Below are 58318 nucleotides of genomic sequence, written 5' to 3'. Positions count from 1 at the left end.
CATCCGAAGCGGGACCCGCTCCTGTCTTGCTTGCCAGCGGACCAAAGTTGAACGCCACATCCAGACGCCACTCAAAGCGTTCCCCACGCCCGAAGGCCGGTTCTGCCACGTTCATTTGGACCTGGTTGGTCCACTTCCCTCTTCACTCGGCTGCCAGTATCTCTTCACCTGCGTGGACCGCTTTACGCGCTGGGTAGAGGCTGTACCTATCCCAGACGCGACGGCGGATACCGTCGGCCGCGCGTTTCTACTCGGTTGGGTCGCCCGTTTCGGGTGCCCTGACATTGTGACCACCGACAGGGGACGCCAGTTCACATCCCGCTCCTTCACGTCTCTTCTGAAAGCTAGCGGAGCCAAGCATATGCTGACGACGGCCTACCACCCCGCGGCAAACGGGATGGTGGAGCGGCTGCACCGCCAGCTAAAAGCAGCCCTCTGTTCCCAGCCTGAGCCCACTAACTGGGTTGACCATTTGCTATGGGTGCTCCTCGGCCTACGCTCCTCGCTAAAGCAGGATCTCAAGTGTAGCTCGGCGGAGTTAGTTCGGCTCCCCTTTGCGCTTGCCTGGTGACTTCCTCGATTCCAGCCCGAAGCCTCCCCTCGCCGGTGACGACTTCGCAACGCGACTCCGTCAGCATTTCCAGGCCGCCAAACCCGCCCTACCTCGTCAGCCTTCCCATAGGAAGACTTTCGTGCACCCGGATTTGGCCAATGCCTCTCACGCCTTCGTCCGGGTGGATCATGCCAAGCCACCCTTGACCCCTGCATATGCTGGCCGTTACAAGATACTGGCCCGCAGCGACAAGACCGTAACAGTCCACCTTAATGGCCGCCGCGAAACCATCTCCCTCGACAGGGTCAAGCCCGCTCATCTTGAGACACTCGTCGCCCCTGTGCATCTCCCCGACCTTCCCTCCCACTGTGCAGGCCCTCAACGCCCACGCTCTGTCCCTCGGCGCAATGTTTCCTGGCATTCTCCCCTGGTTACCACCCGTGAGCGCGCAGAGCGCGATTAAAACCAGTTGTTCTCCACCACCCACTGGGTACGGTTGTCAGTCCTTCCCTGCGCCACAGTAGCTTTGGTGCGTACGGGTGTTTTACCGAATTTTATATGTCGGCTTTTGGGGCTTTGGCTTCATTAACCCGTGAGACTACTTGTGTGGAAGTGGTTTGTAGAAAGGGCATCTGCTCTGCAATACGAAACACGTAAAATGTATGCGAGGGGGAAGCTTTTCGCACGTGGAACATTATGTGTCTATGCACAATCTGTTACATAGTGTGTAGCACAGAGAAGCGTGTAGTATTTATGTGAAGTTAAGTGCATATTTAGAAGGGACTACCGATAGGAGATATGCGAAATGAAGCGCCCTCTCTTGCCCGTTAGCGGAAACGCGCTCGCGCCATTTTCGTCGAGGCGATGCTTGGAAAGCATGGCCCCGCTGTTGCGTGTACACGGTTTGCGTTGCCCCTGAGTAAGTTTGACTGAATAGTGGCAGCTAAAAAGGGCTTCTGTTGTCATCCTATGTGTAAGCGCCTCATGTACCACTGCGTTAGTAAACGTTTGTTGTGCAGCAAGGCAGCAGCATAGTGTAAACGACACTGCAAGCTTTTCGTTCTGCTTAGTAAAGAATCGTCTGATTACCACATCTTTTTGTCTTGAAAAGGACTGCGTACGTCGAAACTCTGAAGAACAAAACACAATGGTATTTAGTAATGATGAAGGTGTCACCGCACTGCTGCGCGAAGCTGTACTAGCAGAGAGGAATAAAACGACAAAAGGGTGCGTATTCATGAATCGCTGTAACTGAGCACTAGGAAGAAATTGACATGAAGAAAAAACTTGAAATAGTATCCTATAGTTGAGGCTACTATCGGACCAGACTAAAGCTTAACATTCTCGATCATTCAGAATTAATGCGAGTATGCAGCCACTTTAGAATCGGACATTTGCCGCTCGTTTATGCACCAATGATGCAGAACCTGAGAGGCAGACCCATAATGTGACATGAGTGACCCTGATTTGACTCTTTTTGTAAAATCACTGAACTTATGGTGAATTATATCATAACCCGCAGGTGAATTGTCAAATGTAATACATTGGAATATTGTTTTGCATATGTACCTAGTCCGCTCTCTTGACGTACATCCTAACTCCAAATAAACATGTGCACAATAATTTGCGGTCTCTACATGTGTTCCAGTTTCTCGTGCACAAGCGAAAGTAAGAAAAGAAATTAGTCAAGCCACTAAATAGGCCAGAACGCGAGAATAGGACATCATCTATGAATATTTGCTTTTAAATCTTATTTGTGTTTGTGTGTGTGTTAAGGAAGACCACTTCTTGTAGTTGAACTACGTAGGATAAAACCACTCTTATTACAGGTTGAGAATCATGGCATTTATGTTGATCAAATATTGATTTATTAAATAACAAATAAATGTTGGTCATGAAGTCACATGCTCGACAAACGGGTCAAGTCGTGGCTTGAGAGCAAGCAGCAATGATAGAACCAGATACCTTCCAGCATCTAAATCTGAAACTTAACTTAGTACTATATCGTCTAATTATATATCACAACTACCAAATGCAGCAGCACTACAACCGTGGCGTGGTTACCAGAATCTCAAAACATTAATAAGGAAATTGCCCGGCACGGTGCGGCAAATGGTATGAAAAACTCCTGCATCAAATTATTCCCTTTTATAAGACCAGTATCTCATTTAATCTTAGCATCACAATATCAGCTAAAACTAGAAAGTGAAGTATTGCAGAAAACAAAGTAAATGCAAATGCCGAAAGTCGATGATAAATGCCGTGTGAGATCTCGCTGAAAATGGAATCGATCGCAAAACTGTAGGACTATCTGCTGCTGAGACTAGAGTTCTGAACAGTTTGTCATTCGTACATTCCGCCGAAATGTTCTGTACTCCACCGAGAAGCCGTGCTTCAAAAATTGCTGCCGTGGATTCCTCTTTAGCGGAATCCCCTCAAGCCGCGCTGCAGCTCGTGAGAGATCTGCCTTAGCCATGGCGGTCGGGAGCGGCGCACTCGACAGATGGCGCTATTTCGCATATCTCCTATTATTGACTACAAATCGGAGGCCAGCTACGTGCAGTACCTGCGCTATGAGGATGGAAATTTCGCACTGAAGATTTCTCATGAATAATAGAGTCAACTACAAATTTGAATATATGAAGATAGCGGGAAAAAAATGCATAATCCGTTAACGTGATGATGCACTGTGGTGGTAAGTTTCTTAGTCAACTTATTCCCAATCTTGCATCATTCTACACATATCTCACACAGATGTTGCTCAAAGCAGAGGATGCCCTTTTAGGCACTTGTGCCTGCATTTGACACACGGTCATAATAATAAAACATCAATCAGTTAATCAAGATTGATTCAGGATATAAATAGAGCCTGTTTTGTTTGTGTGTTTAAAAACGGATATGTAGGGATAAAAACGTTTTATTAGTGCTAAAGAACGGCCACAGCGGCCTCTGTATAGGCGTACATAGCATCAGACACATTGTCGCAAACTGCAAGATAGAAGTAGCCAGCAATATCATGCAAAAGAAAAACACGACATAAACTATGCTAAAAAATAAAACAGAAATCGACAAGCGTTAAGAAGGAACAGAGATTTGGCTGTTCAACACACGCATTCTTACTTGTCTTTCTTCTTTTTTGACGAATAAGAAGGAGCAAAGAACCACTTATAAACCGAGATCGCAAGATTTGGCAACGATAATAACATCATAGGGATAGAATGAACTTACATAAAATGATGACGGGTTGCGAAACGCAGCTCGGGGAGGACAAATACTTCCCATAATATTATAATTCCCATAAATATTCCCCTGTATTCGCATGCACGCTGTATATTGAGGGAAGACCAGGCTTCCAGAAGGCAGTCTCTGCCGACACCCCACAAAATTAGGGTTCGAGTGAAAGGGATATATACTGTCTGACACATAGCAGACCTTATTTTAAGCCAAGCTCCACTATATTCATTGGTCATTGTATTTCGAAATTGTTTCACCCAAGCTGTGCTATAAGTCCGCATCGTGACGCTCAACTTGTCACTGGCAAATATACTAAATGCACGAAATGAGTTAGAAACAACTGATTTTTTTCGTTATAAACAAACATAAACAAACGGATTGAGCAGGAAGTTGGATGCATTGCCGTGAAAGCGCTCTCCCAAATACGTGGCCGGCGGGACGATACAGCGAGAAGGACGAAAACTTGACGACAAGTTGCCTCTCTTTCACACTAATTGGTCGTGGCAGATTACAACATAGAATTAGTTTCCATTTTATCTTCTCCTTTGACTCTCTATGCAGGCAGCTTCAAATTCATCGCTCTTTTGCACAGCACTGCTAGGCGCTGCGGTCTGGTACCAGGGCATAAAGCCGCGTTTCCCCTCGAGGGACCGCTGCCGTCGACAGAAAACTCTAGCGCACGGTGCCCATAGCTAACGATGCGGGTGACGTCTCGCGGAGGCGTCGGAAAACTTCGTGAAAACACCAAACAAACGGGAGTGGTGTGTGTTTGGAACAGTGCGGTGTTCGATGTGGTCTATTTTCGACAGATTTGTCGTTGGTTTGTTTCGCTGCTTAGTTTCTCCGACCTCCTCATGGATCGAGGGGAACGTCTACATTCGGAAGCTAATGTAGTCTGTCGCATCTGCACTCTATGGGTTTCGTTCTGTTGAGCCAGTATCGATTGTCTAATCAATTATCCCGTTACAAAACATGTCTTTGCGGTGTGTGGCTTGTTACGAAAATCATAAGCGACTGATAGAATTACCGTTCAACTGTACACTCGATGATGTGAAAGTAGCCATTTCTCTTACGTTCGAAGAAATCCTTGATGTGAGCTCGTCTCTGATTCAGGTAAAGGATCAATACTTTTCATTTCCTAATTTGTTTGGCGATTTCGTTTTTGATCTTCGGGTTCGTGTAGATTTTCTTTGGATGCGACTTGTGAGTCCTTTACACTTAAAAACCAAAAAGTGGCTCAAAAAGAACTTAAACAGTAAAAGCACGACTGGCCCATGCTTCACTTCGTTTGCATCATTGATTGGTAGGTTTTTTTACAATGAAGAATTTAGGTGCTATCTGGATTATGATGAAACTACAATGCTCAAAGACAAGGACTTGATCCTTGTCACCGACTCGAAGCGAGATCCACAGCAAGGACAATGCAGAAAATGTGGAGCGCCAGTAGGAATGTAAGTGCATTGCTCTTCAGGGCATATTCAGCTCGAGCGATTTTGAGTCGCGAAACCATGGAGATGTCAGTTCCCACTCCCACTATATACAGGTGCCTGCGCTACCGGGCACACATGCGACGCATGTACGGATATAAACACGCATACAGCATGTGCAGGGAGGAGTGCGGACGAAAGCCACCGGACAAAATCTCACCGGGGGCGGACAACAGCTCACCAGAGAAACCTACCAAGGTTAGGTCAGGAGAGCCTTTTACATATTTCACACATTGGTGCGGTGAGCTTATGTCTGGTGAGCTTTTGTCCGGGACCCGTGCCGTGAACCCTTGTTGGTATCACCCCGTTAATCTGACATGCTAGCTCTGTGACCGTTTTTCAGGCTACCACATACTTCAGGCTGAGGATGACGCATGTTAAATAGGCCGACAAGGATTGAAGTTGCTGACCTCGGGATTATGCGTAACATTTTTTTTTTCGAATTGCCAAAGCACAGCAGGGGCGACCACGGATTGCATCGATTACCAGCAAGCAAAACGCTAAAGGTTGCGCCGTTATTCTTTGAGCAATGCGGAGGCATTTTTGCTGCACTAACGAGAATCACGACGTGCCAGCGAGCTATCTGTGAAGCATCAGACAATACCGCGCACTTGCGCCGTCGACAACACGAAGATGGCCGCCCCAGTTGCAACCGCGTCCCAGAGATGGCGCTTCCCATTTTGCAGAAGGCCTATTAACGGCGCTATTGTCCATTTAGAAAACTTGACTACCGGGATTGCTCTAAGTAGACATACGTGACAGACTTCTTCAGAATCTTCGCAACTACGTAGACTTTTATTCTGCGTGGCGGTGTGTTTCTTGTGAGCATCAAAATTTGCTTTACGATCAAAATCCACGGGAATGGCGGTTGTCGTAATAAAGAGGGTTCTCTGTTACACAACACGTTCATACGGTTTAGAATATCAAGTAGCGCTCCTTTTTAGCCTTATTCACTTTTTTAACAGTTTGAATCTGTTCGGTTTGGAAGAAACATCAGTTCAAATAGATAATTCCATTGTCAGTTTGAATCAAATTGAGTTAAATGTAAAATTATTTGCCCTAGTATTAGAAAAAATTGAATATTTGCATGGTGCTAGTGCGCACCTACAGGAAGCTCTTGGGGAGAGAGGTGAAAAATTCCCGCAAATTTTAACCTTCTAGAAGTTTTTGGGAGAAATTGAAGAAGTAGTTTCGCTCCAGCATGAGCTCAGTTAGGAAGATAGAGAAGAAATCATGCTGGACTAGAGACAAGTTTAATTCACGATTAATTTATTTATTCGTACATACTCCAAGAAAGAAAGTAGAAACGCCACGCCTGCGCGGTGTGGTACGGACACGTGAATGGTACGACATGGCTCGTGGAAGATCAAACACTGCTGATCGACACTGATGCTCGGGGAACAGCGCTTCAAAATCTATCGAAGAAGCTGTAAGTGATAAAGACTGGACATCTGGTCGCCGCCTTTTAGAGCACTTCGGTGGTTTGAAAAGTGACATGAGTATAATTCAGCGATTTCAGGGGACATCCCAAACCTTGATGCCCTTCTTTAACACGTTTCACCCTTTGAGCGAGGTACGACATAGCCTCTCCCGGGGGGGCTACTCTGAGTGTCGTGTGACGCGGTTATAATAGCCGGAAGATAATGACTGTTTGACCGTACTTGTGACTGAAATCTTGCTCATTGTCCGATAAAGGGATTGCAGTATTAATGAGAGGGATTTACGTGCCAGCGGAACGGTTCCCGAGAAAAACGCTCATAAAGCGAGTATGTCAGATTAACGGGCCCCATGAAGCTGCTTTCATAACAGCTTTTAGCCTGGGCCTCCTGCCAAGTCGTTGGTAAAATAAACTATTGTTATTTATTTATTTGTACGTTTTCAGGGACGCTCCACAGCTCCCGCTGCAGGCGCACACGACTGCACCGCCCACACAACCCCATCATCATTACCAGGCCATATCATCAACTGCTCCTACCCTGCAGCGTGCAGTACAAGTGCAGCACGCCCCACCGACCGAGCGACAAGGTGAGCCGCAGTTGGTGGCACAGCCACGAGCGCTGCCGCCGTCGCAAAAGGGAGGGACGGTGCCGTTCGAGGACGTGGTACCGAGGTTCACCATTCTGAACTACACCTTACTCGATCTTCCTTACGACATAGCCGCGGCGCTGCACACCTTCAAGTCCGCGGCCGACGTTCCGAACACATTTAGGAACAGGACTGTGCTGTGGCTCAATCGTGACATAAGCCAGTATACCCTGTAAGTACCCTTATACACTGGAAGTACCTCGTAAGTACCTCATGTTACGTTTACTGTGGTCTCCTCTTAAATGTAACTCCAAGGGAATGGAAAAGTTGTTCCGTTTGTTGGAAGCTTTGTCGGAAGCTTTGCCGCAAAGTATGCAGATTTCATGAAATGCAACTTTATTGTTCGAGATAATCAGTTTCCACTACTGGTGGTGGCGAGGAAAAAAAAAGGTTAAAGGGGCACTAAAATGCAAAAACAAGTTCACTCCATATTGCGTTACACGCTATATCAATTTCGACGTTGTTATCATAATTTAAAGCGTTGATTCCATTACAGAAGTACAATCGAAATTATTCCTGACTTTTTCTTGCGTCGGTGCTAAGCAATGAACGTCGTTTCATCTTGTGCATCGACGTGTTTAGTCCATGCTGCGCGTGAAATGCCACGAAGAAGTCCCGGTTAAAAACATAGTGCGTGTTGAGGAGTGGGCTGGCGTCGCTGTCCGAAGGACGTGAAGAAAAATGCTGTCGGTGGAACATTTGGTAGAACTGTTCTGTGCTACAGTTCAGTAAATCTGTATTGGAAAATGCGCCAGCACGCATCATGCCGCTAATATACAGAACGCTACGATCGGACCTGCTCCAAATTCACGCGGCCACGATAGGCATGCGCATGCTTCTCCTGCTGTCTAATTGGATGCCACCAATCTTTGCCTCCTGGGGACCCCATTCGTTGCTGCCAAACACGGCTCTGTTTCCATCACAGTTCAATCACCGTTTGTACGAAACCAGTACAGTTCCAGGCAGTACAGGCAATCCAGAAGATTCCTACGTTCGAGTCCTACAGCTGACTAACCTTTTCAGTGACTTTCCTCAGTACAGTTAGCTTGAGTAACTGAGCCCGACTTCTTCCCGAATTTAGTGTACTGGAAGGTTTTTCACCCGAATTTGCATGAATTTAGTGCACATATTTATTTACCCGATTTTTGCACCCTGAATTCAGGAAAAAATATTTCCCGAAAACTTCAGGCTCTATTCATTGTGCTATCTTGCGTTATCTTTCATTGCTGTGAAGTGGGGGATGTAAAGAGCTTGCCCATTAATCTATATTACAGGTGCATAGAAGAAACTGAAATATGTTACTTCATATTCTGCAGTGTTTAAACCTTTGCATACATGTCATGAAATAGATATTCTGTCATGGACTCTGTGTCATTGATTCTGAGGAAGCAAACAGGTGCCATTGCCATTGGGACACATATTTCTGTTGCATGTACTTTTTCTGGCACTGAAGGTACCCTGGGAATCTGTATGGTGAAGCAGCTCGTCTACTGGTGCTGCGTTATGGCCAGCTCCGTGACGCTGTTGGATATGTAAGATATATCATTTGTATACTAATCATTAACCAGAATATTACTCCCTAACTTCAGCATGGGAAGCCTTCAGTTGCTCGTATTTTTTTAATAATTGTAGAAAAAGTTGGGCCATTAATGTTACATACTAAATTTGTTTTTGTGTATCTATGTAATTTTGTGGATGTAAGCATATTTATGTACATGCATTTGTTTGCCATGTAACAAGCATAGCCATGATAGCCATTTGTTTTTGATCCAGCACTCCAATATGCTGTCTGTCTGTCAATACGCTTCTTTAGGCTCGTTTGTACTGAGTCGAACACATCCTTTTAAAACCATTAAGACCACTTAAGGGCTTAAGGGCTGGAGATTTCCTGCTACACATATTTCTTAAGAATGTAAGAAGAAACAAAACACGTTGCTTGAAGATTGATGCGTAGGAAATGTACAGAACTTACCTGAGTAACTTGCAGCAACTTTCAGCAGAAGTGGCAACTTGTTACAAATACAAGTTACTTGTGGCTTAGTCTAGCCAAGACTGAATGTCTGATTCTTGAATAATAGTCTCCATAGTACATCTTGAGACAAAAGTTTACAGAACACCGGGGTGTCTCATTTCTCCGATTGGGGCAACACCCTAGCAGCAAGCAGGAGCAGACACACACACACTGAGAGCTGGACAGAATAGTCAGTCACCGTTTCTTATTCAAACTCTTCCTGATATCGAGCAGGAGGCCGATCCGATGAAAGAATACGCTAATACCATGTTCCGTAAACTTTTCTTCCAAGCTGTACTAATTCGCCATCCGACTCGCCACCGGTGCCTTCCGGACGTCCCCTGTGAAGAGTTTGTATGTTGAGGGCAATGAATGGTCGCTCGAGAGACGGAGACAATTTGAACATGTGAAGGCTGCGCTAAAGTACAGGTGCCAGGGCGATGACCCAGTTGTGAACCCCGCTCTGGAGCGACTCTTCCTTGCAAAGCCCTCTGTTGTACCCTCGTTTCCGCTTCGCGTGCAGGCGGCGAGTTCCCGTCTGGGATCCAGTCCATTTGGCGTTCCCCTGCAGCAGGCAGTCCTCGATGCTGCGCCTTGGCAGAGACATCTCATACAATCCAATTTAAAAATGACACAGTAGTAGTAGTGTATCAGCTCAAGTTTCCGGAAACTCACACAGTCGCCTGGACGCCATTAATTAGCAATTAGAGCAATTTGGGACCCCCCACAGTAATTAGGATCATTCAGGGAGTCATTACACTAATTGGGGATCATCTAAGACACGTGCAGACCACTGTGTGAGTTTCCGGCTACTTGAGCTGATAAAAATAAAAAAATAGATAGAGATAGAGTGGAGAGAAGGAGTATCGTTGAAGATCAACGACGCCATCTTGAAGAAAGCGGTCCAGAAAGGCCGCTGACTGTCGCTGGGCGACGGAGCAAGGAGGCAGGTTGCAAAGCATCGCAGCTATGTCCACCAGTTCCGGACATCCTGTGACGTCAGCTGTGACGTCATCATGGCATGTCTGGGCAAGTTAGGACAGCTCTGGACATGCAAGGAGAAAAACACTCGTAATACAGAGGCTGGGAAAGCAAGAGTATGCAAACCATCAATAGCTAACAACAAAAAGAATTAGTTACACAACAAATGAGCCCACCAGAACAGGAGCGCAGAACCATGTGACTGCTCCCTCCGAGAGGCAGGCAGAAACTGACTCGTAATGGTTTTTTTCTCCTGTATAAAGCCCCACAGCTGCACCCCCTAGCGGTTACTTTCTCAACTAATCTCACAACAAAATTATTAAGAATCACGCCAGCGCTACTCCCGGTCCCAAGGCAGAAGATGATAGAAAATGGCGGGAATGCCCGGACAACAGCAACCAGCGCCCAACGTGCACGGGCATGAAAATCGCAAACAAAGCGGGAACAAAGTTGGCGAAAGCATTAGTTACACAACAAATCACCTCACCACAGTAGGAGCGCAGACCGATGCAACTGCTCTCCGTGACAGCCAGCCAGAAACTGAGCGAGCGCAGGGAGCACACGTCTGCTTTCCGCGACAGCCGGAGAGAAACTGACTGGGGCGCCGCTCCGCGGCCGCTACGCATACGCGCTCCTAGCGCCCTCTGGGGCGACCACCTCCGAGAGGCTAAGAGTGAAGAGCATTCCTGCGCCCCCTGCTGGCCATTCTCATTGGTCGTGAGGCTAAGAGAGAAGAGCATTCCTGCGCCCCCTGCTGCCCGTTCTCATTGGTCGTGACGTCATCCTATTGCCTCAGGGCTACCCTGTTTTTTTTTTTCACTAATGCTTCTTTGGTCAATCTACAATGAAGCCACAGTATGACGTCATCATGCAGCTGCGTGGCTCAAGGGCGCGTACGCTCTAGACAGGGGACATATTATTTATTGAATCACTATCCCAAGATTATTTCCTGAACAACTAAATAGGAAACTCTTGCAGAAGAGCACCATGCATGAAAGCTGATCGTAGGAATTCCAAAGTCTTACTAAATGAGACTTGCAAAAGAACAAAATATCCTAACACGTAACTCCATCAACAGCAAATAAGAGGACTAGGTACTCAACAAATCAACACAGAGTACGGGTAAACAGGAGCACAGAACTCAGGGTAGCACTATCGTCAAGACAACAATGTTCCTTGTCAAAAGAGAAAAATTGCAAAACGTCAACACAGGAAAGCATGCATATCGGAGTATGTCAGAACACGTCAGCACAAATTGTACGACTGCTGGGCAACAGAGGAAAACAAACAAACACTTGAACAGAGTGAAAAAGACACTCACCATCATTTTTCCCGTTCACAGCATTCCCTCATTGTAAATCCGCTCGTCACAAAATCCACCTGCATCGTCGAGCACCATTCACCAGTGACGAACCACACATCCGCACCCCATCAGAGGCAGACAGAACCCCACCGAAGCTACGCTCTTCCACTGACGGTCAACGCCAGGAGCAGAATTTGCGTGTCGAGACCCGTCAGTGTCCAAGAGAGAAGTGAATCCTTGCGCCCCCTGCAGGCCGTTCTCATTGGTCATGACGTCATCCTATTGTCTCAGGGCTACACAGTTTTTTCCACTAATGCTCCTCTAGACAAGGTCAACCTGAAACAATAGTCTCTCGGTATGACGTCATCATGCAGGGGCGTGGCTCAAGGACGCGTACGCTCTAGACAGGGCACCTGTTATTTATTGAATCACTATCCCTAGATTATTTCCTTTATTCAACTATAATGATTGCATAGGGAACTATTGCAGAAAAACACCATAGACAAGAGGAGATTGTAGCATTTCATTCCCAAAGTCTTACTGTACAGGAAAAAAAATGGTTCAGCAAGACATAAAGTCACACACCTGTCCCCCTCGCGGTTACTCTCTGAACTAAATGAATCGCAAAATTATTAAGAATAGCTCTACTCCCATTCAAGACAGCACTATCGTCAAGAATATTCCTTGTACAAAAAGAAAAAAACTACATGTAGAAGGAAAGCATGTCAGAACAAGCCCAGGCATGTCAGCACATGTTTGTCAGACAAGGGGGGGAAAAGCGAAAAGAAACAAAGAAGGAAACCAGCATCGAACTATTTCTAAGCACACGCACTCCTCTTATTCAAAAACAGTGCTCATCATAAATCTGCCCAGGACAATACACACTATTTTTCTATTGCCACAGTTTTTTCCAGTAACGGTCAATGCATTGCTACAGACTGCGTGACGTCCTCACATCCTGTCTGAAGAAGAAGACACCGGCAAAGACTCCTATTATTTATTGAATCGCAAGATTATTTCCTTTGTCCTACTCTTAATGACATTGATTCTCTCATTAAAATTCAACAAAAAAGCACCCCGCATATTAACGATTTTCACCCCAAAGGCTCATCATGGTCATTAGAATTACAGTAAACTGCCACTGCTCTTTTAAAATAATAAGTGAGACCACTCAACATCACCTCCAGGCTTATGTAATACATGACCCTTTCTATGCTCATACATTCGTTGTCTGAGGCTACACCTGCGAGCAAAAAAGGCGCGAAAGCCGGGGGCAAAGTTCCATTCGCGCATTGCGAGCAAAAAGGCGCGAAAGCACAAGACAGAACGCCTTTACGGGAACACGATAGCATTCCTATACTATATTAATGATTATTGCATTGCAGTTTAGAAAAACTACTACTAAACTATAATTTTAGGAGCTCATTAAAATTCTACTTTCTATGGAAACTATAATTGCCCTATTACTTGGATCGCTATTAATGAAGCGCTCCAATTTTTCTCTCTTCCCATTTCAGTCTTGTCATGCAGGGAAGCAGACTCATATCCAAAATAATTAATTTACACTGAGGGTGCCGTGCTTCAGGAATTCCTATCCTGCGCTCAGATGCAAGCATTTCTTCACGGATACCTTTAACAGCTGACTTCCTCAACATATCGAACACCCAACAAAATCAAACAAACAATCAGAGAAACCCTCTTCTCAGCTGTACCATGCGACTGTCTTCTTCGTAAAATCGGTGATCTGAGGAAGAGAGCAGCGAAAAATTGCGCGCACTTGTGCTTGACTTAAAAAACCTGAAGCATATGCCAATAAACCAAGAAAAAGACACTCATGTCTGGTATCTGATAGTGCCACATACACAGACGCATTGTCGCAAAGAAAGCACAGGACAGGGATACACAAATATCCTTAGGTGAGCAGGGAAAAGGCTTAAGACCTCAGGTCACCACACATCGCCAACCGGCTAGCACAACATGACACCAACAACATACCAGCGGCGGGAAGAACTGCAACACTGCTAAACAAGTCCAGACATGCCACGATGACGTCACAAATCAGGGGAAAAAGCACACGCATGCACGCACAGAGGACAACGCATTAAACACACGGAGCGCTCTGGAATAATCGTAGCGTTACCGCACATCGCTACGAAGCTCAACGTCTAGCACAAGACGGCAGCAACAAGATATTAGCGAAGGGTAAAAATTGCAACACTACTGAACAAGTCTAGACATGCGACATCGAATGCGAAAACACTGGTGATCGAGGAAAAAGGCCTAAGCCTGCGGCGGATCATCATAGAGCATACACAACTTCATTTTTCTATTTTGCGTAAACTAAACGCGGTCTGCTTGGAAAACGACGTACAAATTTTCTTAGGGAGCAGAGAAATATATAAATTTGTACTCCGTGCTCAAATACCAGCATTTCTGCTCAAAAACCTGCAAAATTAAGCTCTGCTTACTTCGTCAAGATATCGAACACCCAACAAAATCAAACAAACAACTTCACTTCCACTGGTAGAACACTATTTAGCTTTTACGCAGGAGGCTTTCTTCTACATAAAAAGTAGAGAAAATAAGAAAAGAGCAGCGAAATATTACACGCACTTTTGCTCGCATAGCTATAAGAGAAAAAACAAATAAAAGAACGACGCACACGCTAATAAACTGTGACAAAGACACCCATTTCTGCTATCAGATAACTATTGCATAATGCTAAATACTCATTTGCATTGGCCCGGCGTGAAGAAAGCACAGGACAGGGATACACAATCTATCTTAAGCGAGCACGGAAAGTCACTTCTACTCGAACAGCTTAATACCATAAAGTATGAATTTTTGCAAAGAAAATAAAGCCTGAACAGCGCTACGAAGGTGACAGACACATACTAACAAACAAACAAACACTTCTTCGAGTCTGTATTATCTTTTAAAAAATAACGAAAGCGCACATAAAAAAAATCAAATCGGCTAGGTAGCCTACCAGACGTTGTGCCTTAAAGTTGGCTGCACGCAATGCGCGAAAGCATGCTGTGAAGCCAACTTGCGGTTTTGCTGGATGCACATGAAGTCCGATTCCAATTGGAAATCGCGCTAAGGTCGTGCCAAACGTGGAATTTTCGCAAGATTAATCCCAATACCTGGAATTCTGTTCATTTTAGCGGGAATGCTGGCGCTTGTGCTCCATTTATTCGAAATTTTCGAATATTCGAATTTCTCGATTATCAAATTTTCGAATACGAATAGGGTTCGAATATCAACAATATTCGAACAATATTCGAAATTTCGAATATTCGCACACCTCTAGTGAATACTGACACTCAACGATATATAACAAAAAACAAACAAATTCCATTCTCATGAACTCTCCTCTGCCGAGCAGCTTTCTCCTGCTCTACCTGGATGCTGACTTTTCCCCCCTCACCTACATTCTGAGTAAAAGCAGTGACAGAAGAAAAGAACCGCGAAAAATTACACGCATTTGTGTCACAGGACAGGGATACACAAATTTCCTTAAGTGAGTAGGGAAAAGGCTTAAGTCGTACTGCTCAGGAATAATCGAAGAATCACCGCTTATCGCTACGCGGCTAGCGCTTGAACAGCGCTACGAACGTGACAGATACATACTCACAAACAAACAAACATACAAACAAACAAACACTTCTATTCATTTCTATTGATAAAGGCGTAAACCACACTACAAGAACAAAGCACGCTGCTTCAGGAAAGCGTATCAAATGCATCGCAACAGGACGGTCTCTCATAAAATAGCCTGCCCAAAACGAAGACTTCACGAGGTTCGCGAGGTAATTCCATTAAAAACGCTCTCGGTCTATCCTACAGATAGCAATGCAAGCGCTGCTACCCTTATTGTTTAAGCCACTATTCCACGCAATAGTACATAAATGTATCACTCGTGTCACATGAAAAGGCACACACAAAGAACTTACTTGTCAAGTGGGATCCCTGGTTCAGGAAAGCGCGCGCGCACACATACACAGACACACACTCACATTTTCACACTCACAAACACAAAGTCTATTCTCACAACCACATAAATCCATATTATTCCTCAGGTCAATAATAGATTTATCGCGAGGGTACTACAATGGTGAGCTCTGCTGCTGTTTAAGTGATAAAACAGTGCTCCCGAACCGCGCCCCACGCGAGCCGCGCGCGGACCCGTTCTCGGGACGCGACGCGCGCGATTCCCCGTGCGAGCGCAACGCGGGCCTCGCGGTTTGGACGCGCGCGATCCCTTTCCCCGAGCAGGCGCACTGTTTTATCACTCAAAAAGCAGCAGAGCTCACCATTGTAGTGCCCTCGCGATAAATCTTTTATTCCAGCGCCAGCAGACCCAAGCAGGGTACCCAAGCTTGCAGCCAGCGATGCTGGAATGATTATTTTATTTTATTTCATTTCATTTTGAGTCATTATCGGCTCACCTATTTAGTGAAGACCTATGAACACATGTTAAGTGGTTTGGTTTAAAAATGATGAGAGCTACAGTGATGTTCACATTTGTACGTTCTGCTCTATAGTATTCTTGCAAAATATATGGGTGCAAGAAAATAAAAGGAAAACGAAGAAGACAATTCACTCCTGTATGATGAGCGCTGCGTAGACGCACGGCACCGTTTTCTTTGTGGAGGTATAGCGAACGCGCATTCCTTTCTTTCTTTTTTGGTTCGCGTCGGCCGAGTGGCGATATCCTATTACATCCGGAAGTGAGTGAGCCATCTTTTGACGATGGTAGGATAATTATTGACCTGAGGAATAATATGGATTTATGTGGTTGTGAGAATAGACTTTATGTTTGTGAGTGTGAAAATGTGAGTGTGTGTCTGTGTATGTGTGCGCGCGGGCGGGCGCGCTTTCCTGAACCAGGGATCCCACTTGACAAGTAAGTTCTTTGTGTGTGCCTTTTCATGTGACACGAGTGATACATTTATGTACTATTGCGTGGAATAGTGGCTTAAACAATAAGGGTAGCAGCGCTTGCATTGCTATCTGTAGAATAGACCGAGAGCGTTTTTAATGGAATTACCTCGCGAACCTGGTGAAGTCTTCGTTTTGGGCAGGCTATTTTATGAGAGACGGTCCTGTTGCGATGCATTTGATACGCTTTCCTGAAGCAGCGTGCTTTGTTCTTGTAGTGTGGTTTACGCCTTTATCAATAGAAATGAATAGAAGTGTTTGTTTGTTTGTATGTTTGTTTGTTTGTTAGTATGTATCTGTCACGTTCGTAGCGCTGTTCAAGCGCTAGCCGCGTAGCGATAAACGGTGATTCTTCGATTATTCCTGAGCGGCACGACTTAAGCCTTTTCCCTACTCACTTAAGGAAATTTGTGTATCCCTGTCCTGTGACACAAATGCGTGTAATTTTTCGCGGTTCTTTTCTTCTGTCACTGCTTTTACTCAGAATGTAGGTGAGGGGGGGAAAAGTCAGCATCCAGGTAGAGCAGGAGAAAGCTGCTCGGCAGAGGAGAGTTCATGAGAATGGAATTTGTTTGTTTTTTGTTATATATCATTGAGTGTCAGTATTCACTAGAGGTGTGCGAATATTCGAAATTTCGAATATTGTTCGAATATTGTTGATATTCGAACCCTATTCGTATTCAAAAATTTGATAATCGAGAAATTCGAATATTCGAAAATTTCGAATAAATGGAGCACAAGCGCCAGCATTCCCGCTAAAATGAACAGAATTCCAGGTATTGGGATTAATCTTGCGAAAATTCCACGTTTGGCACGACCTTAGCGCGATTTCCAATTGGAATCGGACTTCATGTGCATCCAGCAAAACCGCAAGTTGGCTTCACAGCATGCTTTCGCGCATTGCGTGCAGCCAACTTTAAGGCACAACGTCTGGTAGGCTACCTAGCCGATTTGATTTTTTTTTATGTGTGCTTTCGTTATTTTTTAAAAGATAATACAGACTCGAAGAAGTGTTTGTTTGTTTGTTAGTATGTGTCTGTCACCTTCGTAGCGCTGTTCAGGCTTTATTTTCTTTGCAAAAATTCATACTTTATGGTATTAAGCTGTTCGAGTAGAAGTGACTTTCCGTGCTCGCTTAAGATAGATTGTGTATCCCTGTCCTGTGCTTTCTTCACGCCGGGCCAATGCAAATGAGTATTTAGCATTATGCAATAGTTATCTGGTAGCAGAAATGGGTGTCTTTGTCACAGTTTATTAGCGTGTGCGTCGTTCTTTTATTTATTTTTTTCTCTTATAGCTATGCGAGCAAAAGTGCGTGTAATATTTCGCTGCTCTTTTCTTATTTTCTCTACTTTTTATGTAGAAGAAAGCCTCGTGCGTAAAAGCTAAATAGTGTTCTACCAGTGGAAGTGGGGTTGTTTGTTTGATTTTGTTGGGTGTTCGATATCTTGACGAAGTAAGCAGAGCTTAATTTTGCAGGTTTTTGAGCAGAAATGCTGGTATTTGAGCACGGAGTACATATTTATATATTTCTCTGCTCCCTAAGAAAATTTGTACGTCGTTTTCCAAGCAGACCGCGTTTAGTTTACGCAAAATAGAAAAATGAAGTTGTGTATGCTCTATGATGATCCGCCGCAGGCTTAGGCCTTTTCCTCGATCACCAGTGTTTTCGCATTCGATGTCGCATGTCTAGACTTGTTCAGTAGTGTTGCAATTTTTACCCTTCGCTAATATCTTCTTGCTGCCGTCTTGTGTTAGACGTTGAGCTTCGTAGCGATGTGCGGTAACGCTACGATTATTCCAGAGCGCTCCGTGTGTTTAATGCGTTGTCCTCTGTGCGTGCATGCGTGTGCTTTTTCCCCTGATTTGTGACGTCATCGTAGCATGTCTGGACTTGTTTAGCAGTGTTGCAGTTCTTCCCGCCGCTGGTATGTTGTTGGTGTCATGTTGTGCTGGCCCCGTGGCGATGTGTGGTGACCTGAGGTCTTAAGCCTTTTCCCTGCTCACCTAAGGATATTTGTGTATCCCTGTCCTGTGCTTTCTTTACGCAAGGGCAATGCGTCTGTCTATGTGGCACTATCAGATACCAGACATGAGTGTTTTTTCTTGGTTTATTGGCATATGCTTCAGGTTTTTTAAGTCAAGCACAAGTGCGCGCAATTTTTCGCTGCTCTCTTCCTCAGATCACCGATTTTACGAAGAAGACAGTCGCATGGTACAGCTGAGAAGAGGGTTTCTCTGATTGTTTGTTTGATTTTGTTGGGTGTTCGATATGTTGAGGAAGTCAGCTGTTAAAGGTATCCGTGAAGAAATGCTTGCATCTGAGCGCAGGATAGGAATTCCTGAAGCACGGCACCCTCAGTGTAAATTAATTATTTTGGATATGAGTCTGCTTCCCTGCATGACAAGACTGAAATGGGAAGAGAGAAAAATTGGAGCGCTTCATTAATAGCGATTCAAGTAATAGGGCAATTATAGTTTCCATAGAAAGTAGAATTTTAATGGGCTCCTAAAATTATAGTTTAGTTGTAGTTTTTTTAAACTGCAATGCAATAATCATTAATATAGTATAGGAATGCCATCGTGTTCCCGTAAAGGCGTTCTGTCTTGTGCTTTCGCGCCTTTTTGCTCGCAATGCGCGAATGGAACTTTGCCCCCGGCTTTCGCGCCTTTTTTGCTCGCAGGTGTAGCCTCAGACAACGAATGGGTCATGGGTCAACGAGCATAGAAAGGGTCATGTATTGCATAAGCCTGGAGGTGATGTTGAGTGGTCTCACTTATTATTTTAAAAGAGCAGTGGCAGTTTACTGTAATTCTAATGACCATGATGAGCCTTTGGGGTGAAAATCGTTAATATGCGGGGTGCTTTTTTGTTGAATTTTAATGAGAGAATCAATGTCATTAAGAGTAGGACAAAGGAAATAATCTTGCGATTCAATAAATAATAGGAGTCTTTGCCGGTGTCTTCTTCTTCAGACAGGATGTGAGGACGTCAAGCAGTCTGTAGCAATGCATTGACCGTTACTGGAAAAAACTGTGGCAATAGAAAAATAGTGTGTATTGTCCTGGGCAGATTTATGATGAGCACTGTTTTTGAATAAGAGGAGTGCGTGTGCTTAGAAATAGTTCGATGCTGGTTTCCTTCTTTGTTTCTTTTCGCTTTTTCCCCCCTTGTCTGACAAACATGTGCTGACATGCCTGGGCTTGTTCTGACATGCTTTCCTTTTACATGTAGTTTTTTCTTTTTGTACAAGGAATATTCTTGACGATAGTGCTGTCTTGAATGGGAGTAGAGCTATTCTTAATAATTTTGCGATTCAGTTAGTTCAGAGAGTAACCGCGAGGGGGACAGGTGTGTGACTTTATGTCTTGCTGAACCATTTTTTTTCCTGTACAGTAAGACTTGGGGAATGAAATGCTACAATCTCCTCTTGTCTATGGTGTTTTTCTGCAATAGTTCCCTATGCAATCATTATAGTAGAATAAAGGAAATAATCTAGGGATAGTGATTCAATAAATAACAGGTGCCCTGTCTAGAGCGTACGCGTCCTTGAGCCACGCACCTGCATGATGACGTCATACCGAGAGACTATTGTTTCAGGTTGACCTTGTCTAGAGGAGCATTAGTGGAAAAAAACTGTGTAGCCCTGAGACAATAGGATGGCGTCACGACCAATGAGAACAGCCTGCAGGGGGCGCAAGGATTCACTTCTCTCTTAGACTCTGACAGGTCTCGACACGCAAATTCTGCTCCTGGCGTTGGCCGTCAGTGGAAGAGCGTAGCTTCGGTGGGGTTCTGTCTGTCTGCCTCTGATGGGGTGCGGATGTGTGGTTCGTCACTGGTGAATGGTGTTCGACGATGCAGGTGGATTTTGTGACGAGCGGATTTACAACGAGAGAATGCTGTGAACGGGAAAAATGATGGTGAGTGTCTTTTTCACTCTGTTCAACTGTTTGTTTTCCTCTGTTGCCCAGCAGTCGTACGATTTGTCCTGACGTGTCCTGACATGCCCTGATATGCATGCTTTCCTTTGTTGACGCTTAGTATTTTTTTCTCTTTTGACAAGGAACATTGTTGTCTTGACGATAGTGCTGCCCTGAGTTCTGCGCTCCTGGTTACCCGTACTCTGTGTTGATTTGTTGAGTGCCTAGTCCTCTTATTTGCCGTTGATGGAGTTACGTGTTAGGATATTTTGTTCTTTTGCAAGTCTCATTTAGTAAGACTTGGAATTCCTACGATCAGCTTTCATGCATGGTGCTCTTCTGCAATAGTTTCCTATTCAATCGTTATAGAAGAATAAAGGAAATAATCATGGGATAGTGATTCAATAAATAATAGGTCCCCTGTCTAGAGCGTACGCGTCCTTGAGCCACGGAGGTGCATGATGACGTCATACTGTGGCTTCATTGAAGATTGACCAAAGGAGCATTAGTGGAAAAAAACAGGGTAGCCCTGAGACAATAGGATGACGTCACAACCAATGAGAACGGCCAGCAGGGGGCGCAGGAATGCTCTTCACTCTTAGCCTCTCGGAGGTGGTCGCCCCAGAGGGCGCTAGGAGCGCGTATGCGTAGAGGCCGCGGAGCGGCGCCCCAGTCAGTTTCTCTCCGGCTGTCGCGGAAAGCAGACGTGCGCTCCCCGCGCTCGCTCAGTTTCTGGCTGGCTGTCACGGAGAGCAGTCGCATCGGTCTGCGCTCCTGCTGTGGTGAGGTGATTTGTTGTGTAACTAATGCTTTCGCCAACTTTCTTCCCGCTTTGTTTGCGATTTTCGTGCTAGTGCACGTCGGGTGCTGGTTGCTGTTGTCCGGGCATCCCAAGCATTTTCAATCTTCTTCTGCCTTGGGAACGGGAGTAGCGCTGGCGTGATTCTTAATAATTTTGTTGTGAGATTAGTTGAGAAAGTAACCGCTAGGGGGTGCAGCTGCGGGGCTTTATACAGTGCCTGCCTCTTGGATGGAGCAGTCGCATCGTTCTGCGCTCCTGTTCTGGTGGTATCATTTGTTGTGTAACTAATTCTATTTTCTTGTTAGCTATTGATGGTTTGCATACTCTTGCTTTCCCAGTCTCTGTATTATGAGTGTTTTTCTCCTTGCATGTCCAGAGCTGTCCTAACCTGCCCAGACATGTCATGATGACGTCACAGCTGACGTCACAGGATGTCCGGAACTGGTGCTGCGATGCTTTGCAACCTGCCTCTGTGCTCCGTCGCCCAGCGACGGTCAGCGGCCGTTCCGGACCGCTTTCTTCAAGATGGCGTCGTTGATCTTCAACTAAACTCCTTCTCTCCACTTTATTTCTATCTTTTCATTTTATTTTCTACCTATTTTTTTATTTTTTATCAGCTCAGGTATCCGGAAACTCACACAGTGGTCTGGACGTGTCTTAGATGATCCCCAATTAGTGTAATGACTCTCTGAATGATCCTAATTACTGTGGGGGGTCCCAAATTGCTCTAATTGCTAATTAATGGCGTCCAGGCGACTGTGTGAGTTTCCGGATACTTGAGCTGATACACTACTACTCACAGTTTGACAAACAATCCTCTGCACACACTGTCATTCTCCAGGAATTCCTGGAGATTCACCGTAACTTCGGGAACCACCATGCAATCTACACTGATGGGACCAAAGTAAGCAATGGTGTGGAGGCCGTTGCCTTTGAAGGTGATTCTATTATGACGGCACGCCTCAACACGAACGCCACAGTTTTCACCGCAGAGCTTTACGGGATTCTCCGGGCTCTGCGGCACATTCAACAAAACGACCTTCAAAATTCAGTAATTTATTCCGATTCGCTAAGCTCTGTGCGTGCGCTGCTTTCATGCTATGACAGCAAGAATCACCTCGTCAAGCGGGTACGAGCGCTTGCGACCCAACTTTGTTTCGAGGCTTTTCGGTCTGTCTATGCTGGGTCCCCAGCAACACTGGGATCCCGGGGAATGAACGAGCCGACCGTGAGGCTCGGCGAGCGTTGGCACAAGAGGAGTCAGCTCTAGGACTACCATACCAAGACATTCTGCCAGTGTTAAAGAGAGCTGTCTACACACAGTGGCAGCAGGAGTGGGACATGGAAGAAAATAACAAGCTACACCTCACACAGCCACACGTTTCCCCCCCGCATCGGACTGAACACATCAACAAATCATCCGAAGTTCTTTACGCGAGATTGAGGATTGGGCACACATGGCTCACGCATCACTACCTACTGAGAGGTCAGGATCCGCCAGCTTGTGCGCACTGCGGTGACAGCTTGACTGTCTTGCACGTACTGGCATCCTGCCCTCACTTCGAACACCAACGCCAACAGTATTTCACCGCATTCTACAGATACCATGTCCCACTCCACCCAGCCCTTCTACTGGGTGACACTCCTCTTGTGCCGTTTGATAATGTCATCCAATTTTTGACCATGTGTGGATTACATAGTCAGATGTAGATGTTAAGTATTGCTCCGCTTTTATCCAGTATCACCGAACTCCTCATGTAAACATCTCATCCTGGATCACCTCATCGCTCACACTTGTAGATACTCACTTGTTATCGTCCGCCAAGCACGTTAGCCTGTTCACCCTCCTCTTTCTTATCCTGGTCCATCTCATCGCTCATACCTGTAGATAGCTTTTAACTACCACACTCTCTCACATCCCACTCTCATCTCTCCCATAAACATCTCTCACACACTCACCGTATTTTTAGCGCTCTATGGCCTTTGTTGCCTTTGTGCCATTAAAACCATAATCTCTCTCTCTCTCTCTCACTAATTGTTTTTAGCTCGTAAAGGACAAGCTTAATAATTTGGGGACATATTCCAGGAAATAACTCCGATGCTTACTGTGCATTCACACGAGCAGCGTTCCCACGGATATACCGTAGCAGAAGAAAAGGCGAAACGCTGCTCACAGGGCGGAAGTTCCTCAGTATCTCATGTCAAACCCGTTAATATGACTACAGCCCTTCCCTTGGATTTTGGTCACAGAACAAATTGTCATATTAATTGTGTTACGAGTTGTACCATGCCCTTTACTAAGCTTCAAAAAGCAGAGAATTACGTAAACTGGTATGAAAAGATGAATAATGAAGCATTTTAAAAGAATATATAACGCTTTATTCCTTGAAAATGTCGGAGTCTGCGAGATCCTGGTGGGCGCACGGTCGCTCTTGAATGTGACGCACATGTATCCGCTCCTTCATTCCGCCAATCAGCGCTGTTCTTTAGCGCTTTTGCGACACGGTCGATGAACGCCGTATGACTACAGCTGGTCACTATGACCATGCGACCAGGGACCGAGCTCTTGTAAGCAGGGACTGAAACTGAAATGAATATCGGTTTGGTTACGGTTAAGGTTCAGTGTCAGAATTCTGAAAGCAGTTACGGTTACAGGATTCGCCGTTTTAATAATTGCAGTTACCGGTTGCCAAACACTTGAACCCGTGCTTTTTCTTTTTTTTTAGTTTTCTTAAGGATGTATCTACAGGCTGCATGGATCTCACAAAATGAGCCACGAACTGCAAACGGATAAAAATAAATGTATTCATCTGTTGCGCTACGAAAGAGAGGTGCAATGCCATCTGCGAGTTCGAAGAAAGAGAATCGCTGTCTGTGAAAGAGTAGTAGTACAGTTCTTGTCTTGGACACTCTTTCACTGTTTGCGACATTCCCCGCAAAATAATTTGTTGCGATGTCTGTTATCTTGTGCACATTAATTTCGCTCGTGCTGTAACAAGCTACAAGTCGAGAAAAACTGTGTGCGTTCAGCAGTTGAGCAAACAGATGCGGAAACAACCAGTGTGCAGCGCTGTGTATCTCCAATGATCACGATAATACAGTTCATAACTCTTAGGGGCGTACGCAATATATGTCATCCGATTATGGGTCCAAGCGCGTATGCTGTCTAAAACCTCTGAATGAAAAACACACAGCGAAGAGATCTCACTTGAATAGAAGCACATACTGCACCACTAATCACAGTTGTAAAGCGATTCAAATATCACATCCAAAGTTGTTCGCGTTCACGCTTGAACTGATTCATATGAACTGAACTGAAATCACATTTTGCGGTTTAGGTTATGGTTTCAGTTAATTGTCCATGGTAAATTATGGTTACCTTCCGGTTACAGTTATTGAAAAAATTTGGGTACCAAGCGGTTCTCGGTTACATTCCAGTTTTGAATCCTTGCTTGTAAGCATGTCAGACAGGGGCATCATAAATCACACCGAACACGGGCCCGCGTTTTGGCCGTTATAGGTAGGGAGAACTGCCGGTTCAATGACCAATAGTCACAGTAATGAGGGTAAAGTACACGTGTTCGACCCTAGTTATGTGGAAAATACCAGTCATTGTCATATAAATGAAATGTCATATTAACGAACAGGAATTACGTACATGCGGAAGTTATTGCGAGGAAAAGGTACCCGAGAAAAAGGGTCATAAAGAGGGATGTTGCATTGACGAGGTTTTACTCATATTAACCAGGTTCAATTGTATAGGGAGTGGCATCCTGCGCAGATAGCAGACGACACCTTTGGCTGTGCTGTCTGCCAGGGAATAAGTCTTGTCGCTGAGCTGAGTAGTGTTCCCCATCGTTAGAAGAGCACAAAAAGACATGACGCAGCAGGAAGCGAGGACATCTATGGTGTTTTGCGCATCCCCGCAGAATATTCTGAGTAATGCTGCTCTCGTGAATACACATTTTATGTACAAATCAAATTGTAACCATTGATGTTGGATCCTTGGAATCTGCTGCAGGACTCGTGCAGCGGGCACTTCGATTCAAAGCGAAGTACGAGAGGAGAAAAATACACAACATAGAAGACGTCAAGGCCCACAAGATGAAGTACGGTAAAAGAGTTATTGCGCAGTCACCTAACGCGAAGCGCTTCTGCAGAGACTCTAATGTGAGTTCAACTTTCTTTGTGCTACGGTTCGACAAACTTTACATGTGGTACAGGGTTAACATTGCCATAAATCCTTCTGGGCAGTGAAGTAACTTTGCAGTGGTTGTGGGGGGAGGGGGGTTCTACATGTACAATGCTAGTAGACAGGTTTGTCACAGTCTGGGTTCCATCGGCTTCCGTTGGTGTGTGCTGTAATACTGAGGTGTTTGGAGGATACGATAGACAGCACACATGTTGTCAAATCGACGTCCATTAAAAAAATTGATTTTCGTTCATGCTGTGTGCCTACAACTTCTATGGCGCCAATATTGTAACCATGGAGAGTTCTGTTTTCACTATTCATTCAAGATACAGTTGAGACTGCATAGTCGCGGTTCCAGTTTTTCGGAGCTTAGTTATTCAGTTATATTCAGAGGATGCCCGATAATTGAAAGTTTTTCATAGTTTCTTTTCTTCAACTGAAGTAATATCCGGCACTTTGAGAGAAAAAGATGACTGAGAGTCGTCACATAATACTCACAGAATGAATGAGAAGCTGCATTGCACAAAAGCGGTTATCTGGCCTCACTTGCAGACAACAATGTCTGTGTGATCCCCTTTCGATGTGAACATTCTGAAATCAGGATATCCCTTCACCTTGTCCCTTCCATTCCAATTTACTGCCTGTGTTGCACCAATATGTGCCCTTTCAGGAACGCAGTTTGGGTGTTATCTGTACTCCTTTTTGTCCGCTTTTAGTTTGGACTGGGGGCATGATTCAGAGAAAAAGGTTTAGTACATCCTTCTCTAGGAGATGGAACCGGCCTCGGTGGCTCAGTCGGTAGCGTGTTCGCCTTCTGATCCAGAGATCGCGGGTTCGAACCCGGCCGACAACGCCAGCAACTTGGTGGCAGGGTACAAGTTGCTTAGACACGCCGTCTTTTGCGAGGGACGTTAAATACGGGGTGCCGTGTGATGAGCTTTCATCGCCCGTTAAATAACCCTTAGGTGGACAAAAGCAATCTACAGATCGATTGCTGTGGCGTCGCTGATCATCTCAGTTGTCTCGCGTCAACCCCCAATTATTTATCTCGGAGCTGGAAATTTTCAGGGGAGACCTGGTAAGTGGTGGAAATGAACTCGGGATGTGCTCATATTGAATTGGGTAACATAGTAAACACCCTACTAACTGAGTAAGGTACCCTATTCAGTGGCTCCTATGTCGAGCTGCTTCATGGCAAGGACCGAATTTTGCACATTACACAAATGCTTTGCAGTTTTTTTAAGGCTTGCTGCATAATTCATTTAGATCAACTGGGCCGCTGTTCCTTGTTGCGAGGGCTGGTCCCATACAACGTGGGGCAATCTCAACGCAAAAGGAAATTAACCTCGTCCAGCTAGGCATCAGGGCATGGCCGTCGGTGCCGAGCTCTCAGCTACTGGAACCCATAATTAGCTTTTTGGATAAATCCAAATCACTTTAAAATTTATTGGTGTATTGGGAACCTTAATGATAGTCCCCCCAAACACCCTGCCCTCAAAGCTCTTCTGGACACCATAGGACTTCGATCCTTATTGTGAAGGGGCTCATTCTTCCACTCCCCACATCCCCACCCCACAATGGGGTAGAGTATCGCCTCTGGCGATGAAACACCCCATTCATCTTCTCGTAATAAATTTGTTGTTGTTTATAGTCGGCTGCATGGAGAAGTGATCATATTCAAATATCGATCATGGCAGCCAGCGTCGAATAAAGATGTACTGGATCTGCAAAGCCGGAAGGTGTCACATAAGGTTGGCACAAAATAATTTATTATTGAGTGACCAGCAACATTATAGTAGGGCAGTTTAAAGGAGTTGCGACGTTTGGTCTCAACTGATTCCGGATATACATATATAACGTGTATATACGTGTATATAAAATGCAGTTATTTACATCGCTGTGAACTTGCATTGCAAAGTTCTACAACACTGAGTGTTACACTAAACTATGTGGAGAAAACTGGCGCTGCAAAAACTTTTGCAGCTCTGACATCATGGCAGCTGTCTCCGCCAGTGAGGAAGGTCACATTCTTACAACTACCAATGTAAATTGTGAAAGCTGTGACGTCAGAGCTTGACTGGTGCATATGTTTGAGACTTATATCTTACCAAGTATGACGGGTAGAAAAAAAAATCCTCAATACTCTAGTGTGCATACAATGCATGCATGCTGCAGTTAACAGCACTCATTGAAGTGTCACGACCTTAAAAGGGTTGTGACACTTGAACAAGTTCTTTTCAGTTCTTTTCAACACGTTCAACATTCTGGAGTCGTGGTGCTCTCAGTCAGTGCTCAGTACCATGCTGTACATGTTTGAAGTAGTCCAGACTTTGTCCAAATGGATCGCTGCACTAGAAGATCTACTCTGCATTCGGGAATCCGTGTGGTATGACCACGTTGGTAAATACATGTTGAAGGCACCTCTCAGTTTGTCGTCAGCTACTGCTTTTTTCCCCTACCTATTTTTCCCCTTTTTCTCCTGTATTTTTCACCCAACAACCTACGCTAGTCACTAGAGGTGTGCGAATATTTGGGATACGAATTTAATATCTTATGCTATCTGCAACCTATTTTCAGTATTCAAAACTTTCGTATATTATTGAAGCGAGGTTTTGCTGTCTCCATTTTGCAAGTCTGCTTCGCCTCATTACACTCCAGAGTCAGGTGAAGCCCACTTCACGTTGCCGCCATTGTTCTTTTGGTCTACGGCTCCGTTCAGCAAGTCGGCTTCACACCATTACTTGCCCTTTCGGAAGCTGGACCGAGATGGTCTTTTTATCGACAATATGTGGACGATACGTTTGTCATCATTAAGAAGAATTACGCCGACACCTTCTCAGACTTTCACAACAACGTCCACCCCTGCAACCTATGACCACGTCTCGTAGGGAAACATCCCCTTCTTAGACGTCATGATTCACGGGAACCCGGATGGTACTATATGCACGTCAGTATACAGGAAGCCCTGTGACTCGGGTCAAGTCCTCCACTACAGATCAGACCGCCCTTTGGAACATAAACGGTCCGTGGTCCGATCCGTGATCCATCTTTGAACATTCTGTCTACCCACAAAGAAGAAACGAAAGAACTGGAGATTATAGAGTACAATTTACGACCCAAGTGTTACCCCGAGACTTTCATCAACGACACCTTCCACCGGAGGCCAACGGGAAGACAAAAAAGAAACGCAGCAAGCGCCAGAAAGTTCCTACGTCTCAATTCCTCGTATAAAAGGGGTTTCCAACCTATACGACGAATTTTATCACAATCGAACGTAAGAACAAGTTTTGAGCCAGAGAGGACACTTAGAAGCTCGTCTGAGCCATCCAAATGACAAGACAACCCTTGACAACGAACCTGGTGTTGTTTACCAGATACGCTGCGAAAAATGGCCAGCCGTCTCTGCGAGTGCAACAAGACAAAAAACAAGCACAAGAACGAAGGAACATAGATGGGACCAAATCGACCAAAGATCCAACTGAACCATGTGACCACGTGCGGCTAACCGGACACAAAGTTGACCTAGGTAACCTTGACATTTTAGCCCGTGAAGAGCGATGGGAAGTGCGTAAACAACTTGAATCTTGGTTCATCAAAAAGATAAGCAATTCTGTCAACAAGCACCTTGGCCCTGTTGCGGACTGCTACCTATACTTAATAGATAAGTAAGCATTTCAGCCAAGACCAGTACTGTTCCAGAAACGTCAAACTTTTAGTTTTTCTTTATGTTGTAGTGGCAGTCTGAGTTCTTTTACCAATAAACATGACACCTCCTGGCCTTTGGAGCATATTCACTAACCGATGGAAATATGTGCAGTTTCTAAAAAGAGTGCGGCAAATCTACAATGGGAACATAGAAATGAGGAGATGCACATGAACCAGGCTGCATGGAACATGTTGACGAACTCTTAATGAAGTTAATCCCACTAATGCAGCCTACCATACACAACACAGAGGGACCCTTCTGGATCCTTCTCTTATGATATGTTACGCTGGGTGAAAACTCTCACAAGTTTGGAGCAGAACATCATCGAATGAGCACAACACCACAAAATATTTCACCATGAGGTATTCAGAATTATTCGAATTGGGCTTTTTCTGATTATTCGAATTTGATTCGCCATCTGAAGGAAACCTTCGGATTCGATTCGCGGTGCAAGCGAAATATTCTTAAGCTATTCGCAATAGAAATTTCGCTATTCGCAGCTAATTCGCTGCTAATCACTGTCATTTTGGTAACAGATGATATCTCCAATTTCTGAATTGTTGCGACTCAATGTGGTAACGGGGAACAGCTTTTTTTTAATTTACAAAACCAATAGCCATGCACAGCGCAGAAATACGTAAAACTTAACACAAACATGATCATTCCTCCGAAGAGTGAAGATGTGTACAGTGTCTTTCTGCCACTTTAGCACATTAACCACTGTAGCAGTGGCTTGCCTTCCCTGTAGACTGGATATTTTGTGCCCATTTTTATAATTCTCACTCGGTTATCGTTGCAGCATCCAGAAGTTATTACGGCACCAGAGTCTGATTTTTGTATTGCTGGTCACATCGAGTGGATGGACAGTGAATTGAAGAGGTCTGTCCAGACATGGAAAGGGCATCTGAGTCTATGAAGACAACATTTGAAAGCAGGCGATTGTGGTTACGAGAGCAGAATCCATCGGTAGGTGGGATTCTAGAAAGGTACCCAGCCCTTGCAAGACAGGATCGGGTATGTTATTGACAACAACTGTGCTGTTATGTTACCTATAGTTAGAGCTAGAAGTTTCTGGGTTTAACCCGATTCTCCGAATTTGCACCCCGAATTGCAGGTTGCCTCTTCAGGGTGAAACCCGATTTTTACCCGGCAAACTGACCTCACTGAGACGTCCGTAGGAATGCACACTAACCCGTTTAGCAGCAAATACGATTACATCAGTGTTTCTACCGAACCAGTACAGATAGTTTTGAGTAAGTGAGCCCAGTTTCTTCCTGAATTTAGCATACAGGAAGTTTTTGTTTTTCCGCCCCAATTTGCTTGAATTTCGAGCGCGTGTTTATTTACCCGATTTTTACCCCTCGAATTTGAAAAAAAAAATATTTCCCGAAAACTTCAGGCTCTACCTACAGTGTTATTTTGTGGATTTGGAACAGCAGCCTAGTAATAATTCAGACTCTTTCCTACTCTACGGACAAAACTGCTGGCACTGTCAAACGCCCCACAGAACCAACGTCTATTCCCGTGGTGAATAGTTCGGACCGCTACTTGGTAGACTTGCTCGATTATGTACTCGTACTGGTCTCACTTGAGACTTGCACGGTTATTGGGATTTATCATGTCCTGAGTGCCAGAAATGCGGCAGGAAAATGTACCCCCGATGTGACCGATGTTTCGTACTGCTTTTACGGCACAAATGGACTTCACCATTCCCGACATGACGCACACGTAGATGAGTGCGTGTGTAAAGTTGGAGTTTACTTGCACGCGACCAAGTCAGAATGCCTCCCACCGCTTCAGATGTCTTGCAAGAAGTTATATTTCAATATGCCTATCTTTGAGTGGGGAATACAGCGGATTCCTCTTAAATGAAACTAAAAGGGAAAGGAAATCTTGTTCCATTTATCGGAAGTTTCATTTAGGCAAAGTAACATGAAACATGGTTAGGAGCACTTAGTTATCATAGTTATTTATAAATCTTAGTTGCTCCTAACCGTTTTTCATGTTACGTGTGTGATTCCCTCTTCGCGGATACCTTGACAGTGTGTCTTTTTCTTTTCCCTTTTCGACATAAGCAAAGTACACAGATTTCACGGAACGCAACTTTATTTTAAGATGATAAATTTCCACTACTGTAGGTAGCTAGGAAAAAAATGAGTTAATTGCTGTTCTCTTCGCATATTACGATTTTGTATTGACAAAATATGCATGTATGCCAGAGGCTTGAAAAAACTGTGCATCCTCATATACCATTATTACCTGTCCATATCATGTGATATGGTTCACATCCTCATTCAGTGTGCGGCCTGCTATGACGACAACGTTGACTTTGGCATATCAGATTTCAGTTTCTACTTTTGAGTTGCTCTCGCAATCATGTCCTCGATTTATCAGCAAGATTGATGCAAGCGAAAGCGCTTTATATGGCTGTGAAGGCTTCGTGAAGACACACGTGGACGCGAGCTGAGCCTAACTTTGTACGAGTGATAAACGGATTGGGTTCTACTGGCTATGGCTTATTCCCAGGTCGTGAGACGTGAATGGTAGTCTTGCATGTTCGCTGGTATCTCTGTACCGTCACTTTGTTAAGTTTATCCGAACTACACAAAACAGTAAAGAAACAAGGGAAAGGGTGCAGGCTAGCTGGTATAGATCCATGAAGAAGACCGTGAGATACAGACACAGAAGACGACACACGTAGGTTCTCTGAGAACCTACGTGTGTCGTCTTCTGTGTCCGTGTCTCTCGGTCTTCTTCATGGATACACAAAACAGGTCTTTTCAATTATCCGAACATTTTCATCATCGCATATGTAGGAAACCAACCAAAGGTGACTTCATCGTTCTATTTATCCGTGATTTCTGCTTAACCGCGTTCCGTCTAGTGAGAGTTGTGGGGACCTTGGTTCCCACAACTCTCACTAGACGGATCCTAGCTCCTAGCAGCTCCTACACGCTCAGAGAGCGGACGGCCTTTGTTAGCGGGTGTCTCAAATGGTTAGCTGAGCAGGCTCGGCAGGCACCGGTACAACTGACGGACGGCACGACTCCTATCTGCTGAGCGAGGATGGCATCCTGTTCAGATACATACCCGAGGCGGATGACGATGACGGCTCATCCCCATTCAGACGGACCTCAAAGGGTCGGATCCTCGGAAGGGGCGAGCTTGGGCGGCCCACCGGCTGTGCGAAGCCCAGAGAACTGGTCGTCCGTTGTGGACGACCGTCCACGTTGCTGCCGATCGTTACTGCGGAAGGGGAGACGTTCTCTCCGCGGGCGACCTGGCTCGGGAGCGTCCTCCATTCTCTTGGCGGCTCCGACGGGGCTCGCCCGTCCTCTGTCGGCGTGGTCTCGGCATGGTATCTGCCGAGAGGAGAAAAAGGGAATACGGTGAGAGGTTATCTACACATCGTGAGAGCTCGAAAGGGCTCTTCACCAAAATGGCTTTGTGGAAAACTGCGAAACAGAAATCACACTAATATCACATAAATCGTGAGCACTAGGTCCTAGTGACCGAGATAGTGGCTACTACGTGCGCCGCCTGCGGGGACGCAAGTTGTAGCGACTGGAAGCTGGTCCGGTAGCGGGATCCGGGTCCAGGTGTTGAGGAGGCGGAAAGTCAGAGTCTCCGCTCTCGGGGTCTTGGAGGTGGTAAGGTTTCAGGTCCGAGATGTGCACTGGCCCAGTTTCTTCGCCAGTGTCATAGCGACGAAGCCTGTAAGTGAGGCCGGAGGAGCACGCACTTACCTCGAAGGGGCCATCCCACCTATCTGCAAGTGAAGCTGCAAAGCCGCGTGCCGCATCACTTAGCGGGTAAGTTCGTCGAAGGACGAGGTCACCGACGCTGTAGGTGAGGTTCCGTCGTCCTTGGTTGTACTGGCGAGCCTGGTCCAACCGTGCGACGTCCAGGGTCTCCCGAGCCGTCCGGGCTGCATCGTCCAGTTGACTCCGAAGGTCATCAGCAAACCCTGAATAAGGAGGCCGAGTACTGCCATCCCGGAGGCCTAGAGCATTCTCCACTGGAAAAGGTGCCTCTCGTCCCAAGTTCAGGAACGCCGGGGTGAAGCCTGTAGATCTGTCAGCCAGGTCAGCCAGGCGAAGATCCCAATCACGGTGGTGCTGACTAGTGAAAGCAACCAACATCATTTTCAGGTTCCAATTAACACGTTCGGTAATGTTAGCCTGAGTGTGATATGGGAAAGTCGTCTTGTGCTGAATGCCTAAGACAGCGCAAGAATCTGAGAACACCTTTCTTGTAAAGTAGGTAGCGTTATCTGTGATGAGCTGAGCAGGAAACTCGAGCCGGCAAAAGGTGTCGAGTAGTCTTTCCCACATTGTCTGGGAAGTCAGCGTCCTGAGAGGAAACAGCTCAACCCATTTCGTGAAGTAATCAGTAACCACAAACAAATACTGGTTACCTCTAGGTCTACGTGGAAACGGTCCCATCACATCACAAGCGACTATCTGCCAGGGCTTATTGCTCTGAATAGGCTGTAAGCGCCCAGGGGGTAAACCACCACGAGGTTATGTTCTCTGGCATACGGGACAAGTGCGAACATGCTTAGTTACATCCTGCCTCATTCCTGGCCATGTCGCAACACGACAACTATTTTTTTTTCAGGGTTCATTATGTTCCGATGATCCAGAGTTTCGTCTTTTATTTGTCATATCTCTATTAATGTCCGAAGTTTTAACTCTGTTCAGCATATCCGAGAATTCGGGGTAAGCGAGTTCGGCTCAGCGGGAGTCTACTGTACATCTATCAAAGTGTCCCAATCCATTTGGTATGCAAGTTGCTTTTGAAAGAGAATCTTGGCCAAGTAGGCTGGTGAAGTGGTGCCAGATATTACTGTATGTGTTTCATACGCATGTTTCTGTACGCATTAGTACTTTTAAAAGTAGCCATTGGGCAGCTACCTTTGGACATGCCTCTTCGGCGCCTTTGGCATGCCACAGTAACACCACTAGAAATTTGAAGAACATGCTATGCAGGCAACTGTGAAACCGAAACTGGAATCGATGCATTGGGTAGTATGCATGTGCCTACTCCCGTCACCTAGGAAGTGATTGCAGTGGGTGCTATTCTTGTCTACATCAATTTGAATGCTTGGGGGAGGAGCAGAAATTCAGTGACGATTTAGTTAACAGTAAATGCGAGAGAAATGCGTTATCATTGGGCAATTTTTTCAGTCCATACTTTACTTCCGGGTATCCACATTCGGTCTAAACCACGACCTACTTTATACAAACACGACCATGACACTCGCCGATTCCCCTATGGGTCCGCTGTCCGCGGCCCGAAGCGGGGAAAACCGGTTTCGCGCTCAACATGTTCGCTAGGGGCACCACGTGCACACCTCACACGCGAAGGGGAGACGGCTGCTGTAATATCGGCAATGTTTATTAGCATTGTTTTGTGCGTGTGTCTACGCGTTGTCTTCGTGTATCCTGATGCGAAAAACGTGTAATGTGTGCTTAACGCAAGTTAGTTCTACTTTACGCAAAATACATGAATTTTCGCGTCTAGAGCCGCCTTGCTTGGGACAGTGCTTGTACAGGATGTGTGGTATACCGTGGGCCCCCATTTGACGAATATACTTGGATCCTTGGTAGAACATTCATCGCTTCACACTGTGCTTCAACCGATGATAATACGAAGTTGAATTCCAGATGAGTGCTTGTGCGCTTTGTGGCGGAAAAGCGCCACAAAGCACAAAAGCGGCACAAAAAAGTGCCGCAAAAGCGGCCATATAGCGCCACAAACGATGTAGCAATTGATGTACGTGGATATTGCCATGGGCGATCGTGCTCCAAAATTTATGCGTGGACCCGTAGTTACTTGACTCTGCGAATGAGTATGTTAGCTGTCATTTCATTGTCACTACTGGACAGCGTGCAGTTTTAGTTGGTCTTAATTCAAACTTTTAATAAGAACACAGCACACATAACTGAACAGACACTTCATTTTATTTCATTTAATTTTGTCTGCTGACTATTTGGCAGAAATATCACCACATCTACTTTGCTTTTTCATTACAATCACGTTGCACATACACTCGACACCTTCAGGGCCTTTCGCGGTACGAAATACTCGGGTCCGACACTCCTTGCTTCGACTTGCAGAGTGGGACGGTGCAGTACACCATCACAAACCACTCAATGGACGACGTGCGACTAACCAGAACTTCACACGGTAGAAAACGGCATCCAAGTCAGGAACGAAAACTACCGTATCAACACGTGGAGCGCATCTGCTGTGGGGGTTACTTGTGGCGCCACGACCTTGCTGCGGCCACTAAGAGAAACATTTTCTCCGGCGCTGGAGAGAGGCGCAAGTGTCATGGTCATGTTTTTATAGAGTAGGTCGTGGTCTAAACCCAACTTCCGGTTCACTTCCGAAAAAAAACGTGACTTCTGGTTGTCCACTTACCGTCTATACATGACTTCTAGTATCCACTTGTCTAACCTGACTTCCGGTTGTCCACCTCCAGTGTACACTTGACTTCCGGTTCAACACTTTCAGTTACTATATCTAAGTCCATTTAATTAGCCTTTAATGAACCTCAGTTACTTTCAGTTACCCTGTAATTACTCTTTAATTACCAAAGGTAACCGAGGCTACCTAAGGTAATCTTTAATTCCGTTTACTTGCTTTAATTACTCTCAATTACCATTTAATTACATTTACTAATTACTCTCAATTATCCATTAATTGATTTCATATATTATTATCCAATAATTAATTTCATTTAATCCTTCTCTTAATTACGTATATCTTACATTCATTACCTATTCTTGCTTTAATTACCGTTCGTTACCTTAAATTACTCTTCCCTCTTAATTACCTTCGATTACTTAAATTTCCAATAACTTACCTCTATTTACATTTACCCTCTTATATGCCCTTTACATGTTCACTTATACTTCTGCCTCAGTGAGGCATCACCATCTCACACGCGGGCACACACACACAGATTTTACCATTTTGACACTCCTAATGCTGACGCATTAATAAATCAAATTCATGAGAATCGGGGGCCTGCCTGTATTTGACTATATAGCATTATTCAAGTTGATTTGAGGTTTTGGTCAGTTGAAAGTTTTGCGTACACATTCAGCTTATCTCTCGTGTCTTACTTTAATTTCTATCTCGCTTCAGATCTTTTAAGAGTTTGCTCGAATCACCAGTGTCGACCCTCAACAAAAGCTCTATGAAATAGTGGACCAGTACTGTGATTCCGTTGTGCAACTCTCAGTCGGCAACAGGGCTCCACCGTTAGTTGGTCAGCATAGTTGGTCTGCATGCTGCAAATTTCTGCTCCGGTGATGCCAAGAGAGGTATGTACTCCGTCACCCATGTCACTGTGCGGTCTGTTTATTTTATCGTCATCGACCACTTAAGCAGTGTTGACTAAAGGGGCACTAAAATGCAAAAACAAGTGCACTTCAAATTACGTTACACGTTACGTTAATTTCCTACTTCCTGTCATCATTCGAAACTTGCGTTATGAACTTAGTCAAAAGTATACCGCATTCTTTCTTGCTTCGGCACTAAGCAGTAAGCGACGCTTCAGCTTGTGCAGCAGTGCTTTTAGCTCATACTGCGCGTGCGATGCAATGGAGCAGTCCCGGTGACGGACTTTCATTTCAGAGCAGGATGTTTTTGCATTTTAGTGCCCCTTTAATAAATGAGGAAACCAGTGACTTTTTGTGGGAAGAATGACACGTTTGCATCTAGCATCTGGCAGCACTGTCCTTTCTGATGAAGAAATGGGCTATTGCCAAGGCCATCATCTTTAGGACAAAAACAAACTTGGCAACATAGCTGCCACCCTGAAATTGGGACCCCTATCTGCTGGGATTTTGTAATAATTAATAATTGGGTGTTTACGTCGCGATACAGCTGAGATCATAAGCGACAGGAGTCGGTCTGTGGATTGCTTTTGCCCACCTGAGGGTTCTTTAACGTGCGATGAAAGCTAATCACACGGCACCCCATATTGAACGACCCTCGCAGAAGACAGCGGTGGGATTCTTGGTGCCGATCGATAGTGTCTTGCACCTGCCACGTGATGCCACAGCCAACTGGAGTTACTGGCTCTCACACAAACCCTAAAGCACCGAAAGATTCCACATGAAACCCAGCTGAAACATGGAACAAAAAACAATACAAGTAAGAAGACGTTTCCTCCTCGCACAGGACGATGAGGCAGGCTTGCCATTGGCTGTCCTGACGCAATGTGTGCCGTCCTTGGCCCGCGTCTCTTTCTCATATACATTCACGACTTCCAAATGATCTCACATCGTAAGTATGTCTCTGTGCTGATGATTGTGTCATCTATCGTCTGATTACTAACGATTGTTGGAGCTGCATTAAGTAAACTAAAGGACACCCAGGTAAATTCAAAAAGACCGAATGGGGTAGTAATTGCTGTTTTAGGTACATCCTCGGGAGGCACGGGTGGGTATCTGGTAATTGGCTTTAGTAAGGTCAACCTTGCTGAAGTGGGCGGGGCCAGAGAAGGTTGGCAAAGGAGTCCTGAATATAGGTAATAGGTATAGGAATATAGGGATACCAATCTGGTATGGTGGCACTATCACCGTCACTGAGCAGGGTACGCTACAGTAGTATTAGAGTGCCTACAATATAGTGTCAGTATTTCTAGGCACTATAGTAGTACAGTTAAACTCCTCAATAACGAAAGCCCGCAAGAACGATATTCTCCTAGCAACAAAGTAATCCGGCGCCCCCGGCAAATACCCATAGAGTCCAATGCATTCGCCCACTCTTAACAGCGAACAGTTTTTAAAATGCAGTCCCGCATTAACGAAAGTTTCAGGTAGTGCCCAGTAGAGCCCTGCGCATCGAAAAATGGCTCGGCCCGACCTGGGTCCAGACCTTCATATTTTTATGCGCCCGGTGACCCAGTGACTAGAGCCTGGCCCGGTCTGGTAACCCAGCGAGTAGATCCCGGCATAGTATCTCCAGCCGCGCCGTACGCGTTTCTGCCGAATATCAAACAAATTTACCTGTAAATTTATAAGGAGAGAAGACAAACATACAAGTGATGGCGGTTTAACATCATAACCGCACCAGACCAAATTAAATCCAGAATGTACGCGGGCACGGCCGTTATCGTTACACTGTCAAGATTTTGCGGAGCTAGAGGATGCTGTTGACAAACTCCTTCTCCCAGTCCATACCCCTCTCACCAATCTTTGGCAAGTGATTGTGAAATACGTGAGGAGTGAGGAGCAATGTAAAGTGGCTTTCCGAATGTTCTAGAGGGTCGAATCACATGCCTAATGCTTGTCTTTGCAAAATATGCACAGGAATAACGCAAGCGCATGATGATATGAACTAATGCATCTCCATTGTGTGGAATTAGCTGCGTCCCGGCCCGGAGCACACAGCCAACAACAAGCCCAGCTTCGCCCCCGGGCCGAGACAGGGGCCCGGGCCCGTGCACGGCTCTAGTGCCCAGCAAACAATATACATCCTGGGGAGATCTCGCCAATATCTTCTTGTTGTGGAGATTTTGATGTCCCATGGACTTTCGTACATAGCCTGTTGACGTCTTTTTTTTTTACGTTGAGGGAACTACGCTTTCAGAAACTTTTGTTCGCCCAAGGTACGTCCTCGCAGTGTCACCTCTCAGACATCTGGATATTGATGGGACGTGTATATTTTCGTGCACATCCGCATTATATTGTATATTCCCTTGTATTTTTCTTTGTCCTACTTCATGCAGAGGCATTAAATACACAGATTGCACGTTAAAGCTCTCATTAGTGGACAAGATACGTCCCATCTCCATACAGTGTATCCAAGTATGAAATCCCAGTCAAGAGGCCCCACTGATGTACATACTGCAGTGATAATACTACGTTCCAGCCATAATTTGGCGCAATGTGTCACTGGCACCAGTCATGAGCTCGGCAACTCCGTGTAACGAGCGTCAGTACTGTACCGCACCTCTGTCAGTACTGGATGGAGCATATACTAAAATACAAGTATCCGGGACACGTTCATTAAAGGAGCATGGAAGTCATTTGGAACATATAGTTTTCACCGCTTGATAATACTACCTTCATAAGCTGTCACGAAAAATATTTCCTTCGAAAACCGCGAATTTCCTGGAAAATTAGTTTGCAGGAATGGGCTCCGTGGCGACAGTCTCCCCCAAGCCGAGTGTGGCGTGTGGTGATGTCACGTGGCCGAGCACTTCACGTTGTTGAACTGGATGACTTTTTGTGGACGGACGCAGACTTCATTGTGCACGAGGAGTGCAGCGACGACACCATTATCGATGGTGTGTGCGCAAAGGAAATGAGGAGAGTGGTGATGAGAATGGTGAAAACAAAGCACAAGAAAGGCAAGCAAGCTCGCGTGACGTGATCGACGCTTTCGACGTTATCCAGACTTTCCTTGACGTCCACGACAACAAAGCTACAGATAGCTTATCCGGCTGCCATGTCCGTATTGTGCAGGCGAAGTGGAGGAAAATAAGCGACTATTTTCATTAATTTTGTTCTGGCAAAGTAATGGGCGTGCTTATTTTGTTCATTTTTGTCCACTTATTTTGCTGCAATGCATGCTATTCTAACTGTTGGATATGTTTTTCCTTTTTTCTCTAACAGCTATGTAATTGATGCCATTATTTGTGTTTAAGGTTAGTTTATGTAGTACAATCATTCATTAGTTTTATTTAGCGCATTAGTTTATTTAGCACATGTGCTCAATATGTGTTATTTGGATGCATTATTAATTCTAGAGATTTAGTTTATTTTTACGTTGTACCGATTGTATGCTGTACGGGGGCTGGGCCCTTGTCAAGCTGTACTTTACAGCTTTTTTGTCTGTTACTCCACACCTGATTGGTGAGAAATAAAATGAATTGCATGCAAATGAATTTTTGCAATAGCAAAGTTCTCACGAGAAGTAAAAAACTTCCTTCCCCGGCAGTTTCGTTATTGTGGGGCTGTATATCATTCCCAGCACATCCCCCTTGCCAGGAATGCCTCGATGGTATGTCATTGTCGCCCCTGGGAGTGCACCGTACTGGAAGGAGTATGTTTCAGGAAGGTCGCTCACCACTAACAATGCTTTCAAGAAACCCTGAAGAAGCAACAAAATACTTCAGATTTTTCTTTTTGTGCGTGTATTGCCTTGGAGTTAATACACTCTAAGTCTTTTCACACCTTTAAAGGTGCAACAACGTGCATGGCGCACGCCTTTTTAGGTGTAATTTTGGTAACATCATAATGTAGCACGGTTTCGCACAAATTTTCTTTACTCGAGTGTTGTCTGTCCTCCAAAAATTCAGTCTTGCGACATCTCAACGTTGTTCAACAGTATTGTAGACACTTGCGCGTGCTCGATTATCGTTAGCGATGCATATATGCATTAGCTCGTACCTACGATATCCAAGACATAATGAAAGCAAGATTTGCACTGACACTTGATCTTTAGTAATGCTTTCCAAATTTTGTAAAATATCACCCTGGAGATGCAATGTTACGCAACCAGGTTGAATGTTCATAGCGCACACCTTTGAAGGTGTGAAAAAGTTCACAGTGTATGGGGGGAATGACGTTTTGATGAACGGCAAAAGGGGTGCACGGTGCAAAAAAGTTTGCTATTGACTATTAACTATTGCTCTAAACCAGAACAAATGCTTGCCACAAAGTTTCAGATGTAGTTGCATTGGATTTATCCCAGTGACCGATATATTGGAACCGAAAATCTGCCAGATTAAGCCAGTAGAAGCCGTAACTGCCAGATGTGCATGTCGTTACGGTGCGTGGTCGACGACTCAAGTATATTCGTCGTGTTTGACAAAATACTATTTGAATTTAGTGTCAAATATGTAATTGCTGTATTTTGCCCGAATATCAAATATTCGCTTAGCCTTAATAAATCTGTGCTCGCTTGGGTCGCCGGTTTGTGCTAGCAAGAGTCAACTGTAACTGTGGTACACTTGTTACCCTCCAGTCTGTTCAGCACTGTATAGTTGAAATGGATTTTCGATGTCACTCACTCTTAACTCTCTTTCAGATCTCACCTGTCTAGCTTTCTTCGTAGCTCTGCCGAGCCTTTTAAAGGAAACCCACACTTCATTCATAAAATCAAATGTAAGTGAGTCTTGATTGGGGCATTGGCACTTATAACATTGCAGTTGCTGTCAGTGTCCGACAAGTTAATGAAAATTGTATTGTAAACCTCCTTTCCTGATACAATGCCCACATGCAGCGCCACCTAGATATGAAAGGACTGCTTAAATCCTGCTCTGACTGACTGCTCTTAACTGCTGCTTAAGTTACTGCTCTGACTGACTTAAATCCTGCTCTGACGCTGAGTCCCTAAATGGGCCACAGTTAACGCCTAGCAAAGCCTTCCTTTGTTTTTGAAACGCTGACTACGCCGTAACTGGATTCCACGTCAAGAGATCCACCGATGGGCCTCTCGACTCGGAGGATCTCTTAACCAATGTTGGATCTCTTGACTCGTCTGAAGGTACGCCAGGGTGCGTCGTTAAGAGGGCATACCAGCTCTCCGTCCCAATGTATTTCCTATGGAACCGTCTTTATGCTTTTTCTCGGTAACCACCGCGCAGATTTTGACGCGGGTGGTTTCACTATAAAGAGGAAGACGAGATGAAGATATTTGGCTACAGGATTTCTCATACATATCGTATGTATTTTACGGCGACGTCACGAATGCGAAAAAAATACACAATTTTTCTCCTCCCTCTTTGAACAGGTTTTATTAAACTGCTATATAAATTTCGAAAAAGCTTTCCATTTACTTTCTCTGTAAATATTTCAGGAATCGATAGACATCAAATTTATATGTCTACCACTTTCAGTTTTTATAAAAAAGCATGAAACGTGAGTACGGATAAATACCGTCTCAAAGCCCGTAAACCGCGTCATTCTGTGTCGCCCTCTAGCCGTAGCACAGGAAAAACCGCGCGGAACATTTTGACCGTATCCATCCGCCGACCATGCGGCGCGCACGCGCACTGTAGTGTTCCCTCTCTCCTCTTTACTTTCATGGACAGCGGACTTAGGGCATGGCCTTGGAGACCAGAACAAAAGCTTACTTAGCTGCTCGTAAAGGGATTATCGTCAGTCAGCATTGTCGGGGGGGGGGGGGGAACGTTGGGTAGACGAGCCAGCATTGTCGCGGCCCGTGTAAGAGACCACCGAGACCAATAAACCTCTTCTTTTTTCGGTGCGCTTATAGAGAAGTGAGATGAGTTTATTAGCTTGACATGAAACGTCAATTTCCTCGATTTTGCCATTTCGGGTTTGTGCTACTCAGTCAACTGTCTCATATAGCTAACGAGAATCTCTCGTATTTACGTTAGTGCAAGGCCGACTTCACAAACATTCCAGTAACGTTCAACAGGACTGCCCTCTAATGTCCGTAATGTTAAAACAGCCAGCAAGCGGATTACAAGCAAATGTTTCTTAGGATAACGGTACTTAGAACAGCAGCTTTATTTGTTGTTTCTCTTTCTTTCTTTTATTGATCGATTTATTTTTATTTTTATCGTTATTATTTTCTTTATTTTGTTTTTCATGAACGCTCCACGTGAACCAATAAGAAAAATCGATCAAGCGGCCGCTGCACAATTATTTCCGCCCGCGCAATGAGCAACAGTCTTTCCCGGAACCTCAATTCACGTTCGCGAAGCAAGGAAAACCAACGACAACCAACGACAGCATTGGGAGAGGGGGATATATTTATTAGACGAAAAAAAAGCAGGCTAAAGGTCAGCCAAACGGGACGTCGACTTGCCATCCTGGACGGTTCGGTTCGGCCGGTACGGTTTCCTTGGAAGTCGGCCTAGGACGCGCGCTGTTGCGTTGGTCGTGACGAGCGGCCCGCCCTCAGCGAGGCCAACGACGTACGACAAGCAGAACATGACACACACGACCAGCAGCTTTTTTACCTAATGCGCTTTTACCTTTTTTACCTAATACTATATTATTTCGTGAATGTTTTGAAATTTGAGGATTTCAACTTGTGGACCAACCTCGTAATTTAGAACCTGACCTAATTTATTCTCTCACGACAGCAACTCTGTCTGTAACTTGTGAACATATCAAATCATAAAACATCGTAATTTGACGGACTCTCACGAAAACAAAAATCATCATCTCTATTTTTCATCATCTCATCATGTGTTTGTGTAAGAGTACTGGGGTAGCCAGTTCGACGTCGTCGAAACTCACATCCCCATTTTTTTTTTCTTTGTCACATCACATGACATCATGAAAATAAACAAACAAAAACATTCCGAGGATACGCCGCGAAATATGTGTTATGGAGTGGCTGATTCCAAAACTATATCAATGCCATATTAGTTCACGACCTGAAGCCGCTTATCCATCGAGCATTTACATCCAAAAGACCGTGCGGTTGCATCCAACGTGTCGGTACATCGATACCGTGCCATTATAGCCAATGAGCCGTTGCATCCAATGCGCCGTTACGTCCACCGATGGATGTAACGTCTTGTTGGACGTAGCGTCCCCAGACCGGTTAGAACCGGGTCCTAGGTTAGTTTAGGCTTGTTTTTGACAGTTCACCGTTCACAGTCATCTCATCTTCCTCATCACATTATAACTGGATATTCTGTTTGGAGAAGGACCGAAGACCGCTTGGTCGAAAGCCGTTCGATCGAAAGCCGGTTGATCGACGCCGTTTATTTGAAATACGTTTTTTCGAAGGGAGTTCGAAGGTCGCAGCGTGTCCTTAGCACCTCTTTTTCTGTAATTTTTTACTCGAGCATATGGAGCATGAGGCAATCAGTGTCCTCTCCTTTTTGTTTGTTTGTTTGTACTTGCTTTTTTTTCAGCTAAAGAGGGGAGACCACTGCTTATTTACAGACCTTTGTCATTCACGAACATCACAGCCATTTCGGGTTTGTGCTTACTCAGTCAACTGTCTCATAAGGCTAACGGGAATCTCTCGTATTTACGGTTAGTGGAAGGCCGACTTCACAAACATTCCAGTAACGTTCAACAGGACAGCCCTGTAATGTTCGTAATGTTGAAACAGCCAGCAAGCGGATTACACATATATAAATGTTTCTTAGGATAACGGCGCCTTAAACTGCAGCTTTCACTCACACTCTCTCTCACATCATCTTTCCCATAATCATCTCCGACACACTCACCATGGTTTTGGCGCTTATGGCCTTTGTTGCCTTTGTGCCATTAAACACATAATCAATCAATCAATCAATCAATTTCTTTCTTTTATTGATCGATTTATTTTTATTTTCATCTTTATTATTTTATTTATTTGTGGCAATGAGCAACAGTAACCATGAGCAACAGTCTTTTCCGGAACCCAAATTCACGTTCGCGTAGCGAGGAAAACCAACGACAATCAACGACAGCGACGGGGGAGGGGGATATATTTATTAGACGAAAAGGAAAAAAAAACGGGCTAAAGGTCAGCCAAACGGGTCGTCGGCTTGCTACTCCAAAAATACATAAATAAATAAATAAATAAGATTAAGAAATAGGAGATAAATGAAACGGACGCGACGGAACAGCACGTTAGTTAGTTGATTATTAGGTTAGTAAAAGTTCGGTGTTTGCATCTTCATGTTCAGGTTAGTCTAAGTGGGCTTTGGCAGTTTCCGTGCAGCCAGATAACATTTATTTACAGTAGTTTATTTTTCAACGCGGACTTCGATCACGTTATTTTGAGATACGGCCAATTTGTCGAGACCGGTTCTCTGGATTTTCCTTCTCTCGACAATCCTTGCTAGTTGCACGTTGGATGACCCAAAACCTGTACCCGTCTGTCTTTGCACGGCGAACAAAGGGAGGCCTTCTGAGGAAGATAAGGAAAAGCTCCGGTCACTGGGGATTCTCCGCTGAACTAGTGTCTACGCTGAACGAAAGGTCTGGTGTAATGTGAACTACCCTGTGAAAACCAAGGAGTGTCTAAAAATATAGTACTGAAGTTTCCGGGTAATAATCAGAGCGTTATGAGACGGAAATCGTGCTCCGAGACCTCGTCGCCCGTCAAGTTCCTTTCATTTTATCTTGTCCATTTATACAAAAAGATTGAGTTCAAGGAGTTATTCCAAATCCTAAGCTGTTTGGAGAAGGCGTTCGATCGAAGACCGCTTCGTCGCAAGCCGTTCGATCGAAAGCCGGTTGATCGACGCCGTTTGTTCGAAAGACGTTTTTTTCGAAGGCAGTTCGAAGCTCCCAGCGTGTCCTTAGCACCTCTTTTTCTGTAACTTTTGATTCGAACATATGGAGCATGAGGCAATCAGTGTCCTGTCCTTTTTGTTTGTTTCTTGCTATTTTTTTCAGTTTAAGAGGGAAGACCACTGGTCATTTGCAGAAAGGTTTTATTGGTCATTCACGAACAGCACAGCTTTCTGGCTTTTTACTCTGTCCCATCTGAAAGGAAATAAAATTGAATAAAACTGAATTGAATTGAATAGAACAATGCGGAAGCATCCCCCGTAGCTGTAGGATACATACCGAAGAAAATGTCTTCAAGTTGGGAGCAGCCAATACTCTGTGCTTCTTCTGGGTACCCTTTTCGTTGCTGGGATCCGAAATGGGATAGTGATATGTGCACGAAAGGCACTCGAAGTCTGAATGCTAAGAAGGAATAGCCATAGTATAAAATACAGATATTGTATTAACAGCCATATAAAACTTTAGTTCCATCCTGTTTATAGTATGCATCTGCTCCAAACGAAGCAATAAAAAACTCAATCAAACGACCGCTGCCGCGACCGCTGCCTCAATCAAAAATTTACGCTTAAGAAATTCTTCTAAAAAAAGAAAACAAGACATATATTATCCTGTCGCACATAATAAGGAGGCCGAACTGTACTTTTTTGCCACACTCAAACAAGAACTTCTTGTTGTCAGGTGACCACAGTTATTATTTTTCTACGATGTGTCCTTTCATTTTTTGTCGAATCGTTCCTCTTGGCGTTCAGGAAAAAAAATGCTGCTGCTGCGCGAATGCTGCGGCAACCTAATCATAGGTGGTGGTGGTGCTGCTGCTGCTGGCGGCTGGCTGGCTGCTGGCTGCTGACTGGCTGCTGGCTGCTGCTGGCTGCTGACTGGCTGCTGCTGGCTTCTGACTGGCCGCTGCTTGCTGCTGACTGGCTGCTGCTGGCCGCTGCTGGCTGCTGCTGGCCGCTGCTTGCTGGCTGCTTGCTGGGCTGCTTGCTGCTGCTGCTTGCTGCTTGCTGGCTGCTGCTTGCTGCTGCTGGCTGCTGCTTGCTGGTGCTTGCTGCTGCGGCTTGCTGCTGGCTGGTGCTTGCTGCTGCTGGCTGCTGCTTGCTGCTGCTTGCTGCTGCTTGCTGCTGCTTGCTGCTTGCTGCTGCTTGCTGCTGGCTGCTGCTTGCTGCTGGCTGCTGCTTGCTGCTTGCTGCTGCTGGCTGCTGCTTGTGCTGCTGCTGCTTGCTGCTGCTGGCTGCTGGCTGCTTGCTGCTGCTTGCGGCTGGCTGCTGCTAGCTGCTGCTGGCTGCTGGCTGCTGCTGGCTGCTGGCTGCTTGCTGCTGCTGGAACCTGCTTGCTGCTGCTGGTATGCAGCTGCAAGCAGCTGCTTGCTGCTTGCTTGCTTGCTGCTGGCTGCTTGCTGGCTGCTGCTTGCTGCTGCTTGCTGCTGACTGCTGCTGCGTGCTGCTGCGTGCTGCTGCGTGCTGGCTGCGTGCTGCTGCGTGCTGGCTGCTGCGTGCTGCTGCTTGCTGGCTGCTGCTGCTTGCTGCTGCTTGCTGCTTGCTGCTGCTGGCTGCTGCTTGTTGCTTGCTGCTTTCTGCTGGCTGCTGCTCTGCTGCTGCTTGCTGCTGCTGAAATTGAGGGCAATTAGTCCACTGTTGTCACTGCGGAGGGAATCTCTGGGTTCCTGCTCCTCTCAGCAGTGGGAAATCTAGGGCAAATTAGTCCACTGTTGTCACTGCGGAGGGAATCTCTGGGTTCCTGCTCCTCTCAACAGTGGGAAATTTAGGGCAATTAGTCCACTATTGTCACTGCGGAGGGAATCTCTGGGTTCCTGCTCCTCTCAAAAGTGGGAAATTTAGGGCAATTAGTCCACTGTTGTCACTGCGGAGGGAATCTCTGGGTTCCTGCTCCTCTCAACAGTGGGAAATCTAGGGCAAATTAGTTATAGAGATGTTAGTGGCAGACTGGCATAGTAAGGACATAGAGGATTACAGTAAGGACATGAAGACTTACAATGAGGACGTGGGGACTTACGATAAGGACTATGACGACTTACAATGAGGACATGGAGACTTACTGCCTTAAAAAGGTCTTACAGCTACATGCCTCACAGCGGCATGCCTTACTGCCACACGTCTCACAGCTACATGCCTTACTGTATATGCCTTACCAGCTGCATGCCATACCGCTATGCTACTGCGCTTGTAGCGGGCCGTGGACAACGACGAAGATGGCCCACGCGCCTGGAGCACCTGCCTCAGTTCCACCGGCGCGGGCATGGAGATAGGCCACCGTCATCGCCTCTCCGTGGCATACCATCATCGCCGGTCGGGGCTCATGTAGAGGAACTCCACCTCCTCTACATTTGGTGACCCGGACGTGATTCTTCCATCTTTCTATCGCCGCTCCGCGTCTGAGGGGGGAGCCCTGTAGCGGGCCGTGGACAACGACGAAGATGGCCACGCGCCTGGAGCACCTGCCTCAGTTCCACCGGCGCGGCCATGGAGATAGGCCACCGTCATCGCCTCTCCGTGGCATACCATCATCGCCGGTCGGGGCTCATGTGGAGGAACTCCACCTCCTCTACACGCTCTTGCGACAGCTGGAGGGATCTCTGGGTTCCTGCTCCTCTCAACAACGGGAAATTTAGGGCAATTAGTCCACTGTTGTCACTGCGGAGGGTATCTCTGGTTCCTGCTCCTCTCAACAGTGGATAATCTAGGGGCAAATTAGTCCACTGTTGTCACTGCGGAGGAATCTCGGGTTCCTGCTCCTCTCACCAGTGGGAAATTTAGGGGCAATTAGGTCCACTATTTCACTACGGAGGGAATCTCTGGGTTCCTGCATCCTCCCAAAAGTGGGAAATTTAGGGCAATTAGTCCACTGTTGTCACTGCGGAGGAATCTCTGGGTTCCTGCACCTCTCAACAGTGGGAAATCTAGGGCAAATTAGTTATGGAGATGTTAGTGGCAGACTGGCATAGTAAGGACATAGAGGATTACAGTAAGGACATGGAGACATACAATGAGGACGTGGGGACTTACGATAAGGACATGACGACTTACAATGAGGACATGGGAGACTTACTGCCTAAGAAAGGTCTTACAGCTACATGCCTCACAGCGGCAGTATTTATGCCCATCTCTGCCAGAAATATACATATCAAATGTCATTTTTGCATGAATAATAGAGTTATTATCAAGGTAACTTGCATATTGTAAAAGCATTTTTGGGACCCCTCATATAGGGCCCCGGTTAGCGAATGCTGCGGCAACCTAATCATAGGTGGTTGTGGTGGTGGTGCTGCTGCTGGCTGCTGCTTGCTGCTGGCTGGTGGCTGCTGCTGCTGCTGCTGCTGGCTGCTGGCTGCTGCTGCTTGCTGCTGCTGGCTGCTGGCTGCTTGCTGCTGACTGCTGGCTGCTTGCTGCTTGCTGATGCTGCTGGCTGCTGCTGGCTGCTTGCTGCTTGCTGCTGCTGGCTGCTTGCTGGCTGCTGGGGCTGCTGGCTGCTGCTTCCTGCTCCTTGCTGCTGCTTGCTGCTGCTGGCTGCTGCTGGCTGCTTGCTGCTGCTGGCTGCTGCTTGATGCTGCTGGCTGCTGCTTGATGCTGCTGGCTGCTGCTGGCTGCTGCTTGCTGCTGCTTGCTGCTTGCTGCTGCTTGCTGGCTGCTGCTGGCTGCTGGCTGCTACTGCTGGCTGCTGCTGCTTGCTGCTTGCTGCTGGCTGCTGCTTGCTGCTGGGTGCTGCTTGCTGCTGCTGGGTGCTGCTTGCTGCTGCTGGCTGCTGCTTGCTTGCTGCTGCTTGCTGCTGCTGGCTGCTGCTTGCTGCTGGCTGCTGCTGCTGGTGCTTGCTGCTGCTGGCTGCTGCTGGCTGCTGCTGCTTGCTGCTGCTTGCTGCTGCGTGCTGCTGCGTGCTGGGTGCTGCTGCTTGCTGCTACTGGCTGCTTTCTGCTGGCTGCTGCTTGCTGCTCTGCTGCTTGCTTGCTGCTGCTTGCTGCTGCTGGCTGCTGCTGCTTGCTGCTGCTTGCTGCTGTTGGCTGCTGCTTGCTGCTGCTTGCTGCTGGCTGCTGCTGAAATTGAGGGCAATTAGTCCACTGTTGTCACTGCGGAGGGAATCTCTGGGTTCCTGCTCCTCTCACCAGTGGGAAATTTAGGGCAATTAGTCCACTGTTGTCACTGAGGAGGGAATCTCTGGGTTCCTGCTCCTCTCAACAGTGGGAAATTTAGGGCAATTAGTCCACTGTTGTCACTGCGGAGGGAATCTCTGGGTTCCTGCTCCTCTCACAGCGGGAAATCTGGGGCAAATTAGTCCACTGTTGTCACTGCGGAGGGAATCTCTGGTTCCTGCTCCTCTCAACAGTGGGAAATTTAGGGGCAATTAGTCCACTATTGTCACTGCGGAGGGAATGCTCTGGTTCCTGCTCCTCTCAAAAGTGGGGAAATTTAGGGGGCCAATTAGTCCACTGTTGTCACTGCGGAGGGAATCTCTGGGTCCTGGCTCCTCTCAACAGTGGGAAATTAGGGCAATTAGTTATGGAGATGTTAGTGGCAGACTGGCATAGGTAAGGACATAGAGGATTACAGTAAGGACATGGAGAACTTACAATGAGGACGTGGGACTTACGATAAGGACATGACGACTTACAATGAGGGAGCATGGAGACTACTGCCTTAAGAAAGGGTCTTACAGCTACAGTGCCTCACAGGCGGCATGCCGTTACTGCCACACGTCTCACAGCTACATGCCTTACTGTATATGCCTTACCAGCTGCATGCCATACCGCTATGCTACTGCGCTCTTGCGACTGCGGAGGGAATCTCTGGGTTCCTGCTCCTCTCAACGTGGAAATTTAGGGCAATTAGTCCACTGTTGTCACTGCGGAGGGAATCTCTGGGTTCCTGCTCTCTCTCAACAGTGGGAAAACTAGGGCAGATTAGTCCACTGTTGTCACTGCGGAGGGAATCTCTGGGTTCCTGCTCCTCTCAACCAGTGGGAAATTTAGGGCAATTAGTCCTCTGTTGTCACTGCGGAGGGGAAATCTCTGGTTCCTGCTCCTCTCAAAAGTGGGAAATTTAGGGCAATTAGTCCACTGTTGTCACTGCGGAGGGAATCTCTGGGTTGCCTGGTCCTCTCAACACTGAGGAAATTTAGGGCAATTAGTCCACTGTTTGTCACTGCGGGAGAGAATCTCTGGGTTCCTGCTCCTCTCAAACAGTGGGAAATTGGGGCAATTAGTCCACTTTGTCACTGCGGAGGGAATCTCTGGGTTCCTGCTCCTCTCAACAGTGGGAAATTTAGGGCAATTAGTCCACTATTGTCACTGCGGAGGGAATCTCTGGGTTCCTGCTCCCTCTCAAAAGTGGGAAATTTAGGGCAATTAGTCCACTGTTGTCACTGCGGAGGGAATCTCTGGGTTCCTGCTCCTCTCAACAGTGGGAAATCTAGGGCAAATTAGTTATGGAGATGTTAGTGGCAGACTGGCATAGTAAGGACATAGAGGATTACAGTAAGGACATGGAGACTTACAATGAGGACGTGGGGACTTACGATAGGACATGACGACTTACAATGAGGACATGGAGACTTACTGCCTTAAGAAAGGTCTTACAGCTACATGCCTCACAGCGGCATGCCTTACTGCCACACGTCTCACAGCTACATGCCTTACTGTATATGCCTTACCAGCTGCATGCCATACCGCTATGCTACTGCGCTCTTGCGACTGCGGAGGGAATCTCTGGGTTCCTGCTCCTCTCAACAACGGGAAATTTAGGGCAATTAGTCCACTGTTGTCACTGCGGAGGGAATCTCTGGGTTCCTGCTCCTCTCAACAGTGAAAAATCTAGGGCAAATTAGTCCACTGTTGTCACTGCGGAGGGAATCTCTGGGTTCCTGCTCCTCTCAACAGTGGGAAATTTAGGGCAATTAGTCCACTGTTGTCACTGGGGAGGGAATCTCTGGGTTCCTGCTCCTCTCAACAGTGGGAAATTTAGGGCAATTAGTCCACTGTTGTCACTGCGGAGGGAATCTCTGGGTTCCTGCTCCTCTCAACAGTGGGAAATTTAGAGCAATTAGTCCACTATTGTCACTGCGGAGGGAATCTCTGGGTTCCTGCTCCTCTCAAAAGTGGGAAATTTAGGGCAATTAGTCCACTGTTGTCACTGCGGAGGGAATCTCTGGGTTCCTGCTCCTCTCAACAGTGGGAAATTTAGGGCAATTAGTCCACTGTTGTCACTGCGGAGGGAATCTCTGGGTTCCTGCTCCTCTCAACAGTGGGAAATCTAGGGCAAATTAGTTATGGAGATGTTAGTGGCAGACTGGCATAGTAAGGACATAGAGGATTACAGTAAGGACATGGAGACTTACAATGAGGACGTGGGGACTTACGATAAGGACATGACGACTTACAATGAGGACATGGAGACTTACTGCCTTAAGAAAGGTCTTACAGCTACATGCCTCACAGCGGCATGCCTTACTGCCACACGTCTCACAGCTACATGCCTTACTGTATATGCCTTACCAGCTGCATGCCATACCGCTATGCTACTGCGCTCTTGCGACTGCGGAGGGAATCTCTGGGTTCCTGCTCCTCTCAACAATGGGAAATCTAGGGCAATTAGTCCACTGTTGTCACTGGGGAGGGAATCTCTGGGTTCCTGCTCCTCTCAACAGTGGGAAATCTAGGGCAAATTAGGCCACTGTTGTCACTGCGGAGGGAATCTCTGGGTTCCTGCTCCTCTCAACAGTGGGAAATTTAACGCCTGTGTTCCTGTCAAGGCTGGGAAATGCAGATGGAATGAGTTAGGACCTTCTGCTCCTCCATCTCCTGCAACAGTAGAACATTGAAGAATATGTTACATTAACAACGTACAGAAGTTAAAGGACAAAGGCAGAAGTTTTCAACAAATCAGGGCAGCTAATCCAAGCAACTTACATCTAATAAAAATATAGGAACATGGCAGTCGTAAAAAACCAACAGTCTAAGACTGGTGAACGTTAGAAACGCAAAGAACATAAATATCGACATCAAATTGGATATCAAGTCACACAGAGCGAATTTCTGGAACAGAAATGCACAAGGCTGCAAACGGGGTAAGCAGGCAACTTTGGATGGCATGGCATGGCATGGCATATATAAGCCAGTAGCTGTCGAAAAAGGCAAGTAGGATACCAGGCTGCATAGGCATCGAGGCGGCACCAAGCTCCAAGTGTACAATCCAAGGCTGCAAGCTGCAAGAATAAACAGAGGTATATTGGATCGCAATCGCTTATAAGCTCCTTTTTGTCTTTGGTGAAACGCTAGTTCTGCAATTCACCATAACGGAATGCGCTACCATTCGAAACAAGTTGCACCATTGGATAGAGGCGGGACGTATTTTAATTTTTATTAGCCTCGATCGTGATATGAACATAATACTACCATAAATTATATGAGTAGGAGAGTGGATACAGGTGAGGCGATCCCTCTAATAGCGAATATCATTGGGGGATAAATTTTGCCTAACGCTGGGTGGCGTTTACATCGTCAATGGATAGCTCCCGTGGCTCAGTGCGTAGCGTGCTGGCCATGTCAGATCCAGACTGGGAGGTACCTGGGTTCGAATCCCGCAGCGCTGTCTGGGATTTTGCTTAGATGCTTTCAGAGATACGTCGCTACAGTTCCTTTAGGGGTCAGCCCAGGACGCACATTCTCGCGGGGCGTGAGTCGCGACGTTGCCCACCTCTGTGAGGCCGACAGCGGTGACCACCCTTTCACCACCACCACCACCAATGGATAGGTTCAAGGTGTGACATGTGCTCGCGCGTAACCCGCGTGCTCTCTTATGTTTGTTTTGGCAACGTAGGATTATCACTGATCCATATCGCATCGTTGTGGACATACACTCCATCAGCCATCATTAGTGCAGCCACTTCTGTATTGATATATAGCAACCCTCAAACATAAGGTAAGCCCTTAGCTGAACAAGAACTGATAATACGCAAATGTCAGCTGTACAACCGACAAATGTCGACAATTTGACCTATGAACTCCATGGGAGAATAAGTAAAAAAATTGATAACACATTTGGTAAGGCAGAAATCGCCCTGCCTCGTGTGTGAATCAGAGAGTGAGAAGGAAAGATGTAGGAGAGAAAGGGAATGGCGCTGTTGGTTGTGCATGGGCTGTCCGTCCCACCTGTACCGGCAGAACTTGTTTTCCCTGAGTTGTTGTGTTTAGTAACGCCAATAAGATATCTGGAATACATATTAGTACAATACTACTGTACCCTACAATACAATATATCCATGCTGTTAACAGGGCAGACCAGCTCTCCGTCCCAATGTATTTCCTATGGAACAGTTTTTATGCTTTTTCTCGGTACCACCACGCAGATTTTGACGCAGGTGGTTTCATCATAAAGAGGAAGACGAGTTGAAGAGAATTATGCTACTAGATTTCTCATACATGTCGTATGTATTTTACGGCGACGTCACGAATGCGAAAATAATACACAATTTTTCTCCTCCCTGTATGAACAGGTTTTTATTAAACTTCTATAGCAATTTCGAAAAAAAACTTTCTATTTACTTTCTCTGGAAATATTTCAGGAATTGATAGACATCAAATTTATATGTCTACACTTTCCATTTTTATAAGAAAGTATGAAATGTGAGTACGGATAAATACCGTCTCAAAGCCCCGTGAACCGCGTCATTCTGTGTCGCCTTCTAGCCGTAGCACAGGAAAAAATGCGCGGAACGTTTTGACCGTATCCATCCGCCGACCATGGGGCGTGAACGCGCACCGTAGAGCTCCCTCTCACCTCTTTACTTCCATGAACAGCTGACTTAGGGCATGGTCTTGTAGACCAGAACAAAAGCTTACTTAGCTGCTCGTAAAGGGAGTATCGTCAGCCAGCATTGTCGTGGCCCGTGTAGGAGACCACCGAGACCTCTTCTTTTTTCGGTGCGCTTATAGAGAACTGAGATGAGTTTATTTGCTTCACATGAAACATCAATTTACTCAGTCAACTGTCTCATCAGGCTAACTAGGATCTCTCGTATTTACGGTTAGTGAAAGGCCGACTTCACAAACATTCCAATAACGTTCAACAGGACTGCCCTTTAAAGGGACTATGAAACGATTTTTTTCTTCGTTTCGTTCGAAAGAAGACATTTTTCTGGGTCGAGAACCGAAACTTTACTTTCGTCGCGCGAGCGGATTTCTCGGCAGCGAATTTAAACGGAGCGGCGAAGGGAGGACAGCTGGCGCCGCGCCGTGACGAGCTGCCGAGCGGAGACACAACGGGTAACTTGACGCGACCACGGCCGGCTCAGCAACACGTCATCGTGACGTGTTGCCGAGCCGAGGAATCCCGCCAGGAGCATGCGCCGTAGGATCCCGCGTATGCGTTCATCGGGAGTGGAAATCTCCATGACAGCAGCTTTCGCGCGATCGGTAGATTTCGGCAGTGGCGGCAGCCACAGCGCGAGCTCCCGGCATTACTTGCTATTGTGCAACACCGGTGACGTAACGGGGAACCGAAGAGCGGTCCGTACAGTTACACCATCGGCAGGGAAATATGTGCGGGAGAGGAGGAACGCGGAAGAGACATTTCCAGCGCGCGCTCCTCGCAGAGTGGAGCGATTTCGTCCGGAAAAATTTGTGGCATATTAGTTTCTCTGCGGGAAGAACAGCTTCCATCGAAAAAAAGTATGGGGGTTCGGGAAATTTCATAGTCCCTTTAATGTTCGTAATGTTGAAACAGCCGGCAAGCGGATTACGCACAGATAAATGTTTCTGAGGATAACGGCACTTAAAACTGCCAGCTTTATTTTTCTTTCTCTTTCTTTCTTCTATTGATTGATTTATTTTAAATTTTATCTTGATTATTTTTTTGAGCGCTCCACGTGAACCAATAAGAAAAATCGATCAAGCGGCCGCTGCACAATTATTTCCGCCCACGCAATGAGTAACAGTATTTTCCGGAACCCAAATTCACGTTCGCGAAGCAAGGAAAACCAACGACAGCGACGGGGGAGGGGGATATATTTATTAGACGAAAAGAAATAAAACGGGCTAAAGGTCAGCCAAACGGGACGCCGGCTTTGTATTCCGGAAATACATAAATAAAATTAGGAAATAAGAGATAAATGAAACGGACGCGACGGAACAGCACGTTAGTTAGTTGATTATTATGTTAGTAAAAGTTCGGCGTTTGCATTTTCATGTTCAGGTTAGTCCTTAGACTTTGCGTCTGGGCTTTGGCAGTTTCCGCGCAGAAATAGCCAGATAACATTTATTTACAGTAGTTTATTTTTCAACGGGGACTTCGATCACGTTATTTTGAGATACGGCCAATTTTTCGATACCGGTTCCCTGGATTTTCCATTTCTCGACAATCCTTGCCAGTTGCACGTTGGCTGGCCCAAAACCTGTACCCGTCTGTCTTTGCACGGCGAACAAAGGGAGGCCTTCTGAGGAGGATAAGGAGAAGCTCCGGATCACTGGGGATTCTCCGCCGAACTAGCGTCTACGCTGAAAGAAAAGTCTGGTGTAATGTGAAGTACCCTGTGAAAACCAAGGAGTGTTTAAAAATATAGTACTGAAGTTTCCGGGTAATAATCAGCGCAATTATGAGACGGAAATCGTCCTCCGAGACCTCGCCGCGCGTCCAGTTCCTTTCATTTTATCTTGTGCATTTATACATAAAGATGGAGTTCAAGGAGTTATTCCGAAATCCTAAGCTGTTTGGAGAAGGCGTTTGATCGAAGACGGCTGGGTCGCTCCCAAGCCGTTCGATCGAAAGCCGGATGATCGACGCTGTTTGTTCGAAAGACGTTTTTTCGAAGGGAGTTCGAAGCTCGCAGCGTGTCCTTAGCACCTCTCTTTCTGTAACTTTGACTTGAACATTTATGAGCATGAGGCAATCAGTGTCCTCTCGTTTTTGTTTGTTTGTTTCTTGTTTTTTTTTTTCAGCTAAAGAGGGGAGACCACTGGTTATTCGCAGACCTTTGCCATTCACGAACAGCACAGCCTTCTGGCTTTTTACTCTCTCCTATCCGAAAGGAAATAAAATTGAATAAAATTGAATTGGATTGAATAGAACAATGCGGAAGTATGCGCAGTATCCGTAGCAGTAGGACACATACCGTCCATAATACACATAACGACCCGCGTTCGATCAAACGGCTTTCATTCTTGCGGAGACGATTTCTCCGGGGGACATTTTTTCCTGGGGACGGTTCTTCCGGGGGAAATATTTTTTTTCGGGGAGGAAAATCCGGCATCTCGGCGAGCTTTGATTATATGAAACGACATCTCCGTGATCATTCCTTCAGTTGGCAACTAGCGCTGATATTCATCTCTGGAAACCCCAGTTTTGTAATTGCATCTGTGTTGCCCTTCAAGAATAGTGATTTTCCTAAAATACGCATAAATTTGGCTCACATGGTGTCCAGTTCTTCAGCTTTTCCACGACCGAATTTCACGTTTTCAAGTTTGGATTGAATTAACTGAGACCTCAGCATCCAACACAACGAAATCTGAAGTAAAAATTTACACTTCAGAAGTTCTTCTAAGAAAAGAAAAGAAGGTCCTGTCCCACATAATAAGGAGGCCGAACTGCACTTTTTTGCAACACTAAAAAAAGAACCTGTTAGGTGACTATTGTTATTATTTTTCTCCTCTGTGTCTTTCTATTTTGGTCGAATCGTTCCTCTTGGCCGTCCAGTAAAAAAAAAGACGCGAAGGATATCGCGACCCCCGCTGCGAGGCCTTGCCGCTCGACCTTTCCATATCTTCTTTGGTTGGTTTCCATGTGTCGACCCGAAGCCTTTATCGCCCTTCAACTGTTATGTACGATTTTGCAAACTGGCACACCAGAAGGAAGGGAGTCCCCAGTCACTGGGGTTGTCGACTGACATCATTTTTCTGAGCGGGTGTAATGTGAAAGAAAAAGAAGGAAGAACATGGGGGAAATGGGCCTTTCAAATACGTTACTGAAGTTTCCGGGGTAATAATAAGTAGTCTGTAAACTGGGGTGCGGCCTGTCGATTCGACTTAGTGGGCCGTTGTGTCAGTCTTCTACCATGTTCGTGGTTCGAGGCCCGGTATTCTTGAATTGACCCCATATGTCTTTGATGATAGCATTTTCGATCCAGAAGCTCTCGAAATACCAGGAGAAGTACCGGGTGATCGGAATCGCTTCGACTGAACTGATGGATTGTCATTCGGACAGGGAACCAGCAGACGCCTTTTGGCGGTATTAGCGACATATTTTTTATAACATCTTTCTTGCAGTTTACATATTAAGGATATTATTACTTATTATTATTTGCTTATTCTAAAGATATTGATTGTGAAGAATTTATGAAATACAGTAAGCAACAACAATAACAACGAGTGCTTAGGGTACTTCGTGTTCGGGTTAAACCCGATTTTTCACGATAGTTCCGTCCCGAACAAGTTTTCAAGAATTCGGATAAAACCCGATATCTATACAGCCGAAATTCTTGTGGTCCTTGAACTTGTCGTTCTCCGTAAACTGTCGGAAAAGTAAATCATAATACCAGCTAAGAGCTATTTGTGACAACCTATTTGTGTCCTCTATTTATGATCACCTTCTGCATGAGTCAAAGACGAGCTTTTGTGGAGCTCGGGCAAGTGCTTGAATACCACTGTCATTCACTGCCCTACTTCCGGTCGGAAGTATAAACATTCTTGAGTATAAACGTCCCCGTGTCACAGCAGCGGCTTGCTTCATATGCCATTCGTTTCACACGAAACTTCCCTGGTGACATATCAAACGGAGATCATGGCGTCCAATTGTCCCGATTTCTCGGTTGTAAATAGCACGCGATGTTTTCCTCCCGAATTTGAAAAATCATAAA

General features: G+C 45.8%; 2 protein-coding genes across 8 annotated transcripts; one reads left to right on the top strand and one right to left on the bottom strand.

Annotated features, from left to right (window-relative positions):
• The first annotated feature begins 5085 nt into the window (after positions 1 to 5085).
• Positions 5086 to 37526, top strand: LOC135368060 (uncharacterized). 7 transcript variants are annotated; one of them, XM_064601140.1, is made up of 8 exons: positions 5087 to 5238; positions 7157 to 7299; positions 7432 to 7531; positions 8814 to 8891; positions 25346 to 25494; positions 30022 to 30236; positions 36381 to 36559; positions 37239 to 37526. In XM_064601140.1, the coding sequence occupies exons 1-5, from the start codon at positions 5147 to 5149 to the stop codon at positions 25440 to 25442; spliced, it is 510 nt and encodes a 169-aa protein (XP_064457210.1). In that variant the 5' UTR covers positions 5087 to 5146; the 3' UTR covers positions 25443 to 25494; positions 30022 to 30236; positions 36381 to 36559; positions 37239 to 37526. The 7 variants fall into 7 exon arrangements, with proteins under 7 accessions (XP_064457208.1, XP_064457207.1, XP_064457210.1 ...); XM_064601139.1 differs by having other exon boundaries at positions 7157 to 7531; positions 8813 to 8891; XM_064601135.1 differs by lacking the exons at positions 36381 to 36559; positions 37239 to 37526 and adding an exon at positions 30337 to 30510 and having other exon boundaries at positions 7157 to 7531; positions 30022 to 30188.
• An 8090-nt stretch (positions 37527 to 45616) lies between these two features.
• On the bottom strand, positions 45617 to 50076 carry LOC135369137 (serine-rich 25 kDa antigen protein-like). Its single transcript, XM_064602798.1, has 4 exons — positions 50066 to 50076; positions 46689 to 47073; positions 45746 to 45868; positions 45617 to 45661 (listed from the first exon to the last, which is right to left on the bottom strand). The coding sequence occupies exons 1-4, from the start codon at positions 50074 to 50076 to the stop codon at positions 45617 to 45619; spliced, it is 564 nt and encodes a 187-aa protein (XP_064458868.1).
• Positions 50077 to 58318: the final 8242 nt, after the last annotated feature.

Source organism: Ornithodoros turicata, chromosome 9, assembly GCF_037126465.1.
Source record: "Ornithodoros turicata isolate Travis chromosome 9, ASM3712646v1, whole genome shotgun sequence".
Taxonomy (NCBI): domain Eukaryota; kingdom Metazoa; phylum Arthropoda; class Arachnida; order Ixodida; family Argasidae; genus Ornithodoros; species Ornithodoros turicata.
The sequence above is the reverse complement of the archived record's forward strand: the minus strand, read 5'-3'. Positions and strand labels throughout refer to the sequence as shown.

What these genes read in the sequence shown, in the direction of transcription:
- LOC135368060 (XM_064601135.1), top strand. Translation starts at nt 5,147, where the DNA reads ATGCTCAAAGACAAGGACTTGATCCTTGTCACCGACTCGAAGCGAGAT. An exon ending in TGTGGAGCGCCAGTAGGAAT is followed by an intron (nt 5,239 to 7,156) that starts GTAAGTGCATTG and finishes GTACGTTTTCAG; the next exon opens with GGACGCTCCACAGCTCCCGC. An exon ending in GACATAAGCCAGTATACCCT is followed by an intron (nt 7,532 to 8,813) that starts GTAAGTACCCTT and finishes TGGCACTGAAGG; the next exon opens with TACCCTGGGAATCTGTATGG.
- LOC135369137 (XM_064602798.1), bottom strand. An exon ending in GCAGCCAGCAGCCAGCAGCA is followed by an intron (nt 45,869 to 46,688) that starts GCAAGCAGCAGC and finishes ATTCCTTCTTAG; the next exon opens with CATTCAGACTTCGAGTGCCT. An exon ending in ACTTGAAGACATTTTCTTCG is followed by an intron (nt 45,662 to 45,745) that starts GTATGTATCCTA and finishes ATTTCCTTTCAG; the next exon opens with ATGGGACAGAGTAAAAAGCC.